At 35.1% G+C, this 72,089-nt stretch overlaps 2 protein-coding genes across 4 annotated transcripts; one reads left to right on the forward strand and one right to left on the reverse strand.

Moving 5' to 3' along the window:
* The first annotated feature begins 3,630 nt into the window (after nucleotides 1-3,630).
* LOC113508337 (paired box protein Pax-6-like) lies at nucleotides 3,631-37,577 on the forward strand. Of its 3 annotated transcripts, none has more exons than XM_026891308.1 (6): nucleotides 3,631-4,644; nucleotides 15,178-15,375; nucleotides 23,701-23,841; nucleotides 35,039-35,314; nucleotides 35,411-35,595; nucleotides 35,763-37,577. In XM_026891308.1, the coding sequence occupies exons 1-6, from the start codon at nucleotides 4,515-4,517 to the stop codon at nucleotides 36,315-36,317; spliced, it is 1,485 nt and encodes a 494-aa protein (XP_026747109.1). In that variant the 5' UTR covers nucleotides 3,631-4,514; the 3' UTR covers nucleotides 36,318-37,577. The 3 variants fall into 3 exon arrangements, with proteins under 3 accessions (XP_026747109.1, XP_026747110.1, XP_026747111.1); XM_026891309.1 differs by having other exon boundaries at nucleotides 15,178-15,354; XM_026891310.1 differs by having other exon boundaries at nucleotides 35,780-36,011.
* Nucleotides 37,578-43,846: 6,269 nt separating this feature from the next.
* Nucleotides 43,847-45,874, reverse strand: LOC113508335 (cilia- and flagella-associated protein 99-like). Its single transcript, XM_026891304.1, has one exon. The coding sequence runs from the start codon at nucleotides 45,761-45,763 to the stop codon at nucleotides 43,973-43,975; it is 1,791 nt and encodes a 596-aa protein (XP_026747105.1). The 5' UTR covers nucleotides 45,764-45,874; the 3' UTR covers nucleotides 43,847-43,972.
* Nucleotides 45,875-72,089: the final 26,215 nt, after the last annotated feature.

A 72,089-nucleotide genomic window follows, 5' to 3' on the forward strand; every position in this document is an offset into this window, starting at 1 on the left:
TAGCACAAATATTTTGTACACATTATAATGTTAATACGTCCGACTGAAGAGAAGCCGCGGCTTTGTTGCAGCAAACCACGACGAATGTCGCGCGCTGTTTAGTAACACACGTCCAGTGTTAGCAGAACTCTAAGGGACACAATTTAGAGGGAGCTTATAAATGAATGTTACGCAGGTAGAGTCCAAGTTGAAGTGGACGCGAAGGTGCGCACGCGATGTGTTGAATCCTGATTCCGTATGTGCTGTGGGTGATGATTCGTTAGCCTATTGTCACCGGCCCTATTGTGTAGTCGGGTGCTAATGCAAAAGTCTCATGGCAAGAGAGCTGCCTATTAGAAATAAGTTTTATGCTGCTCTTAATCCCAACAAGTTTGAAACATTGGGTTTGGGTAAACCTATCTGTCTTTTACTTTATCCTGATTTAGATCCTTTTAAACAACGGTAATAAAAAGGTTTTAGTTTTGTGAATTACTATTTGTATGGGTAACCTACCTATATAAACATTTATTTTAACCCGCTGCCGTTGCTAAATTTTTAAATTCATCACTTAGAATAGAAAGCTAACCTAAATAAACAAATAAGTATAAATCAAATGTATTTCTTATAAGAATATAGTTGTACCACTTAGTAATAGTGTTAAGAAGCTAATGGATAACAATTGATATAGCTTCCAGTATAAATATTACGGCCGACTTGTGGTTACGCCCGTCTCCGCACCAAGCGGCTATAAAAAATACTGGTCATAGTCCAACCTGTAGTCAACTTCGAAATATAAAGCTTCGGAGTTTTTTATTTCATTGAATTACATCAATTACGGGCCCATAAGGAAATTTAAAGAGGCGCTATCAATACTCTACATTTTCGGCTTAAAATAATCTTACATGGGATTTACTCAGCGTTTTCCTAAAAGGTTTCGAAAACTATCAAATTGAGCGAGTTTATACGACATATTTATGTGCCGTATGTTGTAATGAAGGGTGAAAACTGAATAATAAGCAAATATTGTATCTGAGGATTTTTTATAATATTAAACATGGGGAAATGTAAGCTTAAATAAATATTAAAACCGATAAGTAATTCCTCAAGCTACAAACATTTCCTTTCTTCACGACACCGTTAAAAAACTCTCCAAAATTTGAATAACACTCCAGAATTGGTATCGGAGCAACATTTATAGGCTAGTCTAATTACTACATAATCAGCCAACATGCAGGATAACTTAAGTAACTGGTTAATCGTAACTGGCGTGTAACAACGGCTCGATATACAAACACCTTCGGCCAGATAAAAGTGTCCGAGCTCCACATAAATAAATATATTCATTAGGTGACACCCACACCATATCGCCGCACTAAATCCTCCTTGTCGGCCTCTGTCTCACCGTACGTAACGTAAAAAGAAAAATTTGTCATCATTATAAACTTACATTTTATATTTGTGTGTATGTTTGGACTGACTCAACAAAAACTTTTATCAATAATTGTTTAGTAGATACCTAATTGTTTTATTGTTGGTAAAAATGTTTTGGAAATAAATTGTCAATAGGAATTCAGACTTTTATTTTTATAGAGCGCCGTTACAGCGGTTAAATGTGATGAACTGGATTTCTTATTAGATAATAAAGATATAAATAGATGGAATTGAAATATGAACTTATTTAGTGAGAATGAGTCTGACTATTCCAGTTAGATGAACACAAAATAACTCAAAAAGTGCTCTAAATATAAACTATGAGTGTCAGTGACCTCTTTCAATTTTGAAACCTTAGACTGTAGAGTAGTCTCGTACTGAATTACAACCCTAAAAAACGGTGTAGGTAAAATGAAGTTATTGACTTCGTCATCATATTTTATCTCTATCAGACTATGAAATACCTATCAATATGGCCCACATTTTGGCAGAGATTTGTAAAATTTTAGACTAAAACAGTTACTTCAGTTTTTTAAAATGGCATTTTTTCATTATACAATAGTAAAACGATTGGCTTGGCGTCTTACTCACTTTTCTAACCTTTTAATTAAATAAAGAATTTCTGAAAGTTTGTTAAGAAAAATTGGGATAAGATTTAACTTTAATATTAATTATCAAAATAAAGCGAATAGATATAACTTCTCAAAACCATAAATCGTCACGTTCCTGTAAGCATTTTTATTTTTTACCTAATACTTACTGTTAGATTCATATAGGACATTTATTACTGTATCTATTCAGTGCTCATTAATAAATAGTCATGAATAGAATCGGTAACATGAATTTGTGTTATGACAAATGTAATTAAAATTTAAGAAGTACAAACCCAGTAAGTAGAGTTTAATCGTGGTTAATTACTGTAATTACTTAGCATTGTAATCAACGTATTTTAGTAGATAATAATATGGTATATACAGTTAATTATATTTATTGATAATTCTGTAGGGTTGAACAGTTTTCGTGCTCTACCTAGTTTTAATTTAAAGTCTTTTAATCTTATTAGGATTAGGATGAATGCGACAGATTCACTGAGAAAAGCAATTCTTCTTTAAGTTTTTTTTATGTTATATTTGTGGATTATTCGTTGTATAATTATGTTTTTTTAAATAGCTGGTAAAGATGTGTAATTTATATTCGTCAAATCCTATTAATTAAACTTAAGTTACTAGAGTTTATTTTCTGCAAAATTGCCATCTTCAAAATGGAAATTTTTGTTTTTTCTTGTCGCAAGAATTAGAAATGACTAGGTCTAAACGATCTTAGATTTTAAAAATTCACTATATACATATTCCTAAATATACATATCCTATCTGTATTAAAACTGGAAAGATTTACAAAAACCTACTGAAATTTAATATACTTTGTTTTTCTAGTACAGTTTTTGTTTTTCACTTTTAAATCAAAATCTAAATTCTTAGATTAGGTATATAGCGCAATAACCTTACATTATTTTTATGAAACGACACATTATTTTTATAGAAGAGAGTTTTGAGAGCTTTTGTAGTCAGACATTAAGAACTTTTGATAATTAAATTGAGACAAGTAGCAGGTGGATGATCCTTTGCCTGTTATGTTTGTAAAAACACTTTCAATACATGTATAAACAAACAGTAAAAAAGGAACGTAATTTCAAAATTGCTTTTTATTATAGAGTTGTTTAAAAATAGGTTCTTTACAGAGGATAATTAAAATAAATCATAAAAGTTTGTTAAAGAAATCGTTTTAAAATCCGAGTACAATGCATTTTTATCTTCATACAGGAAACCACAAAGTCGGACCAGATTGATACAAGTTATTGAGTAAAGAAAACTTCCAATTAAATTGTAAAGAACGGATACGGCGGTGCGGAGCCGCGGAGGCGCGTCAGTTGCGCTGCGGCCCCTACACTGATACACTTTCCTCTGTAATTATTATACAAACATGGCTGTGATACAATCCCTACGCTTTGTACTATTTGTAAACAAGTTGCTATTACACTTAGCGCCATAATTTTGCAACGGTTATTATGACTTGGCCTTAGTATTACAGAGCATTACAAACTTCAACAAATACTACAAACTGCCAGCACAGATGACGTTTTATATTCAACGATCACTTGATAAAGGAAATTTATTTAAAAATGTTTATTTTAAAAATGATTAATTATTTTAAATTTTTTGCTCAAAACGAATATATTTCATAAAGAAAATGTTACAATTTGCAACCTATTTCTAGTTGCAGAGTAATAAGAATAAAACTCACTAGATATAGTTACTAATAAAACGAATGCTAAGTATTGTCAACTTAAACAAAATTTAATTAAAAAGCTAATCGCGACCATAATGTTGTCTCTACCAGCATGTGCACAACTACATAAGAGGAAAAGAGAAAGGTATACATTAACACCTTCTATATGAAGAAATGGTAAAAGATCACCTGTGCTCACTACCGTAATTCTACCGAGCGGTAGAGCACCTGTCCCTTTCATACGGTTCATGCTTAAGCTGAACCGAACGAGTGCGAGTAGGAGTAGTTTCATTTATGTTTCGTGAAAAAAGGTCTTATGCGCGACGCCAGCTTTGAAATAATTTAGTTACTGGCGCAATGTTCATAAGGGACATTTTATTTTTGTACAATAATGTTTTAATTTTAAAATCTAAGAACGGGACGGAAGGTTGCGTTGCAATCGAGCGCTGTTGTAATTTTGACGCGTTCGAAAATCGAATTAAAAGCGTTAGAGTGAGAGGTGCGCGGAGGTTCGCTCAGTGGAGGTAGTTTTTTGTTATTGTTTGGCGGCGGAGATTTTTTCTGAGGCGTGCAAATGGGAGTAGGCGCGCGAGTGGGCGCGCCGGCACGACAAGCGCGCTCTTCAGTGTTCTGGCTGAGCTTCAAGCGAGCGCGTGCGAGCCGGGTCGCTCGTCCTATAGGTGCTTCATACCTTATCACAAACGGAGTTCATAGAACCAATTGAACTGTTGAATAACGTGGACTTTTTGAAGTGAACTATTTGGTTGGTGCCGCATGCTAGCGTTGCAGAAAGCTCGTGATCTGAAGGTGGCTCGACCATGTTGATATCGGCGGGCAGTGGCCCCACGCCCGAGTTCTCCCCCGTCTCGTGCTGCGCCCCCTGGAAGATGGAGCCGGCGCCACCAGCCCCCGCTGCCATCACACAGCCGCTCAACATATCACCCAATGGTAAGCACCTATGCTCTCACTAACATTTTACAATTTTAGGCCTCTAAACTAGTTTTTTTTTGTTTTTATAATATGTCAACACATTATTTTTTTTATTTACGTACTGCAAGTAATTTACAAAAATTAAAAGCTTCATGTCTACAACTACATCAAATAACTACTAGTGGTTTAAAGTGTCGATAATCCAGGTGAAAACAATTTTTGCACAACGAAGACAATATACAAAGTTGACATAAAAAATCTATTAATATGAGTATGATTATTCGTTTTCATAAAATATCATTGTTAGTATGTATCCATAACACAAACAACTGGATTTTGCAAAAAATTCAGTTTTTACACAATTTAATCTAAAAGTGACTCTACATTTTCTTGTTTATTTTGTACAATGAAAATCTGTACAGTACTACATTTTTTCATAATATAAACCGTGAAATGTTGGAATTGTTGTTCAATTCAAATGAAATTTTATTACAATAAGTATGGAATAAAATAAGAAATTGTATAGAGCATACTGTAACGTTAATTACATACTGTATCAACATACACAACTAGACTAAAAAAACTAGTTTTAATTAATTTTACTAGTTCCAATGAATTACTTACAACACTTATTTACATTACAATGACAAATCTACATTTAATAGACTTTAAAAGACTTCTGTCTCAGTAAATTAATAAAAAAGTTAACATGTAAACATTTCAATGGATTCCAATTGGATACAGGTAACAATAGATTTTTTGTTTGATACAATTTTGAAAGGTAAACACTGTTACCTTGTAAACCAAACATACTTAATGCATAGTAAAAAAAAAAATCCGCATGTAGAGTTTTAAATACTGTTTTTTTTCTAATTTTCTAAAGCATAGAGACATAGTTTAAAATATTTTTATCAAAATATTGTATAACTTGACTGACTGACTAGTTTACAGGTAATTTTGCAATGAACAAATGGACGTTAAATATGAACATGAATTAACACTGTTATCCGTCTATTAATTACTACAGTAAAAACTATTCTTGATGAATCCCCGTCGGCGGCGAAAAATATTCATCATCTTATAATTTATGTTTATTTAAAGAAAGGGCGAGTTATGAAATTGAGATATTAATTAAGCTTTACATCTTATCATTCTGTTTTGATACTTATTGTTATTAATACAATGTTTAAATTTTAGCAGAGTAGCAACTTTAAGCATTTAAAAATATTCGCGATGGAGTGTAGGAAAATATATGCCTATACGGAGAAGAATATTTGAGTCCCTCATAATTGTTAAAATTTGTTTTTTACCAACTAATCTATTAAGTGCTAAAACATCAAATCAGAAAATTATTTATTTTTTTAAATGGCTATCATGTTTTTTAGTACTTTATAAACTTGGTTCTGAAAATATGACAAATATTAACATAGAAATAACTATTTTAAAAATTGCTAAACTAACTCAGTTCGAAACTCATTCCGGGGAAATGCTTATTCATTGCTCCTGTTTTTTTAAAAAGAAGTTTGAGCGTGTTATGAAATTAGAAATTACCGTATGATTGCAACAAAAAACAGTCAACAAATAAACTTCTAACCCTGTCCGCTAATATAAAGCAAATGACAAAAGAAAAACAAACTCAAACCTAATTTTTAGTCATTTCTAAACCTTGTGTGACGTATAAATTACAAAGTATAAAACACAGCTTCACCGTTTAATATTGTTAATTTTTTTTAAAGTTTCTAATAACTTTTTTTATAAATTATTAAGACATATTATAAAGCTCAGCTAATATGGCTTATTGGGAATCTAAAGTATTATTGAAGGTCAACAGATTTTTGTCAGCAATAAAATAAAAGTTATATTAAAAATGAAAGAAAACTTATATGAAAATTCAGGTCTCTACACAATGTCAATAAGTTGAGGTTAACGCCAATATTAGACAACGACTTCAAACTAATTTGTTAGTCGCGACCACAACACGTTCCTAAATACAGGGAAAATGTCGAGAAAAACCAAAACTTATCCAAAAAACCGGATCAGATTACATCAATAAAGCAATATGTGAAGGTTTAACTCTCGTCCAAACAAATCTTCAAGAAAATAAGGTCCAAAATCCAAAATATCAAAGTACAGCTGCTAAGCTATAGTCTAGCCAGTACATAAGACTTATGTATGAGTGTTGATATACCAACAAGTTGAGCCGTGACGTGATTTGTATCTGTCCAGCAAGAGCTGGCGCGGTCAGAGAGCTTTTGATCTATGGCATTTAAAACTCGACAAGTTATATTTAGTTATACAGTTAGCAATTATGTACGTCTTAATGAGTTATTACAACTGCTACTAACAGTTAATATAATGCCTTATGTTCAGCAGTTCAAGATATATGGATAAGATTCTCCTGTAAATTAGTATTTTAATTACATTTATCTGATCTAACTGAAGCTTTTGAGTCGCGCGCACATTTATCTAATAGGCGCAAACTGTCTACCTATTTATTGCAATGGCTTAAACCATAATTAATGTACTCTGTCCATTAAAGTATGGTCACATTTGATAGCACGCTACGAAATAAAAGAATCTAGTACTAATAAAATTATTGACGCGTTTAAATGTTTTTTTTCTGAGAGAAAAGGAAACATTAGACTTCACTTTAATTAAGTTTTATATTTAGCGGAAGCACTACGTTTGCTTTAGTTGACTTTTGCAGTCAAAGCGAGATGATAAGCCGATGTCAATTTATTTGTTTATCTAATTAGTACCTACCCATTAAATGAGAAGTTTATTAACAGGCGTAAAGCCGATTAACGTTTTTATAACAGTTTCGGCGAGTCCGCAGGTGTTCATACCACTGATTTGAGGTATCGAGTATTAATTTCAGATGTAGAGTGTAAATAAGTGGCAAATTTTACGATTATTTCAGCTTACCTTAAAAAAAGTACGTCTCTTTTAGGTCAATAAGATAAAGCAGTAAAAAAATTTGCTTTTGCAGTGCCGCGTGTGAAGTAATTGGGCAATACACACATTAAACGCCGTATGATATCATTATAACATAATAATGTAATTAGCTTTAGTAAGTGGTAAGGCCGAGGTATTTTTCACGTCATCCACCGCGAGTCCGAACTGTAGTTGGGCACACATCATGTCATTTGTCATCAGTTAGCCAGCTGCCGCGATGAGTGAGCGAAAAGTGCCGACGATCGCACAACATTGTCCGCATTGTACTACCGATCGAACTAATTAATCGATAGATCGGCCGCTAGATTGCCCAGTAGCGTTTCCGGTGAAGGTTGCTCAATATTCACCCGCCGATTTGTATGCGATACAGCATTCGAAACATTTTGATTGACGATAGCAAATAATTGGACAAACAGAACTGGTTACCCAGTTGAAGAAAGAAAAAATAATTAAACAAAAAAGTGGTGATATGTGCATGTAATTTAGACATACGTAATTAGATAGAATACCAACTTAAGTGCTCATCACTGTCAAGAATAGTTGCTTAAGTTTATTTGATTCGTATCTAATTAGATACTTCACCTTTAGTAATGTTGACAAAATGTAAATGGGTAAAATAACCTCAATGATGGATGATTCAATTGGCAAGTCGTTAATCCACCTATGTGTGTTGATGAAAATATAAAATATTTTCACGTCAATTATCTGACTCATAAATGTCGAATAAATTCTCATTGAGTACAATACATCGCGGAGAATGTTTTTTCGCGTCAACGTTTATATCGAGACGCGTTTGATCAGGTGCTTTAATAAATCTAATTAACATTTAAATGGTGATCACGCATAATAATCAGGTGGGTTAGTAAACTGAGACGATGCTCCTTAATTAGTAGACAATAGCGACAATGTATTAACGAGGCATTAAGTCGGTTAAAACATTTATACCCACAAGGGTTCATGAATAAGCTGTGGGGCACTTGTTCACACTGACCGGGTGCTGTGTGACGCAAGCGCTGGGGCCATGCCTCCGCGGCCAGGCCTCGCGCATGCGCAGCGCTGCCATGCACTGGGAGCCCGATGCCGCGATGGTGACACAACTGCGCGCACGCCTCGCCGCCGCTCGCCATTGAAAGTGCCGCTTCAGACATACAGAAATACTGCCTACGACTAGAGTCCACTAAGTTTTTGCATAATAAGTTTTATATTTAAATAAAACAGATATTATTTTGTTATAACCTTAGCGCTGTTGAATTCGTCAACTTGTCAGTATCTTTTGTTGTAAATTGTCCATAACGTTTTAACAAATAGAATAACCGTACAATGAAATATAATAAGCAAATAAATATTGTTATTTAGTTTACAACGGATTATCTGCTATTCTATAATACCGTAAGTTGTTTTATTCGCGACATTTTGAGAAATAATTAGATAAACTACAACAAAGATTTTTTCTGCATTTTCCATCTCTAATGAGAGATACGGTCTATTAAATAAAATTAATCAATCTAACACATGAAAAAATCATTTTAAATTTGTACATCCGCTAGATTTTTAATTATCAGAAAAAAGTTTAGTAAAAACTTTTACGATAGTCGAACTGTTAATGAATTAAAAAAGCCGTAATTTAATGTGGTCTGTCACGTAGCTAGTTCTAAGTCAGAATTTTATTTTATGTTTACAAAAAACCTTTTATCTAAATAGGCGAAGAAATGTTTAAGAAAGAACACCTAGTTAGGAACAGGCCGTGTTGTAGAGACCAAAATAAAATTGAGCGGCGTTTTTCAGTATAACAGTTGTTTGTGCTGTATTGGTATCATTTAATCAATTGAATAAACTTTATTTTCTTTTTTCGATTGAGCTTCGAAGACTTTCCCGCCCATGAGAAAATAGACCTCACTCTTTGGGACCTTTTCGTCATTTTAGAATGCTTTAACAATTCTTTTTCTGAAACTACTTTTGCCTGCATCTCGCTTCGGGATTTGTATATTTCTCTTTTTCAATCCTCGATAATTTTCAGAATTTCTCGTTATAAGAAAAATCGTGATAGACGCGCAAAAACTCATTAATATGCATATTAACCACTAAAATTACAGCAGTTCAGTATTTTTGTAGCGGCCTATCGTGATGAGATGTGTTTGGTATAAAAATTTTATAACAATAAAGTCAAGATCATATCTCGTTTTTTCATACAGGCTCGTTGCACTTTGCTCTTTAATTTAATTTGGAAACAGTCGCACCATAAGTTTACACTCTTAGTAAAATCAGGATAGTCTAAATAAACAAATTTGAGACCTTCAGACAGAAAGATAAGCTATGACACATGTAAATGCACAAACCACAATCCTAAAGTAAATGCAAAGCGTTCATTTATATTAAAGCTTACTTCCGCTGCGGATGCCGTCTGAACCGACTATTAAATCTTCGCGAATCGAGCGCATTGAATATGCAACGAAGTCGAAACACAGGATAGCCACGTTACCTCTGTCAAGCATACCATCCAACAACATTTATTTGCAAAAACAATACCTTAAAAGCTTGTGTGTAATGTAGAGCAATTTTTCGTTAACGCATTTTTTATATTTTAAACATTTTTTTTGGCTCATATTTTTAAGAGGTTGTAAGTTTTAATAATAAGAACCTACATTGCCAGGTCCATTGTGTTTAATTAGAACCCTTTTGAACAATGCTATCTGAATTTAATTCATTTTACTGAGCATCAAGTAAGGAAAAAAGATTACCTCAAGAAATTTATCATAGTGTCAGAAAAATATGTGAATGATATTATTTTAAATTATTAGTACAGAAGTTACGTAGTTTATGTAGTTATATATATAGAGTTATTTTATACTTCATTTATTTAAGCTGCTAAAAAGAGTTATATTCATGTATTATGGTTTTCTTGGCTCGGTTTCAAACAGATTGTAACTTTACTAGGTGCTTACTGAAGCTACCTCTATTTACATGAATACGTTATGAAATTATTGCTGAATAGACGCATTAAAAAACCTTATGCTAGCTTTACAGCTTTATCAAATTTGATGCATGAAAAAAATGCATTCCTCAAGGTGTAAGGTGTGCAACCACGCATTAACAAGAAAATTATATTAAAATACAACATAAATATATTTTTGGGTAAATTAATTTGAATGTAGGCCAATGTTTATTCGTTTACATACTTATAGCATTCAATAAGTAAACTGGTTAAGGAGGACCGGAAAGAAATGCGTTAAGTGTGATAATAATATAAAAAAAAACTGTGATATGATCATACTTATATGAATAACTTGCCTTCAAGGCTTCACCTCACTCTTCCTTCACTTGTCTCTCTAATGACCAGTTAACTAGTTTGGTAAGAACGAATCTCCACCATCGCGCCACCTCTGCCTGAGTATGATTTAAAAAACAAGACATGTAATATTATAAATGCTTTGATCATAAATCATTTATGACAAAGCAGGTAGAAAAGAATACTTTCTCAGGGCATCTGAAAAATACAATAGTCTCAATAGATTTTTACTATCACAATCACTAATAAGTCTTTATCTTCTATTCTAATAAGACCAAGTTGCATTTTATTTCAAAAGTTTCAATTCAAGTTGGACAGACTAAGGGTCGCTGTGTAGCCGCAGGTTACCTGCGTACTGCCGTGTCTCACTAAATGATACAATTCTTACAATATTGCCATCGGTTCCCCATACAACTGCGTAAGAAAGTTGGTTTACGTTGTTTGCGTTAAAATGTTTACTTTTATTGTACGTCCTGCAGTGTAACCTTTTACAATCCTTTGTGGTACAAAATGTCCAGTTAATATATTTAAATTGAACATCTTGAATTTCTTATCGATATTTTTAGAATTCCTTTTTTAATTAATGTCAGTTTAATAGAGTGGTTTAAGACATAGAAAAATGTTCTAGCAAACTGCCATTACGCGATTTATATAGGTTTTGTGGATCAGCATTATATTTTAAATTGTTCGACTCGACGGTAACAACCCACAAGGCCTATGAAACAATTCAATTCCAACTAAAAGCTTTATAAAAACAAAACTAAACTCGTTTCTATGAGAACTGATTCAACAGGTATCTCAATAAAACTTTAAATATAATAAACAGTACGACTTTATTGATTCGACATACCGAAATGGAAAAAACAATCAGAAAATAAACAGTAATGCATTTATTTTGATTGCTTTCATTCGAGTGCAATTATTATTATCACACTTCATATCCGTGATATTTACCGTATTTTTTATTTTCGAGATCATTTCACAGACAATTTAACTCGAATCACTGAAATCGCAATTTTAATACCGAAGCGTATAACAACGGTCTTTAACCCAACTCATATCCATAATTCATGCGAATCTTTAAACAATTCCAAAAGAATTGTTGTTGCATGTAATTCTTCGCAATCATAAAGGGGTAATATTGAGTACACTTTCGATCTTATATTGAAATTTACACGAAAGGTGGTAATTTTCCGCCGCGTGATGACATTAATAGTGAGACGCACGGGTAGAACAATATTTTTTGCACAAAGCTGTTTTACATTCGGACGAAGTCGGCTCTCTTCGCGCGTTCCCCTTCGCATCGTTTTGCATGTTTATACGACGACGCCTGCGCAGGTGTAGCGACCGAACTTACTTGTTTGTTTATACAAATTAAACTAATGTCACAAAAAGTGTCACCATTCTGTGTATTCATGAGTATCGTATTTCTCATACGAATGTATAGATAGCACCTCATTACTGTATGTTCGTTAATTAACAATTTGATCTACTATGATCCCAACAGTCAACGGTAGAATCACTTAGACTTTATAATTGTCTAGGTCTTACTTAAAGCACTCATCAGTGATGGTGATGACACCCAGCCGTCGCATTTCCATAAGTAATTGGACCTAGGTTTAACCACGCATATCTAAACGGATAAGCAGAATCACAATTTGCATTAACACTAGAGCTAATTAAATAAACAAACTTTCTGCTTGAGATCGTTAAACATTAACAAATAGATAAAATGAGCTCGTAAAAGCCTAAAAAACTGTCGGCAATAAATAATAGCGGCGACCATGCGCCGGAGTCAACGCCAGTCAATACATTCTAATCAGTGATTTATTGCCACTAATCCTCAGCTCAGCACAAATAAGCTATCTTGTCGATTTAATGTTGTATCAGTTCAGGCGTGAAACTCCCGCGCACCACTAAGTGGTCCTTCCAGTTTCCACTCGAAATATTTTAATAAGGCCTCACTGCTCACGCACCCTAATAAAAACACGATCTCCTTTAAAACCTCTACTCGTTTGACTCCAATTTATTTATAATAGTAGCGACACTAAGAATCTACATTTTTGCTCTAAACGGTGTTAATTTATTGACCGTGGGCAGATAATATCACTTTTTTTCTCCCATTATTAAAGCGATTACACGAGAAATTATACGTCGTAGTCAAGTCCCGAGCGTTCCATCGGAATGGCCCTACTATTTAAACTAATTCTTACTTGTCCCTAACAAGGGTCATTTTCCCTTGTTCTCTCTACTAAAACCCGATAATGCTTTCGTTGACGAAATCGCCTTATTGACTCGCTAATAAAAAGTGTTAAGTTATGGACAAGTTATGCCACTTGCATTAATTTCGATGCTTAACCTGATAAACAAATTATGGTATATTAAGTTAATAGCTTAATTTATAATTGAATGTGTTACGATGTGTTCATAAGAAAGCATTGTTACGATCGGCCTTTAGCATATCTGGTCGATGTTAACGACAAATTGCGTGGATAAATATATGTATGTATACGTGTTGAGAGATCGAAACTTTAATGCTTGAGAGACATTTTAATTTTGTATTTATGCCATCGACGGATCCAGTTTGTCTGCCTATAAAATTTTATTTTTACACCATACTGTCTGATTTTAAAAATTGTATTTCTTAATCTTATTAAAAAGTTATTTATTTTATTGCTAGATTTACACCATTTGATATCAGACGTGAGGAAGGGTTTATGGTCGGAGGTTTGTTATCTGGGCTCTTTGATTACGTGTCGTGAACTGCTCCATGACATTTCACACAGGCTCTATGGTTAGTACGAGGTAGCTTGTAATAAAATAGTTGGTGAGCCTTTGACAGGCAAGTGTAATGACACAGGGAAGTGGGTAATGAGTAAGCACGAAATCGTCGGTCTACGTGGAATCAGGGCCGAGTGTTTCGCCAGGGGCGCAACCATTACGAACTATCATGCGTAAAAAAATGAAAGTGTATCGAGCAAGAACCATAAAGTCCGACAAATGACGTGTTATTTGTTTTGATGACTTAATTACGCTCCTTTTTAACTTTAAGAAATACCAATATAGAGTTGGTAATAAACATAATGCTTATAATAATAATAGGACTACATTTTTTTATTTATTCTTAAGCTACAGTGCGTCGATAAAAGTGCGGTTTATAGGAATATGAATAAATTAATGCGAGTAATACCATCACCGTTTCACACTTCTACGGAGAAGCTTATCATTTAGTGTGAGTCGTAAACTGGGCTTATAATACTGTTATCGTGTAGGTGCTGGTAAATAGTGCAGGGCTAGTTAACTGTCACACCGCAATTTAACAAATATTTATGCAAAACTAGTCAAGGTGTGTTCATCAATTTTTAGTACTGATGTAGATTAATTAAACCCGATACTTAGACTTATATCCGTAAATATTATTAGGTTTTTGCGTTTAAGTGAAGTTAAGTTTCTAGACCTAGTAGTCTTAAATGAAAGTTATAGTTGGTCTAGATTTTTTAAAGTTGAGCTTGAATGAAAGGTGCAACATAATTGCCGAGTAATAGCCAGCACTGGGATCTTCTGTTACGAAAGTTTTATTTTTGACACATTTTTAAATAGCCCACGCATGTGAATATTGCTTGTGAATAAACGTTGTTATGCGTGACGAACCGCGGGTTTGATCCACGCGTAGGACAAACGTTAGGTGATCCGCGAGTGCTTGTCCTGAGTCTAGGTATCTGTGTGCATGTGAATTGGATGAATTAAAACAAACTTGAATGTTATAGAAGTAACCCGCGACACATGGGTAAAATTCCTTAGTGTTCGTCTTTTATTTTTAATGTAATGTTATATTTTATTAGATGTAGTTAGCTATTCCAATCGATTTTTTCAGTGTTCTGTACCAAAAGTCTTTAAAGTGGAACCCTGATACTGAGGCATCGCTCTGTCCATCTGTCGCCAGGCTGAATTCATTAGAGCTTTGATAGCTAGTCAATTGGAATTCTCATAGATGATGTATTTCTATTGCTGCAATAACAACAAATACTCAAGTATAAAATTTTGAGGTTAATAGCTATTACTACAGTTATAACTTTGATGGGTAACAAATAAATCCGTCACCCTTATTGTACACACAAAGGTTACCATTTGACTGACACTTGACCTACCACCTAAATAAAATCAATCTAGTTTTGCATTCATGACAGCCATGATCAGACATCCACGGCTAAGAGCGGCATTTTCCTTCCACGTACTTTGGATTCCTACCCCAGCTTTGCTTCTAGGCCGTCTACTCAGTATCTACTAACACAGGTCCGTTTTGTTTCCAGTACCTGTATCACCGTCGTCGTCGGGCGGCGGCGCGGGCGGCGGTTCCGGCACCCCGCTGTACCCGGGCGCCGCCTCGCACCCCCTGTCCTCACTCCTGTCGCAGCAGAGGCTACTGGAGCTGTCCCGCTTCGGGCTCCGCCACTACGACATCGCTCACCACGTGCTCTCACAGCAAGGTGCTGTAACCAAGTTGCTTGGTAAGCTTTTAAGGTTTATTTATAAGTTGATGATGATATTTACGTCGATGGAAATATGTATGAGCATGTCCACCATTATTGTAAACTTTTGCGGAGTTAACAGTCATTGCAAAAGGGTTATTATGCAAATACGCCCTAAAAAGGTTATGAATATAAAATTCCCCTCAACAGTATTCCTAGAAACTAGATCAGAATGAGCTGGTAAGAAAATGAGTTCTTATGAGTAAATTAATAGTTTTTTTTTGTTTTGTGTGTAATAATAATGAATAAAATATAACCTCCTCTAAATATTGTATTGAGAGGATGTGCTGTTTAGTAATGACTTCATTCAGTTTGGGCTTTAATGTTTTCATTATGAGTGTAGGCGGTTAAAGCTATATTTGGCGTTTATTGCCTTTCGACCACAGTTTATTTTGTTTTTCTAACGGATTTTTACGACAAAACATGTTCAGTTATCATAAACATCAATTTGGCGACATCCTTTAAAATAATAATTAAATATTTTGAAGGCTTGCGGTTTTATATTTGTTTAATATGAAGACTAACATAAAATAAAAAGTCTATCTCTAAGAATCTATAAGGTTCCAGCTCTGATAACAGTATGGGTTAGTATGCAATTCAGTTAAAGTACGATCATAAAAATAAAACAATATAGATTATAAGATGGCATTATTGAAAAACGAATTAAATTGGAATATCATACTAACGTCTTTTTATAAAAGCGGACATTTCAATTGCTTCTTTGAATATTTAAGCAAGTGCGTAATTGAGTTTCGGAAAGATAATCTCAACATGTTTGCGTCAATTTTACAATGTTTTTACTAGCTAGATTATCTTTTTTAAGATTACTCGTTTATTTCCAGTTCCAATAATTTATGTTTTCAGACATTTACGATCGATACAAACTGAATAATATTGAAGGAACTTATTAAGCTGGATACACCTAGTGCTTGCAAAGCAACCTGTCATTACAAGGGGTTTTAAATTAGTAAATAGAGGTAGTTAACGAGAAAATAAAGCAATTTACATCAAAGTAAACGAGACCATTACCTTCTCGATAGGTCTTTATAACGACGTGCATTATGAATATTTGATGGCTGCAACATGCGACACTTTCTGTGGTACAAGGTGGTCACAAACAGGTCAATAAGTGGGTGTCACCATCACAAGTAAAACAGAGAATTATGTCGCACTGTCTTTGTTATTACATCAAGCATTTTGTAGTTTCAATAAAAGACAACTGGTGTTGCGGAATGGTCGTGTAATTTATATGAAAATTGAAGGGAAAATGTGCTTTTTATTATTGACCGTCGTAGTTAAATATCTTTGTACGATAATGTAACTTTAGATATGAAAAGAGCAATGGCCTTATAGTATCGATATCAATTAACGTTTCCAACGTGTGCATTGGATAATATACAAAAAATACCGTACTTCAGTTAATTCTGTAGTCAAATACTGACGATATATCAGGTTTAATAGCTTAAATCGAACGACAAAACAAATGAGAGGCCTGTATTCAGCGGTGGACGAAGACGGATGATGATAAACGAATGACAGATTCCGCGATTTTGTATAAGTATAATACTTTACTCTGCGTCTTCAACACATGTCATCTCTGTAAACTCAATCCTACTAAAAAGTATCCATTCACCTTTTAAACCAATAAACTAGGAACATTATTGAAGTTATGTTCAACGATAATTGCTTTCAACCATTTATGTAGAAATGTATCGATTCCTAATTCCGTATCAAAACTTCCAAATGTAAATTACACGTTCATATCGGTTTAGTTGGCCGAACAGCCTGAACAGTCCTGACATACAGTTTGAGGGCACTCATTATTGTCTTTGTCAATCATTTTACGAAAATGAACCTTAAGGGCTTGTAATACTGCTGAATTCATGATTTTTTTATTGTGTTAGTAGAAATGCTCGAAGAAAGATAATTGATAAAGCGAACTTATGCCTACTGGGTACCTGTTCCACCATAATTAGAGTAGGTTTGTATGTATTATTTATAGAGTTGGTAGTCGGTTGGTCTTCGGCGTTGTATTGATTTATTCGTACGTTATTTATGTACAGAATTGCCCCGAGCCTTATTGCCTGCGACTAAGTTATTTGCGATAATTACTTTACTCGCCCGCATAGAATAATTATTATTACGTATGACTGTGACCCAAAATGTGTCGCGTTCGTAGTTGGTTTTTATTCTGTTTTACATGATGTGTATGAGCTACTGAAAATAATTATAAACCTTACCATATTATAATTCAGTAGGCTATGACTACGATTGATATTTGAAAAATGATATCATTAATAAATACATTTATTAAGTAAGTTTAGTTTACCATACCAAACGTATTTGTAAAGTTATTACATGTAATTAAAGCAATGGATTTATGTGATATGTTTTATGAATGATATCGCATCATCAAAAGACAAGTCAGCAATTATCGAAAGAGACGCGACCGCGGTCCGAGTTTAACTCGCATCTAATAACACGGTATAGCAAAAATCTCAATCCCAATTAATCATGTATAAATATAAGAAATCGGCCGAGTCTGTAGCGACGAAAGCTGCTATTGACGAAAGCTTAGATCCTAATCGATTCATAAAACTTGCAGCGTGTTAATTATAAGCCACCGGGGTGCGGATGAATGCGCTCGCGCTGCCGCCGCGCCTCCGCCGCCTCGCCGCGAGCATGCGCTCCCGAGATCTCGATACCCGATGTGAGAACTATCGTATCATCGACGATTTTTCATATCGACAACCCTTGATTTGACTGTTTCCTTTACAATTATCACAGCTGCCTTTTAATACAATCTCGTTCTCATAATAACCGTGGCCGATCGCGCAAAACTTATTGTGTGCGAACCACAATCATCTTCGACAATTTCGTAAGAATAAAAATACAACAGGAAACAGTATGAATGTCCGGGAGTTTGTCAACTGCTCATAGCAATTATTGCGTTCGTTGATTAAAGTAAACAATGTGTATAGAGGTAATTGTTGTGTTATAATAGCAAGGTGAGTTCAACCGAAGCGTGAGTTGACTATGACATTGCAGACACTTGGCTTACTACAACCAAGTTAATTTGCTGAATTAGTTTTGTGAGCAGTGTGTAATTAGGACACGTGAGACACTTTGTGTTTGCTCAGGACTCGTGAACGGGCGATTTCAAAAGCACTCGACCGTTTACAACGCGCACTGTATTATTTTACGCCGTTTGAACATTCATATTTCTTACCAAAAGTGCAGGTTTTTGTAATTTATTTAATTTTTATTTTCCTTCAAGCGTTTTTCTGCCGGGTTGGATAGGTGTTATTATAGTATTTTTTTACAATGATTCAGCAGTTAGATGTTACGCTAGATATTGTCGTGTTCTGCGAATCAATTGTGTGAGAATACATTTTATACGGCAATTTAATATACTTGGAGTAAAACTATTTAATTTGTTGCATATTAAAGAAATGGAGAAAACAAGAACAGTTTTTGTTCTTGTACTGAATTTAAAATTATGTATCTCGTGGCTTCATTGATTTTTAATACGAATATTATTTAGATAAATAAGTCTTTAGATTTTTCCACGTTAGTTCTACTCAGGGTACATTACTCACTTCCAGGTCGTTAAGACTATTCTCCACCTAACAATAGTCGAATGCGCAAGAATACCATAAACGTAGAAACGGTATTGAGGCAAGTGTATATTATGAGAACAGAGAAGTGTAGTGTCAATCAATTTTCGCCGCTGGTGATTTCATAACGTCACGTGTCGGGTTCCCACGGAAGCCCGGCTACAACCCGCCCAGGGCCGTCATGTCCAACCACTTAAGTATTTAACATAGGTACATAGCCTTAGCTTAAAACTTATTATCTAGCCTAAACAATTTCTAAGCTGACGGCATGGAAATGGGCACGCATAAATAACGTTTCATGGCCGAGTTTGAGTATTAAATTGTTGGTTGCGATGCGAGCGGAGTGACGAATAAATTGCCCATACACTGTCTAGTTTGCTGCCTCTTACAGATTAACTTGAGCATATGCGATGCCACAAATTGCGGGCTTGAATTATGTGTGAATCGTCTAATGCCTCATTACTGTGATAACTTGGTTCTTACGTTAATGTTTGTTGTATTAGTACGGATTTATTTGATTTTTCTATAATTGTTTAAAGTAGAGTTATTAAGCGAGCTTTGTTACAGATAATTTAGGAAGTCAAAAAACCACAAAAATCATAGAGTGAGTAATTTCATAATAATCCGGTCATTTTATGTCGTCGTAGGTAAATTTGTTTGGTAGCTCTAGCTAATGATACCTACTCAAGATGATTGTCTGCGGATCGCCGCGGCCCGTAATGAAGCCGTATTTAGGCTTTGGTCCTATAATCAAAATTGAATTATCCCACTTGACATTCTTGCTTCAGATACCAAGCTTTTTCTTTTTCCGCTCCAATTCCCTTGGACAATTTGAATTTTTAATGAATATTTCTTTGTCAATAGAATGCTATTTTCGTGGATTGTCATATGAATCTATGATTTAGCTTCGGATAATCATGGTGTAAGTGACATTATTGAGTCTTTTCATGTTTCTTGTTAACTCGTACGTATGTTATACGGTAATAAGTGTCAGCTGCGGTAAGCAAGGTTAAGTGGTTGGTTAACTTAGATATTCGAATGAAGACGTCTTCCTATTCGAAATGCTAATTTTATGTTTGTGTTGGAAATAGTTTTTCTCAACAAGAAAAGACCAAATTACTATTACTAGAATTTGAGATATTAACTGTTGCTTGAAACCACAGCTTGAAAATACCACTTAGTCATTTCAAAAGTACAAGTTCTGACTTATTTTGTTCAAAAATTATCATCTAATTGCTACCGAGGGAACAAGCGCGAACTGATTTAAGTTTTATACAAAAAAGTCGATCAATCACCGAATCAAGGCGTCGTTAACACGCGTTGCATTATGTTCAATAAATCAGGCCATCCAGACCCACTCCACCGAAGATTTTGATCTATTAACTGGATGACAGTGCACTACTGAGCCGCGGTTAACTTAAGCGCCAGCCAATATAAAGAACCACTTCTGAATACTTTTAATACAAATTTAATTAACTGAATTCAGACCTTTTCTGTGTCGTTTAAAAAGATCTTTGTAGACGTACCGTGTAATGACTTAAAGCGTCCATAAACGACTCCTGTGTGGAAATTTATTAACAGACGCTTTGAGTGTGCATTGTCCCTTTGTGGCTCTCACTTCCTTAAGCGTACCGCTGATGATTAATTGCTCATCTTTGTTTTGCAACATGAGTCCTTTTAAAAGGAAAACAACAAAAACTTGAAGGGATTATTCGACACCTTGTTCGTGCATTGTGACTGTAGTTTCTCTCGCCTTTATGGTGCAGTGTTAAACTTTCAATTGATTCGTGCCGATCATAGCTATGACGCTCATTATCATAACGAATGCCTGTTTTGGTATTTACGAAGCGGTTGAAAGATGGTTAAAGTAATTTATTGTTTTATTTAATTTGTAATAACGTCTATACTGGCTTATTAGTTAGCGCTTGTTCATTTTAAGTGTCAGGCGCCTAGGTACACATACAATTCATAAATATTAATTGTCGATGCATTTTGCAACAGTAATACTTTATTATACTGATACTAATTTATTTCTATTTATTTTAATAATGTTCTTTTTTTGAAACCGCTATTAAAAAGTACAACATTTATGTAATTATGTTATCTAGAAGGGAATGGTATTACTGCTACGAGCGCGAGTACAAGTTCCTAGGTACTTGCACCGCGCGCGGCGGGCTGTACGCGCCGGGAGCGCGCTTGAGTTTCGCGCAAATAATACACATTTAGCAAGAGTTTCAGTGCCTCACACCGCCTCACACGATCCGCCTCTGCCTAGGTAACGCCGAGTAATTGGCCCCGGTCATGCGATTACGTTTCTTGCCGATTTAATTATCGCAAAATGATCAGTGTGCCGGCCTCCCGCAATTTAGCTATCAATCAAGAGGAGAACGGTTATTGGCGTTCCGAGCCGGCCACGGCGGCAATATGGGTTTTCAATAGTTACGGCAAAACTGTAGTGAAAGGCGAACTCGGATTTCATGCACGTACTGCGTAAATGTTTGGCGTTCCGGTGTCGCCTCGCCTGCCATCGGCGAATACGCACAATTATCTAACATTTGCTTTTTATTATGAACCAGTTTTTCCTGTATTATTATTTTTCAATTAACTTCTAGATACTAAAAACTTTAATGTTGGTAATTGTCTAATACCACCGTTCAGTTTTTGCAACAATTCGGTAATTTGGTAACCAATTCCACTTATTAACCATGCCAAAAGAATTACGGAGGGATTATAATTAAACACGGATTGAAATGAGTTCCCATGTGCATCAGCAATGTAGGTATCTACTGTATAATAAATCCAATGACCTTTTAAAATATAAAATAACAAGGATCTACTAAATACAGCTTCAAGTAATAAAATGACTAAGGGTTTCCTGAAAATTCCCGTCAACCGACAAATACCAGGATTATCATCTTAAGATTATTGCTTCTGATTTTACGATTAACACCCTTAAGGATGGTTCAACTTATTTTGAAGTATTTAATTAAATATTCGCATTGGGTAGAATAAAGATTAAGTCTTCATAATAATAATTTAGTGTTTATGAGAGCACCTTTAATTTAATGTGATGTATAAACTCTTGGATCTACTTATACTTCGCATTCCTACTCGTATATTATTAGCGTTTTCATAAACTTATGAATATTATCGCAATGTTCTAAATCTATATTGAAATAATTACACTAAACGTAGCGTTCGCTTTTTACAGTTCAGTATCACGCCACACTTAGTTAATTACCTATACTTAGCTGCTTTCTATGGCCAATACTTACCATATATAAAACACACAGTTTTCTACATAAATTCATAACGTGGTCGCATATTAAAATGGGTTTCGCCTATTAAGGCGATGTGTCGCGGACCTCATGTTAACTCGAAATTGAGTTTTTGTCGAGCTGCGCCATTTTGGTCGGTAAGCTTTAGTCTTATCAAGACATAAAGAGACTTATGAATTCATCTTGAATGGCGTTGACAAAAATGTGAATATAAATAATGTGTTGAATAATTCAGCGTGTTATCGGTATGGAGGAGCGGTGTGCGCGTAAAAAGCGAGCGGTCCGCGCGTCCGCGCGCTGCCCGCCGGAATGCCGCTGCGCCGTTTTTACGTAATTGTCCTGATGCACGCACTCATCCATTATCTAACTGACTTAGGAACCAAAGAATACGTTAGTTTTTACCAGAGCCCTCTAATCATAAGCCACTCCATAAGTTGAAGGTAGAGCAGAATGTTCCAGCTTTATAAAGCTTTCAACTTATAAATGTGCTAGACTAAATTTATTTCTTGCTACACTTAATTATTATTGTTCAATTATTTATGAATCACTTCATGATTCAAATTATTCCTTATTTCAGAGTGATCCCTGGCGTCCCTACTTGTACTTTAAAGCATCATTATGTGAATCCCACGTGTTTAATCGCCACAAAAACTGAGTAGAGATAAATAATCATTAAAGATTCACGTCTCGTCACATGCAAGCTTCATTTAGCCGATGTCAATGATTCTGTAATTATTAATACTAATTTAAAGCTTTCATTGTTATTCTTACCGCCGTGCTCGATTATCAATTTTTTGTAGGGACGCACGTCCACTGTCCCTTTAAAAGCAAAGATACAAATGTTGTCGTGCAGTTTTTAGGTTTATTTTGAAGTTTATTGCGCTTCGGATAAGGCTTAAAAAGTAAAACTAAGGATTGCATTGCAAGAAGTGATTCGCGACAAGTAACCTGCGTATACTCACGTTTAGCACTCAATGAAATTGCATCAATCGGTATCGTGTCGCTATTACTGGTATTTTTATTTGAGCCTCTAATTTGATTTCGGATTTCTTTTATTTCCTTTATCAGGCAGGTGACAGTTGGTTTAAATGTTTTTATCTTCCAAAATATTTAATATTGAAAAATAACGGCAAGCCGGCTAAGTGGTACCTACCATCTAACATTTTTGAAAGCCATTACAATATGTACGTGCTGCCGGCTTTTTATTAACTTACTAAATTTTTATTTCAGAATGCCTTTTGGCAAGCACCTTCGTTTCAATTTCTTTATTAAATAAAAAAAATGAAAAATTATTTTTTTGAATTTGCTTAAAGTAGACCAACATACAACCCAAGAATCTCGAAATTCTGTTCAGTATTAAGATACTCAATTCATATTTTTTGTATTAATTAAAGTTTTCCTTGGTTTAGGTACGCTTCGGCCGCCTGGTTTGATCGGCGGTAGCAAGCCGAAGGTGGCAACACCAGCGGTGGTCTCCAAGATAGAGCAGTACAAACGAGAGAACCCCACAATCTTCGCCTGGGAGATACGTGAACGACTAATATCTGAGGGTAAGTAACGTTAGTGAAAATCTCCAAGTTTATTTGAATGTCAAAGTTAAGAAGCTTCGTTTCACAATCTTGTTTAAATATTTTGATTTGTTATCTACTAACTCAGTTTTTGGTTTGGTCTTAAAATTTTTTGGTGTATATTGGTGATAAATAATTTTACCTTGCTAAGCCTTTATACCTTGTAATGGAAATATGGAAAGATAGTGCAGTCGTTTTTTAATCTGCAAAACAAGTAAATTGAATAGTGGCATAGTAAATTGTCTCCGAAAATAGCCATTCTAAGAAGTAACGGGCACGTAGCCGTTCACATCTCAGCTATCAACAAGCATCAAAGTTAAGCATGATACACTTAAAACAGTTTTTCCTGACATTTTAACTTTTTTCTTTAGTTTTAAATGCTTCGGTATGCCTTGCAAATCGATAAATGCATCGAATTAATCGACAACCCCAGAACGATTAACATTACTGTGTATATTATTAAACCAATTAACTGTAGAAAATGGCTGCAGGGGCACGGTAGGTATAGCTGACATGTAATTGTGCTAGGAAACGAGTAAATGTCTCAACTCTGTTGCTTGCTCATGCAATTTTAAATTCAGCGCTGGACTTAACACTGGTCGTTTTTGTACTAAAACAAGTAAATAACTTAAAAGGCAATTACGTAGTAAATGAGGTTTTCTTCGATGAATATTTTTCTAATTGATCTGACATGGTTTGAGGCAGCAGATAAAGGGAACATAAAGATTCTCAGTTATATGTAGTTATAACATTGAGAATTTGAAACTTGGCTATAAAAAAATATGTCAGACAGTGTTCCAAAAAAAAATATCGCAGAAGTATATTTTCTTTTACCACGTAAACAGAAAACGTATGATGATTAAAGTTAGCTTTAGATTTTTTTATTATATTAGCCTTACACCTACCCTATTCTATTCTAAATAATCAATATTATTAAGTACAAAATATGAGTTAAAGATTGAAGTGAGCGTGTGAATAAACGCTTTTTGTTGTTTGAAAAACCATGATATCTTATTTTTCTGTAAAACGCACAAATTATTTGTGCCTTGTCTTATCCGTCGAACTCTATGATTTTCAAACAAACAAACAATTATGGGCATTATCTGTAGGTCTATAAGATGTATGGCATGATGCGTGTGCCATGAATGCTGTGGGCGATCACGATGGACCGATGTAACTGTGCTCATTCATCGTGCACCCGCGAACGTCACGTGACATTGTTAGGCGAGCCATTTTGTAATTATATTAGTCCCGTATTTTGTGCAGGGAAAATTATTTTCTTGATTGTTTCTATTTGAAACGATGGTAAGCCACTAGTCGGAGTTATGTCTACCTGAATTACGGCGTCATCACAAAATATAGAGCCGTTCTAATTTTCCATTACAAACAGTATAGGACGATGGCTGTAACGCCATCTATTGACATTACACGAAAACCTTTCACTAATATAGGATTTTGATAGAATTTGTTGATATTTAATCTTCCTTGAATATAGGATATTGATATTTACCTAAGTTTAACATAAGCGGTAATTATATTGAGTCTTCCATACACTTTTAAAATCATCCTTTATTTGGTTTTGGTGGCAGGATTGAAACCATACTATCACGCCACAAAAATAGTATCTGTTGAAACATGCGTCTGGGTCAACAAGCTCTACAAAAGATATCATGTAAACCTCTTTAGACTGAACGTCTTTATAAAAATTCAATTATTTTTACTTTTTGTCTGTCTTCATGTCGCCTTATATTTGATAGTGATTGAATAGAGCTTTAGCGGTTACAATTCAATCGTGTCTGAGAGAGGCAAGTGTGTATTGGCCATTGTCACGATGCATCATGGAGCGCGGACAAAACCAATTAGGCATAATACACCTTATTCAAACACACGCATTATCAACGATTTCGGGTCATTCCGTTTTCAATAATATTGGAATAATAGTTAGTATCCAGTGTTAAAATGTATACCTATTATTATTAGCAAAATTCCAGAAAATCTAACTCTACTTTTTTAAATTCGAATTAAAACCTGCCCTGTCAATCAATTTAAAGTTTCTTTCTAAATATAGTGTGAATATAATATCAAAATGTTAAGACCTCGAGTTCAGTTTAAATGTTGGGTCTAGTCGTCGGCAGTTATTATTAACAAACAAGCGTCGCGTAATACCGGTGAGCAGCTCATGTTACAGGCGTTGCGTGCGCGCACTCCACGCGATATAGAACCGTCTGATCATCGAACTATTATAACCAACTTACCTTATTAAAATAATTCATGGCAATTTACTGATTGTTATTAACTCGATGAGCGTTCTCGAGACGTGTTTTGATATATCTGTGTGACGTGCGAATTGTAACTGGTTTCGCTGAAGGATTTTCCTACCTGACTAAGATAAAGGTGACTTCACTACAAAGCTATTATTTTAACGTATTTTAAAGTTTAGAGCTTTATTGGTTGCGCTCTATAAGGGTACTTATGAAAATCGTTTCTGTTCGAAATTCGTTTATTTACTACTAAAGTACCTAAATACTTTAATGTAAGTAGCTAGATAGGCACTTTTACGGAAAACGAAAAAATAATGCTGATAATAAATTTCCGTTAATCTAATTTTCGTTTCACTTAAAATAGAATGTGTAAGGTGTAGTAAGGTCATCACAACAAACTGCGAACCGCTCTGTGTACACAGAAACCAAACACTTATCTAATTATAGGATTAACGTATTTGAGTAATGAACTTTAGATGAGTGTCAAACAGTTTTGGGAGGGTAAATAGGCAAAGCCTTTGAAGTGCACGCCCGAATATGGTCTGATAGTTTTGTAATGGCCGCAACTGCTGACAGCGGATATACTGTAATATGAGAACATCTATTGGATTTTGTGTCTATGTGCGAGCAAACAATGCTTCAGGTATTATTACGTTATGTATGCGGTCGGTGAGTTCAGGCTTCCACCGCCAATCCGAAGTTTTTAATTCGTTTTATAGCCGGCTAAACGAAAATATGAAAACCAATAATAAATAATTGTTTTTCTCAGTACGTATTTTTGGTGTCATAACATGCAGGGGTATAATGGTTTGGTTGGTTGGCCGACTGTTAAAATGTTTTACCGCTTTTCAAGCATTTATCCGTCTTAGGGTAGCACAACGTAGTCAATGGTGAGGGTTGTGGTGGCTGAACTGACGACCTACTACAGAATAATTATTTATGATGAGAAAATGTATTCTTCATAAACAGCAATCTGAAAAATCGATTGATGTTGCATTTGCTTGAAAGACGTTATAATTTTATTTTGCAAAATTTGTTTTGCCTTAAACCCCGGAGATTCCTGGAATGTTAATAGCCGATTAAAATTAATCCAAGTTTAGCCAGCTAATCTTGAAGTTTAATGCCCGTTGTATCGTTAACCATAGCATATATTATGTTGGAAATTATGTCAATCCGTTTCGCTTTGATCTCGAGATCAAATGAAACAACTTTGACAAAATTCTACGCAATAAAGACCAATAAATAAAAAATGTCTCGTAGTGCCGCGGGCCCGCAGCCAACTGCACAATAAATGTGTCACTATAGCCGAGGGCTTTGATTATAAAGATGTCGTTGTTACGCATATGCAACTATATTTATATTATAATGGTATTAAATTAAAATAAAAACACTAATTTCCTCTGATGAAAAATATAAATTTCCACAATTTTTAGGTTATTATTCAGTTTATACTCATTATTTTTTATTTTTCTAGAGTAACATTCGGATTTTAATATATATATTTTATGATTCCGTAATTATGTTTATAATCAACTGCAGTCTGTTACTATTTGCGAACAGTCTGCTCTCGCAGTCATACCACATAAACGTAACGATTAGAGTGGATATTCACTGAAATGTCCCGGTCTGTAATGTTACCACGACACACGAACATGCGCACACATATCTTAGAGTACGATGGGCGTCTTTAGCTCAGAGGCCAACGAGCCAATTGCGATAATTGCAACAACGACACCTCTCGTGCCCATGCGTGACGTTAAGCAGCGCCAACTAAAACAAAAGACAGTTTAAGCGCCTACATTCCGGTCGAGCTATTCTCATCCAAATGTACAAAGATTTAAAGTTCAAAATTGCTAATCTAATTAAAAGTCATTAAAGCATTCCCCGTCAAAGGACTTTGTTGGGCTTGATGTTTTCTCTAGTGCAGTTTAGTTCGGTAGGGTGCGTGCGATCGCGCTGGAACAGGTTTTGCTTACAAGACCACTTCTGGTTTACGATATCAGTGGGGACCGGATTAGGAGACGATAACATTCTTGATGGGAAACACTGTGCTAAACTGAGTTGTTAAATTGGTTCGCAGCCATTAAATCCGCAGGGGGCGCCGTAACTTCAGAGCACATGATTGGGTTAACGTCTATATAAAACACGTTTTATTTACATGATTTTAATACTTGGAAAACATTTCTTGTAGGTCAGCCTAAATATTATAAAATGATTTACTGAGAAATTTAATATCTTATTTAAAGTTGTATAGACCTACTTTACGTAACACTTTTTTAAACAGCTTAAAGTTGGAGGCGATAAAGTGCAGGAGTAGGTTCATTTTTGAGTAATATCATAGCAAGCATGTGAATGCGTTTTTACGAACATGGGGTTGAACAATTGCTCAGTGAACGCTTTTATTTTTTATGTTTTTTTGTTCTTATCTCTGCGGCCGGCTGACATTATCGTCATTTGTTGAAATGTGTTTAAAATAATTGCTCGGGCGCAGTGAGCGCTCATGCCTCTGTTGTATGCGAAAATTGCACGCGATCCCACGTCAGTCGGTTGTTTTGCGTAAATGCTCACATATTTGTCGTAAATGTTACTGTATTTAAATAAATTTACAGCTATCTTTTGCTGTTACGATTTAACACAGATTGAATGTCATTCACAATATTTGAATGCTCGATCCCATCCAGCCAGGGTTGTAGTTATGATTGATTCCATTAGATCTGTCGATGGTTTCGGTGTATCAAAGTGTGTTGACCGGCGGACCACCTGCTGCTCTTGGAGCCCCGAATAACTAACTATTACTATTACAGAAATATTCATCTACTAGAACTGCCTTTTTTGGAAAGAGCCTAGTTAGTCTCAAAATTTCATAGAAATTAAAATATACCGCATTGCTAGGTTTCTTTGAACGAGTTCCGCAATAAGTAATTTAGTCCTTGTGTCGCGGGGTTCCACAAGCATTACATTCATACGCACAAAGACACTCACACTCAATAGCTGCAATCATTGTAGATCAAACAAATACTTGTGTAATAATTTTTCAGCGCATCCTGTTTAGTACCGGCCTCAAATCAATTTACCAAAGAGCCGTTACCCAAAACAATAACTGTAAGCAGTATCATCAAATTCCAGAGCTTTTTTTCACTCGAAATAAAATCAAATTTTCAAACGCTATATAGGAATCATTTAGTCGAATCAGTTTCTACCCATTTGGATGGCTTTCTAAAATTCGCCCGTTCGTAGGTCTATAGCCGAGTACAGAAATATGTGTCATAGAATTTTAATTGAAATTACAACAAAATGATCGGAGTGAATTGAACCCTTTGTCACAAAAGCGTGCTCAGCAATGGACATCTATTCAACTTAGTGAAATTGATTAAATTTACATCAGCACTATACGCACGTACGTCGACATTGAATTAATTTATTTAACCATAATTTTTCGTTTACAAAACATAATAGCCCGTTGTTGGATAACTACCAATCATAACACTTTACTGTCAATAGAAAAAGATATTTGTTACAGTAAAAAATCCATCAAATTTCACATTACTTATAAAAATATGAAACGTTCCGAACGATCCAATTTATTTTAACTTAATATTTATACAAACGTCGACTACAAAAGGAATGTGTCAAAAACGCAACCACTCGAGAGCGGTGCTCGTCTGTCGATCGTTTTCCGAAGAGCAGTTATTAAAACAGAGCAGCTCATCGAAGCCGGCTAAATTTTAATAAGGTATCCACTACCGTCTTTGTTAGCCGTGACGAAGCAGTTTTGGACAATGGCTTGCGCAACTTATCTACTAAATCGATATCGGTTTACGAGGCGTTACGGGCGGCTCTAGCTACTGACCATATTTTGATTAATTGCATTCTTAGCCCACAAACTGTATGGGTTATGTTGAGCCTCGAATTATTGGCTGGCGCCGATTAATTAGCGAAACGGATGACGAGTAACTTTACGGTTGGGGTGTTAAAATGTTTTCGTCGGCCATAAAAACACTTTTATAATTTATTATTTCTTGTTAATGTTGTTTTTATGAGACGCGTTTAGCCGTCATCTCAAAATTCACATTTCTAATCAGTAATGTGGTTTGTTTCCATTTCCATAACGATACTACGGGACCAGTTAAAGCGAGCGTTTTTTGTTACTCTTTTGACATTTACTAACAAGGTCCCACCTCGTTCGCCGTTATTGTACGGTCGAAATAAATCAAATCGATCTCTACACAGCTTCCAATAAACCGATACATTTATTGATTTGTTACAGCATTAAATTGGTTCCCAGCAGTGTATCACATCAACAGTGTTGCTCGCCATCGCCGCGTCGGGAGGGTTACGGTCATGATTTCAGATTTCGGTTCTGGAGACCCTTTAATCGGCGCTTGTACGCCTGTAAAAAATGTATAGATCGGTTTTTGCTTATGCTTTGTCGTGTTATTGAATTACCTAATGGGCTTTGTGAGTTTTGAAAGTGACGAAAGTTGCACAAGAATAGTATCTGTACCTACATAGCTAAATGGTTTCGATTCGATAATCTCGTTTAGTAATGCTGTAGGCTACGTTCGCTTGAGAGTGTTCATTCAGGTTTAATTGTTGCGGCGCAGGTTGTTAATCAAATGATATGGGAGTTAGATGTAGGCAGTGCGATTATTCATTGCGGGTTGGCACATCTTTTGTGACTTTGGCCATTGCGAGCTAATTGAAACGAGTGGAGGCGCGTGTGCGTAGGGTAGACGTTTAGCGCAACGGTTGCGCGAGGCCCCCTGGAGGTACAGACACCTTTTTACTCAGTCGACGCGGCGGGTGCCGCTTGATTGCATCCGATCTCATCGTTTTATGTTCCCCATAAAGCCAACTATAATTCATTTAGACGACGTGACGCCACTCATTCGTTAACTGGTTCTAGACGTTCGATGAGGACGTGATTTTTATTTTGGAGCGACTGTAGTCAAGGAAGCGTCTAATCACCTTCAAATTAAAATTGAGCTTTGATGAAAGCTCTTCTATCACAAACTAACTGTTGAAGAAAAATTATTAACTACATAATTAGCGACAAATTTACGGCCTTTAGTCAACCTCTTTAGATGTAAGCAATTCACTTTTCAAAAACCTAAAGCAGAAGAAATAGTGAACGAATAGAGTACCAGTACCATACTATTTTGTATTGGTTTTGCTAGTTGCAAAGCACTTAAATTACTAAATTACAAAATTCCTTACTGGATATCTAGGCATGCGCCAAAATTATTATAATTGAATATTATTGAATTTATTTTGCGAGCTTGTATTTCGATCCAAACCCTGGTATTATATTCAATTTAGCAATATAGTCAAAACCTATACATAAACTATAAAACAAAGTTAAACCCAGATTATTCATTAAATAAATGCAGCTTAAAATTGGTTATATCTGTAATTCTAATTGGTCATCAAGGAATTTGAAGTATACTTTAAATTTATCAAAGTCTAGTTTTTAGCCTTCACGAGTCGTAAATAACGTCTGTCCAAACTGACTACATGTAGACATTTATGTTAAATACAAGTTACAGACAATTTCGCCGAATAAATGTCTAGCTAATTAATTACGTCGTCGTTTATAAGATTGTCTAAAACTAATTAGCGTGGTTCGATAGAATCCGACATCCGTCGCGTTTCCACCCGAACGTATCCGAGAACCGGTATAAGTAAAACAAACAAACAAATTCATTCCAAACCATTAGGCACGAGATCCGACTGTTAATGTCTCAATTTAGAAACGAGCGTAAATCTTCAAAGGCGTGACAATTACTGTTACTTCCCGGCATTACAAACAAAAAGGTTTTCCGTCAATTATCGATAAATTAACCCGATTAAACAGTCTATAGCCAGACGGCGCCGGAGTGCCTTATCTTTGGACATGCCACGCTTTTAAGCAGGTACCAACTAACAACACTCCGACGCAGAAACATTAAGATTTTTAAACCAATTTGCTTTTTATTAGGTTGCCATGGGAAACTAAATCACTTGCTCGATGTTAATAGTGAAGAACCCGAAGCGTATCTCAATTCGATTATTCGTTACACATATATGTACATGGTTAATATTGTAAATCGTAATTGATAATATCAACAAAAACAAGAGCGCGTAATTTGTAGAGAGCTAGTCTCTGCAAATAAGTGCTTTTGTTTTTGTTACTAAAGCGCGCACGTACAAAAGTTGTTAATTCGATAATTAATCGCTTTCCGCCGTATAATGATAGAACAAGAAAAAACAACGAAGCATTTAATTGTGCCGTTACCGACAGCCCCTGGGTACTGATGTATAAGATGCTCTTTATGTTGTAGACATCTAACCTTTTAATAGAAGCGGACCCTATTGTGACTAATCATGATTAAACGACTTTAGACAAATTGCATGGCCGTGACTAAGCATGTAGGACCCGGGCCCGATCCCAAATCATTAAAAGAACAATTATAGATATCGCATTCCCACCTGCAACCTGTTGATGGATAATGATCTTGCTCTAAACAAATACGACTCTGACCAGCAATCGCCCGACGTCCCGTGTGAGACTTTTAGTACAACGCGACTGATACCAGGAAAACTGAATGCAATTAAACGGTCAAAAGGAACTTATTTTGCACTGTACTCAGGCTATCAAAATAATATGTTATCAGATCATTGACAGCAATGCATTTCAAGAAAGTTTTTGTAACAAAATTATCGACTTATCCAAATTGAAAACACGCCCGCTTAGAACGATGTCGATCGAAACTATCGATAGGCTACGTGCTTGTTACTAGACAAAAACCAATTTAACTGTTCAGTTAAAGATCATTGAAGTTTTTTGTCATTTAAAAGAATAGAAAAGTAGATTAAGTAGCGGCGACGCGTCGCTGAGCTCCCACAAAACCTTAAGAGATTTTCTACGGTTTGTTTTCTTTTGAAAAACTGCTGCTTTCATTATAATTAGAGATCTCGGCTGGTAAGTGATGACTAGTCACCATTATACTGTTCTCAGCCATATCAAGCTTTTGACGTCCAATGCGGCACAGAAGGCGGGCGCTTCTATTGGGCCTTCGTCTTAACTCACCGATTACAAGCCAAACAAATTGTGTAGAGGGCACCTTTTTATACTTTTCGACGTGCTAACAATGAACCAAGCCGCGCAACTGATCATTACCATTATACTATATAAGGCTTTGTGTTTTGAGTAAATTATAACAGGTACGTTTTGTGTTTTATTTGATACGTCAAGCGGTGGTTGCGCTGACGCGCGCCGGACTGACTCACAATAGAGCTTCATTACCAACGGTGACTTTAAATCCATCTTTATAAATCGCGATAGTCTCATCTTGTTATTATTATAATTATGATTCACGCCTGAAACCTATCGCCATCACCGTCTGCGCAGCGAACCATTGCCCAGTCGCCGTGTTTCTATTAGTACCTGAAAGGCGGGGTACCTAAATGCGTAGAAAACGTCTTTATTCGCACACGTGAACAACGTTCATTAAGCAATTAGGTTCAATTATTGTTCCTGGATATAATTGTCACGAGTTAGTATCAACCTAAATGACAGGTTAGCAATAAATGGAATGGATCTATTCGACGTAAATGCGGAAAATTGCCTTTGAACATTAATACGACAAAGTGTCAGTAGGTAATACAACGGCTTTACAACCAGTTATACTATTACGTTTGAAAATTGTTTAAGAGTCCATCCGTTATTAGACATTCAAGTAAGTGGTTATGTTGGTTACATATACAAACCTAGTAGGACCATTATAACGAATCAAATGTAATGCGCGTGTTGTATACCTATCGATACGCGAATAGGTAAATATTTACTTTTTCATATTTGTGGCATTATCGCATCCATTTAAGCAATACCATTGAGAACTGTCATGATAAAGCAAGCAGGAGTTATTTGAAATATTTGTGAGTTCAGTAGCTCGACAACGAAACCTACGACAATTACACTCGGACAGGCTATGATTAAATTATGGCACTTACTCCGACTGTTTCCTGAAAATTACATGGGATGTCTCTCCAAGGCTGCGCCGGCACGCGATCTCTCTGCACGCATTTAACTCGGCAACATACTTAGCTTACGTTACAATAAATTATTATAAATGTGACAGAACGAGAAAAGATCAGACATCAACGGTCTATTTTTGTGTAATAAAGTCTATGATTATGCTCCTGGTTAGTAAGCAAAGCTTAAAAATAATATGCTCGACGCTCGTGCTTGGTATCCTGCATAGAACTGCAGAGACAAAAAACATATTTATATTGATATAAGTATGTACACAGCGAAAATATTACAAGGCATTTTTCAAATAACACTCATCATGCATTAAAAAAATAAAATTGAAACGCAATGACTCTGTTGGCACTGCACTTTTTTAATACTTTAATATTTATTATTATTGTGACGCGTACCTCGTGGCGTGGCATAAGCTAGTTATGTCATTACTTAATGTTATAATGGGCAGCGATTTTAAAATGCGACCAATGACGCATCGGTTTTAACGCGCTCTGGGTAATATGCACATTGTACGTGCATTAACATTGCGTTTACTAAGAGACATCGAGTTTCAAAACTGCACTACATAATTGTTATATTCGTGTTCAAAGCGAAATGTTGCTAGCAAGGTGGTATTAACATTAAATACAGCTCAGTGAAACCATTTGAGTATAACCATCGACGTTATTACTTAACTTGAAAAACAACATTCACTAGTGTGTTGTTGTAATCATGTTTTGTTTGATTCTAAATTAAATCAAAATTAATAATAATCTTATAGATCGTTTAACTAGCCAGCAAAACTATTATAGTATTATACTATAAAGTAATTTCCAGTAGGTAGATAGGCCTATTTCAAAATCGCAGTATTTGTATGCCAGCCAGTTTTTATAATCTGTTTGCTTGTCAACAGGTGTTTGTACGAATGCAACAGCCCCCAGCGTGTCGTCCATCAACAGGATACTCCGGAACAGGGCCGCAGAGCGTGCAGCGGCAGAATTTGCTAGAGCGGCGGGCTACGGCCTGTATGCTGCTCCTCCACCGTACGGGGCCTTCCCCTGGGCTGGAGGCGCTGGCGTCTGGCCTCCAGGCGGCCTGCCCCTACCACCTGGCGTACCCGGCCCTCCCACCGGGGTACCTCATCCTGATATGAACCAAGGGTTCCTCGGTTCGGGACGTGGACTAATCGGTAAGAATCGATCGAAGGTTAAAGCGTATAAATTTAAAACACCGTAAAGTTTTTTGTTTAAATTCTTACTCACTCGTGACTCTTTTTACCAAACAGACGTAGACGGCGATGATTCCGGCTCTTTAGACGGAGAACAACCAAAGTTCAGACGAAACCGCACGACTTTCAGTCAAGACCAGCTTGAAGAGTTAGAGAAGGAATTCGAAAAATCTCACTACCCCTGCGTCTCCACTAGAGAAAGGCTGGCGTCAAAAACTTCCTTATCGGAAGCACGAGTTCAGGTAATGATCACTAATCTATTTGACCTCTTGAATAAATACATAAATCAATCTATTAAACACTCCGTGTTATCAGATCTAAATTGTCATTTCTTTCCAATTTGCATTATTGAATATGTTAACTCAATGAAGACAGAATACTAATCATTTTTATTTACCGTTACTGACAGGTTTGGTTTTCCAACAGACGAGCCAAGTGGAGACGCCACCAGCGCATGAACCTCCTGAAGCGCGGTGGCGGCTCGCCCCCGCACCGCCTCCCCCACTCCCCCTCCCGCTCCCGCTCGCGCTCCTTGTCTCCCGCGCGCGCCCCCTTCCACACCCCGCAGATGGGCGGCGAAAATAGTGCCTTCAAAGCTCTTTCACATCAGGACACAAACGCCCTGAAGGCTTTCGCGCACCAACAGTTCGATGCTAACGCACTGAAAGCTCTGTCTCAGCAGACGAATTTCGATGCAAGCGCTTTTAAGCCACATCCGGCATTAGAGAACAGCGCCTTCAAGTCACTCGTCCCGCACTCAGCCGCTGCGGCGCTTCTGGCTGCTCAGTCTATTCAGCTAGCTCGTGGCTATGAGTCTCACTCGGACTCGGACGAGGAGATCAACGTGCACGACGAGAGCGACAACGAGGAGAAGACCACTCGGAAGTCTCGATCGCCGAGCCCGTGCCGACAGCGGGCCACGAACAACGATCTGCCGCTACAGCTCACTAAACATGATCGTTGATAAACAGTCATAATTTATTTATTTACCTACATAAAGTATTACAATTATCATTCCTATCGAATGTCCATGTTCCGAATAATTATGTAAATTAAGATTCTAGAGTGCTAATACTCCAGTTAGTTTGTAAATTAATGTAAATACCTATGTAGATATTCGATTTGTTAATTAGTGTAAATAAGATGAGAATGATTAATTTTAACGATGCACAAATTATCCCGTTTAAATGGTACCTAAATAAGAGAATAGTTGGTGAGTTGTTAAATGTTTTGTTCTGGGGTGCACCCGGCAGTCTGCTGGGTAACCTGTCCGAGGTCATGGTAAAGGTACTAATGGTAATTTGTAGTTGTAGCCTTTCAATGGTTGAAGTTGCTCAGTGGACCCTAGCGCAATATGTGTAAGCAATGTATGGACACGGATACTAACTGGTTTGTATTGAGTTGTGATACTTCGAAGGAGTAAACCAAAGTATTATCAATTGTAAACACTATGATATCAGGAGACAAAAAAAGTTCCTAACGCTCTTCATATCTAACGAATAAAACAAATTTAGATGTATTTACACCAATTTAGATTATTACAAACATGAAAGTATTGTTATTTAGACAAGGAGTTAGGTCACTAAAATGTATAATTTCGGCACTATTTTATAGAATTCGTTAACGGGCACTTTGCATTCTAACGTTGTGTCGGCCCTAGTTGCCCTTAAGTAGTTATTTTTGTAAATATTGTTAAAACATGAGCGTTGTATACTATTTATTGATTAGAAGAATAATTATTGTAAAATATAGGAAACAGTTTACATGCGTACCTAAAAATTACAAAAATACGAAAATAAATGATTAAATACTTCGCAAGATCTTTTATTTACCATGATCAATGGAATCAGAATCCGTGTTATTTTTTGAATTGTACCCGAGAGATCGTGGAAGGAGACTGCCACTGGAGGATACAAAAGGGTAGGCTCTTAAAAAACCCACTAGAGTTAGCTTTTTATAGGAATCAGTAAGTATACTTCTAAGAACGCCGTATATTGTATGATGAAGAAGAATAGAGAAGGAAGAGAAACATGCTTTTAAATGACGACTTCAATTATTTGATTTGATTAGCTGCCTAAAAAAGGCGATCATTTCCATATTTTTTTAATATAGTGTCTGTCTCTTGCTTGTGACACTGGTTAGTGCTAAATCTGGCTTCCTTCAGTATGTGACCTGTATAACTCTTCATTACATTTTTTTTTAACTGTACCATGTTTTATTTCTATAAGCGAGTAATCAATATACACAATATCATAGTTATTTTGGAGCTGAAAAGCTTAAGGTACACTGAGATAAAATATATAAACTATAAATAAACTATTTACCTAGTAGGTATACCTGTACCTGAGCACCTTTAAATTTTGACTCAGGTAAATCTATTAAATAACAGAAAAAAAATAGAATTTAGATTTTGAGGCGTAAGTTTACTTCAATCTTAAATAAGTACCTAAACATGAATTAATGGGAACGGACCAAGAAAAATAAATGCTCGACTTGGTGGGGGCACGGCCGTGCCCCCAGATAAAAAGCTCCTCAGACGTGTATGAGTCCCACATTCAACAGTGAATCAAAATCGGACTATTAAAGCATTTTCATTATTGTTAAGAATTACCTTCCAAACTTACCAATACAACCTACATCGTAAAAGTTAATAGGAAAGGCAATGCAAGTTTGACGTCTGAAAAACGGTCGAACAATGCTTTACTACGAGCGGACATCCCAACATTACAGAAGAAATTAAAAACATAAATGCATTTTCAATAATTATAATAACTTATCCCATATCATATCTGGTCTAAAAAATATATTTGGAATCCGGCAATTACTCGGTTATTACGTCCACGAAAGATAGAGTTATAATTCTCAGCCCTTTGCCCGTATTGCGACAATTATCCCCTTTTTTCCGTATTGTGATTAAATCTACCGATTCACTCCTTCCCGGATATCGGCAATCAAGTCGGTGAAAGCTGCGATTGGAATCGGCACAAAAAGTCGGCCGGAGTAACAATAGCCGGTCTGTCATTAGGTACACCAACAATATTTGCTACTTTCACGGATTTCGAGGTCCTGTGATTCACCTTACTGTGACACCTCCAGTTATTAGATAGCCATACTATCGCCAGCTGATACTGATTCATCTTGACTCTAGCTGTTAAGACCAAATGGTGTCTTGACCAAAACGGTCCATGTTATTTCTAGTACATAATTCCATGCTCATCAGATGACTAGAATCCTCATTAGTTTTTCTATCAAATAGTTACTCTACCAGCAAAATTACAATCTGCAAAACTGAAATTGTATTTTTTATAAATGCATAAAAATACTTGTTTTCCAAAAATGTTTCAAATTAAATGAAATAAGAGGGATATATCCTCCCAGGTGTTATGAAACTAAAATGTTTTGATTGAGCAACTGCTCAGAAAATTGTATCTTATAGTGTTTAGATAAATATTTCTTTAAGAATATAGTAGAAACACGGTCTCGATAATCCAATTTGATTGCCGCAGAACTAATTTTAAGGAATCGTAAATTAAGGTAACAATATAGATGTATAGCTTTGGACCTCATTATAAACATAGGTAAGGCATAAAAAATCGATTTGAAAGTAACAATAACCTAGAAGCGGGGGCTCTTGATATCGAATATTTATACTTTGCGGCTAAATGTTCATATTATGTAGATCTAATATCATTAACAAATTGGCGTTGTCCCGGTAATGTTAGAGCCGTGCGTAGAGACGGTGTTATTCTGTAACTTGTGCTATTCACATGATTCTTAAATATTTTTTTATTGAATTGGACGGTTTTATAAATTGACAATCCTGTTAGATGTCTTGGAGAAATCATATTCAGTTATTTTTTTATTATTGCACCTAGGTGTTTTTACTTTGTTCACTGAGAAATAGTGTAAATTACTTACCTACGTTAATGATTAGCTAATTAGCCATTATTCATGATACGCATACAACGAAAATAGTTTGAATTGAATGTGATTGACTGGTCTTATGATTTCTACATTTTTCCTAGGTACAATTTTAGAAAGATCGTTTAAAATCGTATTTGTACCATTAAGGCATAAACCTAGATAGGTATATAGTGAACGTGAAAGCACTTTAAAAAGTTTCAGATAAAACCTTTAAATGGTATGGAAGCCACGCTTATAATTCACTATGGGACAGTTGTCAGACAAATCAAAACAGCATATTTATGTGTGTCGTAAAAATCACGTGGACATGAAATAAAGTCGTTACGTTTATTCAGAATAGTGAGGTGCTCCGATAAAGTTGTTGCGCGTGATAGCCGCGGAGTGTGGATGCATGTACGCGCGCCGCCCCAATAACTATAAATTTTGTGCGTCGTTTGAAGCGCCGAGCGGACAAGGCGCGTTAATGCGAACTATGTGCTGAGACGGGGCAGGGATTCACAGATTGAAAAGGTAACATAAAATATCCATAGGTACGAAAACAAATTATTAAAATTTAGAAATCACGAGTTTAAATTTAAATCGACTGATATGAAACAATTTAATTTAGTTAATTTTTTATTAAGGCCCATTTAGCGTTACTTTTTTGAAACTGCCATTTTACTGACAAACTATTGATTTTTTTTTTTCCTGTTACCTTGAAAAGTTCTGCCCACATTTGACAAATAAAAATAAAAGAGCTTATAAATTGTAACACCAATAAATATTTTCCTGTAGACTCCATTTAATATAGAAATAAATCAACCTTTTCTATATTAAATGAATAAAAATATCTTAAAAATTACGTTTATCCTTTAAAAGAAAGGCGTTTCATAAATACGCGGCCCCGTGGCTCGGCGCTGTCACCCGTGGACTGTTCAGATTAAGAGCGTGGTGTGAACCGCTCGCACTATCTCACCAATACTTTAACACGTAAAAAGTGCTAATACAGACCGATATGAACCGGGATTATAAGCGTACATATTTATGGTATTTTACAACTATTTCATTATAATAACCTTCTGGCAGTGCTCTCTATTTTAATACTGGGAGCTGTAGGGTGTCTAAATAGTCGTTGTATTTTTTTCAAATAAACTAATGATAAAATAATAACGGACATATCAATACGATTAGATGTTGATAGAGTTGTTGACATGCCAACTCTTATGTATCCTCGCGATGGGGAAAAAATATTACTTCTTGCATTTTTTTGGTGTTTCTATGTCTTTTATTACCAAGGAAGCTATGCTCTCAATTTACAGCAGTTCTTATACTAACTAAATAATATGTTAGGTAGAAGTTCTGAATACATTACGATTCATAAATATCGATGATATAGATTTATAATAATATGAAGGGTCTGACGTTACGTCGATGACCAAACACGTGATTATACGTAATGGCGCAAGAAATACTATCATTACAACGCCTTAGTGGACTTATATCAATTAATTTGTAGTGATTTGTATGTATCTGTTTGTAAGTGATGGATTTGAATAAATTAATAACATTATTCTAATCATAAATATTAAAATAATTTGATAGCTTTACGATCATAACCAATAATATATTTTAGAGTCATTAGCCCACACTTTAAGGTTACTGACACTCTTAACACATTTATTTTAACTCTATATAGAATGCGTGAATCCGATATCTTTTAAAACGGATCGCGCAAACATTACTTTTTATCTCTCGCAATAATACTTTTCCAAAAAAATTAACACAAACCTCATTTAATATATAATCGCGTTAACTTACAAAAACAACATTTATCCATGTTAAAGTTTTCACACATTTCTTAACAAACCACCGAAGGATATGACATCATTCACACATAAAACTCCCATATTATTTTTATGCAAATTGACTGAGCAATCATAACATAAATTCTTTAATATACCCACTCGGAGCAGAGTTACAACGGAGGCAATAATGTCGCGCCCATAAGGAGTCTGAGGGTTTTGGGTTGACACACAAAATTAGTTTTGCACTCAACTGCAGGAGCATATCGGACCATCTCCACGAATAATATCTTTTAAGGTATTTTTATCGTAAAATCGGTACATGAATGAAGCCTGATTAATACGTAGGGGAGAATTAAAGTTATTAAAGCATCAAACCACTTAATGAAACCCTCCGGTTCAGCATTTTATGGTAATATAAAACGTTAAAGCTACCTGAAATCGAATCAGAAAACGAATAATAATTAATTTTTACGAGGTCTTAAAATATACACTTGAATCGACAAGCTCATTAAAACTAGTTAAGTTAAATTATATGAAGGGAATAGATTACATAAATAAGTCGAACGACAAGTTTTCTCATTTTGACTACAACAATAAAATAAATTTTAATTAGTTATACAAATATTGATGATCGATACGAAAATAACGATAATCGATTTAAAATTAAATTACCATATAAACGAGTGTCACTAACGATTAAGTTTATCGGTTCGCGTAGGACGATTGGTACTATTTGTTCGCACGTATTGTGACTTTATGATTAAAAATATGATGTTCTCAAAGAACCGGTAACAATTTTACCTTAATATTGAGTCACATAATGTAAGACGTGATAGTTTCCCATAAAATCATGAGCAGATTCGAAATGTAAGCACATTAAGTTATCGGGCAAATTATCTCGTTGTGTGATACAATATTTATTTGTTTCTCACTAAGGACGGGCTCGGCCGACTGCCAGAGTGTTCTCTCCCAATTAGGTGGTTATTGACGTTTTACTCTTATCAGGTAAATCTTGAAATGGGAAGCCGTATTTATAGTGCTAATGAATTTTGTGCGAAATAAATACTTTCACTCAATTAATACTTATTGTTTTCTTTTAATTATAATAACATATCACGTGATTTGAAAACTAATGAAAAATAGACTATTGCATGCTTAATCACTTTACTAATAAAAATGATTGAAAACCGAGTGTAGACTATCAGTAAATTATGTATACTCAAAATACAAGAATTCCATAAACCAATTAACTTGATTTATTAGAAATAAAAAATAAACTTGCACCGTAACCAAAGCAATAAAGTTGTAACTTTGGGCCAACATTGGTCATCCCACACTATAGATAAGACCGTGCTACGACGCTGCCTAAAGTCGACATTTATCCCAAAAAGGGAAGCTGTTAATAGAGTCATTCAACGTTACCGGCCGAATTATCTACAAAGAGAGAAGTGAACCCGGTGTCGGTCGGAAATATAAATTTATTTGGTGGTTGTCGCCGCGACACGGGCGCCCGCGCCTCTATCTCGCCGCGTAATCTTGAACATTGGCGTTAAAGAATTTAAATTATACGCTGATACAAATGAACGGGCGAACCCGCCTTATTTATTACCTTAATCCAAATTATATTGACTAGGTTTCTTCGATTCTGATACGTCGTCACGTGATCCATATTGTGTGTTAAACGTCCAATTATTGGATTATCATGTCGTATAATAAATGTGTATGCATTGGGAAATATTAAAGCCGTAAATAGTACTTTTGTATTATTATGACAAGAATGTAATTTGCTGTGTAGTTTTTCCCTCGAGCACGATAACAGGCGAACTAATTTGCAGCGTCAGTACCAGTGTGCAAAGGCTTTAAGCATTTATGCATAATTTTATAGTGAGCGAGGTCGCATTCGTTCTGTCGTATATCAAACGAGGCGTCAAATCTGCACTATAAATTCCAATTACTAATATTTCTGTTCGGCGAGCACTAATTAAGTGCAGCAACCAATTCACGCGTGCGCATCGATCCAGCCCCGCCCGGAGACACCATTTGTCTTCCTACTATACTTCGTCATCACTGCAGACGTAAACATGTGTAAGATCGGACTATTGTGAATGAAAACCGTTTAATGATAATTTTAAATTAAAATGCATATAAAAGCCCAATCTGTTGAAGACACATTTAAAATTTGTTAATTTGAAATTTTATAATGGCAATAAAATAAAAAACAACTTTCACGTACAACTAAAATAAAAAATTATTTACTTATACAAAATATCCTACCTAGTATCTAAATCAAATAAAACTTAATATAACAAAGGATACAGACGATCCAACAGAAGAAACCAGTTAAATGTACTGTATAACAAAGAACGTTATTCAAATAAATAGAAAAGACTCAGAAGTTAAAGATACTATAAATACCATACCTTAATATAAGTTGATTAGAATGGAATTATAATCCAAAAGATGAGCATCTCATAAAAATATTTATCTGGGTGTCTTATCCATATCTTCGTAAGTCTGTAAATTAACACAAATTTATATCATGACATCTTCATTCCAGAGCTTATATGATAATATGAATGGTGCGACCAACTAAATTAGTCTACACAGCTTTATTAAGCTATCAATTGAGTTAGTCAATCAACCTACTGGGTAAGTTATTTATGACTATTATAGTATATACTCTTGCAAATATCCGGAAAAAAGCTTTGTAATAGCTGTAAATAAAATGTTGGATACCTAGTAATAGAAAGGACACTCGTCCTAACAAATAATCTAAAAACCCACAAAAAGTTTTGAGAAAGTTTAATTTAAGTAAAGTATACAATAACGCCTTCCTCTCATTATTTTAACAACAATACAAGGCAAGGAAAATAAGCAGTTATCCAACTATTACATTAACATAACGAACCAATCAAGAACTCAATTTGATCCGTATTTTTCGTTTCTCTTCTAGAATCTTTTTCAGATCACTAATTTCTTTAGATGGTGAACGGTCTACTATAGTTAAGTTTGACTTTTTATTGTGTTTTCGTAATAGTGCACGTTCGCTCAAGAAGTTTTTAATTGAACTTTTCGTTTCTTCCAGGTCCTGTTTAGCGGCTTTATTTTCATCCTTTATTACCATTCTTTTCTTTTCGAGTTCTTCCTTTAAGCCCATCTTCATGGCACTTATTCTTTCCTGTAGTTCAGCCAAGGACATTTCACAAAGCAAGCCCAATCCAGATGTTTCTGTTAAATCTATGATTTTAGGCACTTTAGCTTGTTTAGCAATCAATGCTAAAATTTTTATTTCTCTTATCATGTTGATCCTACGTTCTAACTCTTCCTGCTTCACTTTCATGGCCTTTGCTAAAACCATTTCAGACTCCTTCTTTAATTTATCGGCTGTTTCTTTTTTCTTTGCTGTTACTTCATTTTTAGCTTGAATTAGACTGAGCTCTATTAGAGACAGTTTTTCTACTTGCTTTCGGTTTTTTTCCAGTTCTAGTTTTCGCCAACGTTCAATTTCTTCATTCCATGATTCTTTTTCTTTTAAAAATTCTTCGTATTTCTTTTTGTTCTCCTCTTGTAATTTCTTTTTTGCGATTACAGCTTCCTCATATGTAATTTGACCCATTAAATGTTTTTTTTCTATATCCAATAATCGTTCTCGTTCTTTTTCTTGCCTGTCCTGCTCTGCTATTTCATCAATTTTGGTAGTATTTCTACAACATTTCATAACATTTTGTAACCACTGCACTTCCTCTTCCTCTACTAATTGCATTCTTTTATTAAGTCTTTTCACCGTCGCAGCGGTTTCTTTAACTACAGGTGCACTACTTTTTACAAAAGCCTTCACGTTTGTTTTAGGCAACGGCTTAGAACATTCGAATTCGATTTCGTCTCTGAGACTGGAGATTCTTTTGTGATATTTTTCAGATTTTGCTTGTGCGTAATGAAAGTCTTTAGTTTTGACATCATTTAAAAGATGAGCAGCCCTTTGTTTATTTTTTTCATGGATTTGTTTAAGTTTTTGGTCTATAGCAGTTTTTGTGAGCATTCTTTTCTTCTTATTGCGCAATGAATTTGGGGGGGTTACTGGCATACTTGGCTGAACAGGTGGTATAGGTATGTCCTTACCTTTTCGGTTTAAAACATTAGGTTGAACTGGTACCGTCGGTGGTTTCAATTTTCTACTTTCCATCTTCTTCACATATTCAGCATAATTATGTGCCATATCACTGATGTAAGGCTGCCATTCAAAAAGTGGCCCAATAATCTTGTCTGTTATAAAACTAGTATCGTAACTAGATTGAGCGACTTGTGAAATGAATGTCAACACCTCATTGTTACTCAAAAACTTTGTAAATGTACTCAGCAGCGGCCTGCTTAAATTAAAGAGGCACTTATAAAGAAATTGCATATCTTTGGGTTCCAATTGAAAGGTGACAGCATGAAATATGATCGTAAAGTAATCTCGATCTTCATCGGATGTGAGTTCCTCGGACAGGTGATTTGCTATTTCTTTTAAGAATGGACCATGTCTGTGGTAACTCAGAAACGTCTCCGCTATCCATGACAGTTTCGTGTCTTCAATGGTTTCTGGACACTTTTCAATGTACGTCTTCATATACTCATATGGAGATAACTCACTTGCAGCCCCATAGTCAAGAACAATATTTCTGAGCACTTTTACGTTTCCCGATGTGTGAAAGTAAACCATTTTTACAATGGTTTACCGTTGTATGCAATTTCAGAAACGAAATGAAAACATGACACAAAATACGAACACGACAAATAATTTTGTAGACAGATTATAAAGGAGGTAACATTGTTTAACTGACCTTAGCGGCCAGCTTGTAGTTTGAGTGTAATATAAAACTCCTTTTGCTTAAACTATACTTCGTGAGCAGATAGCTCTCATCACATTTGCATTTTTATAAATAAGAATAAATAAGAAATCTACTAATCTTCACAATGTTTATCATCATCATCATAAGTATAGTATTTTGGTGCAAGGAAGCAATTTTTTAGACGATTCGTGCTCTTGCAATGCCTTAACAAGAACGGTTATTGCTTTAAAAATAATCGCTCTCCAGATCGAAACTCATAAGGTTGTGAGTTACAAAAAGGTGTGTAGGTAAATCAATCGTCAGTCAAACGTTCAGTTCATCATACATTCCTGTCATCCATCCTTGCCGACGGGAGTATTTAATTAGGTAGCCGGTCTGTTTTCGCCGGCTGCGTCATTAATCAATCAGTTTGGACGCGAAGCTATTATTCGACAGGTCGACACCTCGCGCCGCTCCGATACGCGAAGTGCAAGTCATATGGGCCCTCTTAAAATATAATAATCGTGTTAAACACGACCATAAAAGCCATATTCGATTAGAGTTATTTTAAATAGGTTCCTGTCTTGTTATCTTGAAGCATTGTCGGTGTAACAAGGTATCGACTTGGATAGTTTTTGTTCTCTATTATAATTACTCTCGCCTCATAATGCTGGTAACTAGGAGTTAGTACGTTAATAGAAATTTGGATTTTTTGTTGTAGGGATGTAAGATTTGTAAAGTAGTGACTACTAATAAAATGGAAATAAAAGAGACTTTGTGCATTGTTACACTAATCATAATTACATTTAAATATCTCTTTTAACAATATGGCTCTAGGTTAATACATTGTTCGTCAGTTTAATTAAATATCATCGTCAGTGCAAAGCTGTGATGAAAGTGTAAGGTCGATAGATTTTTTTTTTGTAATTCAAAGGCACTGGACTATTTCTGACTTTTTTTGATAACTAACAGTTTGTTGATTCATGTCTGTTAATAAGGAATTGGTTTAATTGGCTGAACTGTACCATCCATATGATGAAATTAAATTTATTTAATGTTAAGTAACAAACCCTGTCCTGACCAGTTCACTAAGTTCTTATTTCTTCTAATCCTAGCTTAGCTAACTCCAGTGCATAATCACCAACTTAAACTAAACGATATAAATCTCAAGCACTTTACCCATTACTCCATTCTATTAACAATATAAGAAGACCGTAAGTACGATGATTCTTGAACAAGAAAGCGGTGGCTTATTGACTCTGTCAAAATTAATTCAACTTTGAACACAAATCAATTTCAACATAATATTAGCTGTCAGGGCATGTCAAATTACTGGCTTTAATTAACGATACAACGCGCCTTTCTCACGTCATATAAATGTCTAATGATTCTCGATTGTAAGTACTCGTATTGTTATTTTTAAACCTTTGTGCTTTAGTTCAGTTTTAAGTACGTTTCGATCGGAGTTGTAGTTAAGATTGTCTTTGATATTGATTATTTAACGTATATACTTATGATTCTTGCTGGTTTTACTGTTGCCTATTTTTATGTCATTGTTAATTCATTTAAATGACTCACAATGACTGATCAATCAAAGTATTAATTTTATTAAAGAAAACTTGATGTTTTTTATTTGCAATTTCATATAATTTCATGAAAATCGTGAGTGCTACCTATAAACATAGTACCTATACACAATAACACATTTCACAAAGACCACTCACACAATTCATATAACTTTTGCTAAGGAAGTAGGTAATAAGTAAAATATATTAAACGTGGCCACGCCCCTTTAAAATGAAAGGAAACAATTAGCAAGGTGAGATGTATAATGGCCGCGATTTTCCTCCCGCGTCGCTGAAGGCAGCTTGTTGCCGCAGCTGCTACCACAATACCTACCGCACCTCACTTGTCTGTCACAATAAGAATCTTATTTGAATATGAAATTACTAATGGCGGACTATGTTAGAATGTATGTACCTACCTAGTTGTATTGATCGGTGTTGGATTGTCGGTCACTTGAATGTGTTAATGTGCAGAAAAATGTTGATGCTCATAAATCTATGATGTAGGAAGGTATCATCACCAAAAATGGTGAATGTAAAAAGAATCTCTTACAACCCAGGGTTTCGAATTTACACTAGTAATTAAGAGGGTTCTGTATTTCAAAATTAAGTTTTTTATATTACTACAATTGCAACTAAATGTAGTACCTATAAGGTGTAAAAAATGTAAACACAAATTATTTATTTTCTCTACTTTTTATATCGTTTAACAAAAAAATAAATAATAGACACCCTGTTACGACGGTTGCGTACATATTACGGAGCGCCATAGCGGTCTAGAGCCAATCCTTCCAATACATAACCGGCTAGCTTTGTCTCGACCCGTCTCGCTCCCAAAGGACCAACAATTCTTTCACCTTGTCTTAGCCACAAAAAGTAGTAGGCAAAGGAGCAAAAATAGTGTTTAAATCACAGCTGAGATAAATGCTAAGTGGTGAGGGCGCGCGGTCGTCACGAAAGGTTACGGTTCAGTGGAGTTATTTATCGGCGCCCGTGTCACGACTCGGGAACAACCAAAACTCGGCCCATTATGTGCATTACCCCTTATAATAATATCTTTATAAATTATGTTTTAGGTAGCTCAGTCCTTCGATCTTCAAACGAAAGAGGACCGTCCAGATTACTTATTTAAACTTTCATGTAATCATATCAATAATAACCATAATAAGGCTCTATATTTATTTTATTAACCTACTTATGTCAAAGAAGTGCGAAACAAAACTTCAAAATCAGTAATTGAAGGGTTTTAACACAAACATCAATATTATCTGATCGCATTTTCATTGCGTACTAATTAAAATATATAATTTAAAAAAAACAACGAGTTTTAATAAGAATACGTTAAATTATCTTTAAAATTCCTAATTATCTGGATAGGTATGTAAGCCATAGTTTACCATTAAACTAAAAACTCTTTTTAGTTGTCATTGAAATTTGCAAGCAGAACCCGCATTGCCCTGCCTTTTTCGCTTCCCAATACTCTTGCTAAGAAGTAGAAAATAGTACAATAAACTCTCCAGCAGCAAGCTGTGTCTCAGTTTATGAAATTAATAAGTTAGATGAAAATAAAAAAGTAGCAGTAGAAGTATGATTAACAGTAGCCCAAAACAATACGAACACAAGAACTCTCCTTTTCTAAAACCCGAATGTGAACAGTCAGTTATCCAATTATAACGATACCATGAGTATAATAGCCAATAATTGAAACGAACAGAAGTCATCGATTATTATTTTCAAGTCGAAACAAAATTATTGGAAGCTTATTATGGAGGCCACCTAAGGAGAGACTCCATCAATCTCCTTAGCCAGTTACAAAGGATCTTAACAAAGAATTATGGCTCTTTATACATGGTCGCTACTATGTAGGGGAATTATTACTTCAATTTAATGATCCCGGGGTGATTAGACATTGCCTATAGGTACCTACTTGAAGCTCTGCCTGCCTCTGTAACTTTATTACATAAATCTTGATGCGAGTAAAGCCGGTAATAAGGTGAATGTCTTAAGCTCTAATGCCAGTAACGTTCATTAAAAGAGCAGTTAAAATGTTAACTAACCTCTCGTCTGCGTACTGATGTCTGAGATAAAGTAATTCATTTTATCACGGAAGATGTTATTTAAAATTAATCTTAACTCTATATCAAGAATTATTGTATTTTTCTAAATAATCTATCTGCGTTTAAGTAGCTATTTAAGTAATGAAATTAAGTGTCATTAATACGTAGGCGTCAGAAGTTAGTAATTAGACATGTTATTTAAAAGAATAAAATTGAGCTAGAACCATAACCCAATAATGAGTCAACTGTAGTTCCACTGTAATTATAATTTGACCTTTATCTTAGGTTGTCCTCTGACAAGTTAATTACTTATGTAATAGTTTTTAATAATATGCTTTCAAACAAAGAAATATAGTTGACATTTTGCCTTTTTTGTATTGATTAAAAAAGGCATGGCAGAGTCTTCGTAAGCAGATTTATATTGAGAAAGCATTCACTGCAGGTTTAAACAAAAAGTAATATGGCTAGATGCAGTATTATCTTTTTGAGCACAGTCCTTTGAAGTCTGCTAGAGATAGCAAGAAACCCCTATTAAATTAAATTAAAACATAAATATCATCAATATATCAACAGTAAAAACAAATTTAGTTGTAAAACGTGCTCCTATCCGGAATAGTACGACAAACAATGTTAAAAATGTTGATGCAATCACCGTCAGAGTAAAGTTTGATGGCCAACGATGTTATTTATTTGTTTAGTAATTTATATGAGGTTAGTTACTGTTTTATTGGGCGTATTAAATCAAGCCCCAATAAGGCAGCCATTCATGTTTATTTTTACGAAGTTTCTGCTCGGTATGCCCAATAAATTATTAGCTTGGTCACTTTTATCACGGGCCCATGGTAACGTTTATCGGACGTTAATAGTGTGTGGATAGACCCACTGGTATTGTAGTTTTTTTTTTCATTTCGTCGTGTGATTCGTATAAGTCCTGATAGTGAGGGTGTTAAATTCTTTTTGATTATGTCGTCAGCTTAAAATGTTTTTAGGAGCCGTTTCTACTGTAGGCTTTTTAATAATACTTATCTTAGTAATAAATTTTGTAAGGTGTTTCTATTTTACCTAGACGGGCTACAAGATTTTTACCTGATGAATGATGAGTTGGTAATTGGTACTTATAATAAAATTGTAACTTGTTATTTTGTAAAATTATGGCCTGACTAAAACACAGAGCATGAAAAAATGTATGAAAACTCAAAACTCGTAATCACAAGTGTTCTTTTTGACGAATGTTCGAAGTCAAATCTGAAGCGAATCACATTAAATGTATGTAAAAAACACTTCCAAATATCATTATTAAAATTAAAAAGATTACAAGAATATACAGAGCACAGTTCCAAGTATGTCCACAGTAAGCTCACGTGTACCGTAAAGTGGCTCAACTCGTTTGAGTTTATTGATTGACAAGCGCACAGTTCGATTAAATTCTCGCAACACCACACACACATTAGCTTTACACCGTCCCTTCAGATATATCTGCATCGAATTATTCTTTTCACGATTACCAATCGAATCGCGACAATAAATGCATCAATGTCGTTAGAAACATTTGCTACACTGTCTTGAGTAGTCAAGTAGTCACATCTAGATATCGAAGTGTGGGAATTACTGCAATGGTACAAAATGTAGACAATTTTCATTCCTGTCTTTATATATTCGATTAAAGTTGAAAGGTTTATTCTAAAACAGTACTTTTGCATTATATGACAAATGATATTGAACCCTATCGACCTGAACGTAATTAACAAGTGGCAGCACTAATAAGGTGAATTTGAACGTGTACGACCATTGCATAGTGGGGCATAAATCACGGAGTAAGTTTTTATTGAACCCAAAAAATCTCTGATCATGACGAACCATTCATGTGTAATTGGGATCAGCGGCTGCACATAAAATATGAGATCTTGTCTCGAGAAGGTTTTATAGAGAACATAAACACTTTATTGTGTTTTTATCCGTTTCGGTACATACTTACACTGTTTGCCTGTCCCCTGCTAACAACAGACGATCGGAATATAATTAGGCACCCACATTAAGTTTGCTTTATAACATAATTATTTAAGTCCCGAAAAAACTTTTCTGAAACAAGTTTAAAAAAATAATTAGATGAAAATAATTCATCTGGCAAAAAAACTCTTGTAATAAACACATAAAAACGTACAGATTTTTTACACAGGAAGTCACAACTATTAGAAAGGACACAACAGTATTTATTTATATCTTTATGGAATCATAAAATGCGGCACTTTATAAAAATATCCCGACACGATTTTAAGTTTGCGGAAATTAAATTTTACATGAGCGAAGTTGTAGGCCGACGGCTAAAATATCAGTCATTAAATAAATGTAGAGCAATTTATATTAACGGACTACTTGCTTTGAAGTTGGGTTAATATTTTAAGTAAATGGCTCACATCTTAGGTAAATGTCACATAAAAATAGGTAAATAGCGCAAACACTCTGAAATTATACATTCTAGACCGGGAAAATAAGAAATATTTTTACAAATACATACTCTAGTATATTGCATCGGACAAATATTTTTTCATACATTTTTTCATTCGTTACTAACAATTAAGGATACAATATAAAATAAAACACAAAAGGTATTTAAAGGAAATTCGAATGTTTAAGATTTACAAGTTTTTACAAAACATTAAAAAGAAGAGAAATGACACTGGAAAGTTGTTACGCTCCTGTTGTCATATAAAGCATAACTGCAATTCAAACGAAAGACAAAGGTGTGCTTCACAGAGGCTCACCAAAATTGCCATTCAAAATTTTCCGAACGAGTTCCACTTCAGGTGAAGTTCATTTAAGCATAAAATTACATTGTCTCCCCGACATTGTCTGGTGGCAATGAACTGCACTTTGACATAAAATCGTAGTGGAAGCCATAAATCCATTTCATTGCCTTAATAAAGGATGACTAAGGAATTCGATAGGAGCCATCAGTCTCGGGACATCTTTCATAGGTCACAGTCATTAAGTACCTTTTGTTCTTTTAAAGTAATTGCAGCGACTTTGAAGACATCAGCTATAAATATAAAATGTGCTGTAGACACATATTTAATTAAATTATGGGATGTTATTGACTTGAAAAGAGAAGTTTTAAGATGCTCTTTAGACCTATGTCTAGACAATGGGGAATATTTTACACGTTGAACCTTCTCACAATGGATTTAAGTGGTTGAAACAGCATCACTACACAAAAAGGCGTAAACTCTTGCGCATCGGTAGCAATTTCATAAATTATGTTTTCACACAAATTGTGCGCGTTAGCTGATTGGAAATAAATTAGTTGTTAACAATTGCTAATAAGGTGAAAATGTTCCGTGGGCCATCCACAAAAACTGTTTTACATAATCCTTTATTATGTTCTGCCGTTGGTTGTCAATCAGAAGCGGTTAAATCCACATTTTGTGGTTGAAATAATAACCCTCGTTAGCTTCAAAGAAGAGTTGGGAGATATGTAAATTTGTGAAAGGTTTCGACCACAAAAAATCCTTGCTCATGCGTGTAACAGGTGTGCTCCTGATTTCTAATAGCAGCATTCGTATTATAATTATTGCTGAATAAAATCTGACCTTAAATGTCCTTTTTTACCTCACTTTTACTAGCGGACGACCGCAAAACTTTCGGTTTTTAAGGACAACTTATTATTACGTTATTAATCGATTTTTTTCTTCTTCATAATAAATGTTGTCATAAGTATGGATCGGCAGATGTTGTTCGATCATTTTGTAAGTTGTTTATTTTTGATGTGGTTTGTTTGAGTTACATTGTAGCTACTTCAAGTATGTATAATGCTATGGTGGCCTAGTAGTTCAGTGACCAGATTCCTGTGTACAAGGTTATAGAATCTAGGCTAGTATTATTAAGCATTTTTAAATGCATTAATCCATAGGTGATAATAGGAACATTGACTTGTTTATTCATTTTGGAATTAGTGGCGAACTTTGTACACAAAATATATTTTAATTGTAGGTATAATATATGTTATCACTCTGAGATATAATATTTACTTAGTGATTTCACAAGGTACTATGCCGCAAGGTACGTGTGACAATAATATCAAAACAGTTCCACACTTGCGCCACACTTAATCAAAACAAAACTTATGCGAAGCAGCTATCGGTTTATAGAAGGCGCATAAACTGGTTCTCATAGGAAATGCTTTATAATAAAGAAATGTGATATCAATAGTTTGACGGTGGCTTCTGAAATGCGCGCGAGTGGGTGCTATCTACTGCGCGGGATTTACGAGCCGTCCCGCCACTTTGCGCCTGCGCACCCAGCGAAATAAATATACCTTATGTACTTATCGGTTATATTATTGTATTCTGAATAACTTTCTTTGAAATGGATGTTTTGCAAGTGTTAGGAAAGCGTATCTTATTAAATAACTTATAACATACTTCATTGACATGACATAATTTTTTTGGGTATTGAGTTGAGAGTTATGAAATTTTAATATCTGATAAGCGATAATCTAGTAATTGAAATGAAATATATCAAATTATATAACAATCACAGTTTTTTTCGGCCTCCAAAATAAACTCAATCATTTAAGTGAAACACAGTGAGCATGTTATTTCTTGATTCATTTATAAACGTAACAGCAGAATAGAGATTATTAGTCCTGCAGAAAGATTAGAGTGAATCTATGGAAAAGGCGTAGACACTAGCCGAAATAATAAAGGTATTTCATTAAGTTTATTGTAGAACGGTATCATTGAGTACAACTTACTCTTGTGCGAGGACCGATAACGGAATTCATTTTTGCTCTTGAGCCCAATTAGGAGTCGTCTTTCCTTATTTCTGAACAAGCGAAGACGATTATTTTGTTCGTATAAATCATATATTGATTGCAGAGTATTGTTTGTTACGCGGCTAGAGTGGGCTTTCCACGCAATGAGCGGGTTACACCGACGGACGTCCCCCGCCGATATTTTATATCTATTTGAGTGAAATGATTTATAGGAACCGGTGCAATTGCGATACCCGCGTATGAATTGTCGCCTCACTTCCTTTTGACTCGCAAACTTGTTATGTTAGTATTTCTGTATTTCTTGTGAAACAGCTTCATTCTGTGGAGAAGGAAGAACGAGTATGAATTGTTAATAAGTGTTTTATGGCGAAGTAAAGCTGTTTAATAAGATGTTTTAATTAAGAATACATTTAAAGATTATAATGAAGTCAAGAATGTGACAAAGTAGTATATTATTAGAATTAAAAAAGTGTAACATGTTAACTTTGCAATCAGTATTACAATAGGCCCCATGCTTGAAGGATTTGGTGATTTTATGAATAAACTAAAATAAGGTTTGCTATCTGTGTACTCATATATTCTTAGACCAGCGTTCCCTAATATCAATGTTCAAAGTAAAATGCACATTCCGAAAACCAAAACACCAACTGCAAAAAATGTAAATATCAGAATTAGGCGCATCAAGTCTTGTGACCTCGCGAAGGTTCCCGCGGCACGACTCGCGGTGTGCGGTGTGCGGTCGCGACTCACTGACGACCGATTGATCGATGATTATATCTTTATCCCGGAGTCCGGGACCCCCAGATCTATGTCCCGGACTCGACTCGGAAAGCGCACTCAGTATGCCAAAATCTGAACAAGTTTTGATACTTGAGAGCGATGAATGGCGCCAGTCGAATAAGTCTTTTCGCTGCTAATTTGGTTGACTGATTTGAACAATTTTTGTGTACATTTTAATATCCATCAATCAAAATTACGTCTCGTTATTATTAGGTACCCATCAAACTTTTAAAAATGTTTGATGTCCCATCTTTAGACGACTCCCAGCCTTCTTAAAGTACCCACACAAAGAGAATAGTCACTAGTACCTATCAATTGCATATCTTGGTACAAATAAGCGATCATGCCATACAAACGATCAAAACTGTTAGATTATAAGGCGATCTCTACCTGTGTCATTCACCGTGTCGTTACAGGTTGCTCCGTCACAAAAAAACCTTCCTTTCAAATGTAAATCAGCACTAACCGACAAAGCAAATTGTCACAAATAAACACTGTTACGTTTAAAGTTTTTTGTGAAAGTTTATAAAAACCCGGTCGCATCGGTAAAGGGTCAGGCAGGGCCAATCAATCTAAGATAAAAATTTCTTTTATTGATTTTTTGCTGCTGTCTTTGTGATTTTTGAGTCTGATTGTTATCCGTGCGACCTGATCAAATACAAATGTTCCATGTCAAATGCTCAGATGTCGTGGATTCGTTTTAATTGTAACACTGAATGTTTTCAGAGGAACTGATCTATGTATTTACACCTGTATTCCGGTAGAGCTATTAATTTAATGCCTACTAACGTGATTTTGTTTTGGGTCATTTCTTGTTCTTAGACCAATTAATAAATTTATAGCTACGTGTGAAAAACTACATTAAATTGATTAGTTTGAAAAATTTACATTTAATTAATTATAATGTTTTCCCAGCTCTTTAATTTGGGACTTCCTAAAGTAATAATTTCGATTTTTGTCGCTATTTTGTTGATTGTGATGATTAAGCTTTTCTTGATACGACGTCGAACGTCTCTACAAACATCATCTCTAAAAACTCGAAAATTAACGGTTAGGACTTTGTTTCCGGGTGCAAGGAAAGTTTTTAAAGAGTAACTGTAAGTTTACAATACTGTTTTCCATCTACTTTATATACTATCTATTTTAGCTCTACGATTATACATGTCCTGATTGTTGGTTTAATGAAAAATGTCCTAAGTTAGGGAGTGTTAGTATTTTATTAACCAGTATCTCCAAATGCAACTAATTGTCACCCCTGCAAGTAACACCTGACTTTCAAGTCTATAGTCCGATTTTTAATTAGAGGCAGTAAAATGACAATTGCAACTGTCATTTATACAAAAAAGGGTGACCCGCTACAATAGTGATGTTTGGAAATCTTACTATGACAATGACATTTAGTCATGCTTTATTTTATTTGTATCAAAAATTTACTATTTCTATTAATTGAGCTTTTATAATTGTAAGTTGATATTAAATTTGTTTTTCATCCAACCACTGCATAATGTCAGAATTCATCCAGTTTGGAGTTGGATGCGCTCGACTTTTCTTGCATGGTAAGGTGCTTCATCTTATACCAGCACCGCATTTGGCTTTAATTTTATAAATTTAAATTAATATTATTATTTTTTTTACATTTAAAAATAGTCACCGTTCATGTCTTTTGATAAATTGTCGTAAATATTTTTTTTTTTTATACAGAGCTAATTTGATATCTGAATAAAAAAATGTAAGCTCGACTAACTTTTGATTGTAATAAGTCGATTCTAACACATCACTATTTATTTGGAATTAAAAACCTGCCACACTGGAAATGTCATTTTACTGCCTCGAATTAAAAATCGGACTATAACGTCATATTTTTTATCAAACACGGCCCCGACGTCTAATCTAATTCATAACAAAAAGACAAAAGTTTTCTGAATACGTTAGTCCAAATATTGATTTAACCCTATCGGCGACGGAAGCAGGTGCGATGCGCACGCGCTTCTCTACGGAATCAATAAGCGTTTCCCAACTATGAAATTAAATGATAATCACGACTTTTTTTCATATTTATTTAAGCAGTTAATCAGTACATTTTGACTGTGAGAAATGGGATAGTCAACATTTTGTCGTTTTAAAGGAATTGATCTTAACTTTGACAAATCCATTTTTAGTGAGGAAAATTATGCATTTTGATACATGTAGTCTATACCCACATAGTCATAAAGTTGCTGAGAAGACCGACATAGGCTTCAACATAAAACTCTATACGAAACTAAATGATAGTAAAATGACAATATTGCGCGCAATTTATGGAGTATTTTATGAATAACATAGTCCTCGTTTACCTTAACACAATATTTATTGCAGCAATAAAATGTTATAATCATAAAATGAGTAAGTTTTAAGACAAAAGGGGTTAGAAGGATATAATAAAATGCAGTGATTTACTCACAATGTTAATTTGTAACGAACTTAGTCTACCAGTAATTTATTATTGTCATATAGGTAGGTATTTCTCCGCTCAAAGGTTAACTTTTGAAGTGATTTTTGAATAAGTTAATTTTCAAAAGTTACTTAGCTAGAGGCTTGTATTGAGCATTATCTATACTAATATATAAAGCTGAAGAGTTTGTTTGTTTGTTTGTATGAACGCGCTTGTCTCAGGTCCAAATTGAAAAATTATTTTTGTATTGAATAGACCATTCATCGAGGAAGGCTTTAGGCTATAAACCATCACGCCGCGACTAATAGGAGCGAAGATACAATGGAAAATGTGAAAAAAACAGGGCAGGTATTAATCATAACTTATATCTTCTACCCACGGGGACGAAGTCGCGGGCAACAGCTAGTTTTATATAATTAGCAAAGTACGCTATTAGTTTAAGTACTTATACATATAAGAACTATATAATAGGTATAAGAACTATTTTAAAACTCTATACGATTTGCTTTGTTCACACGTTTTATACGCACCGTTTAAACGTGAAAAGGTTTTTGACTCCTGCTCTTACCGCCATTATTCATTTTAACGGTTTGCCATCACCTACGAGAGGGTTGGCGTGACGCGTCATGCTCCGATGTTACGGACTGATATCAAGCCTTTACAGGCAGATGCATAAACCTTATAATTGGAGCGTATCAAAACATTAGTGGACCATCGTTAGAAGTTGGAAGGCTCAGGGTGGATCTAACGTAGCTGTAGGTAATTACACGTTGATGCCTCATGATTTTAATCTTATACTTTCTTGCATATTTTACCTAATGTACCTACTTATTGCACAAAAACGGTTCTTTTTTTAAAGTTTTGAACTGGTAGGTAATTAGGCAGGCACTTGCATTTGTTCGTTATGTTATATTATTTTTTCGCATTACTTTATTGCAGGTATTAGGAAAAACTATTAAGATTCTTCTAATTCGTCTTTAGGTATTCCACTTACAAGACTTTCGTATAAGTTTTGTGGCACTAAGTATGATGATATAATTATCCACCTACTTAACTACAATTTGGGAAGTTTCTTTTTTATAAAGTGACAAACAATCGAAACTTTCCCCGCTTCAAAAAAGAAGTATAATGATAGATCCGACGCTACGTTCCCAAGCTCTACGTTAAAAGCAAAAATCCCTATCATTCTCGTCAAATCTTAAATAATTGAGCCATTTATCAGAGCATAGCAGTTTGCATATGAAATCGCGTGTGAGGGCGTATGATGACTTTTAAACATACCAAGTTTAGAGACGAAGTAGAAGTACTTTTATAATACATATTTATTTTCATAGATATCACACTGAGGTAATCGAAATTAGGTACATAGGTAAAGTGCAGTTTGAATCACGCATTATTATATAAGTAGATAGACTTAGGATAGATATTGCATGAATTAATAATGAAATAAATTTTCTTCATTTCTTTACGACTTCGCGATACACTTCATACAAGCGATAATATAAAACCCCTACACGTTGTTAACGGTGCCTAACCCAAATGAAACCATTAATGAAACTCTTAATAATTAACCTATTTTAAACCTATTTTAAAGCTAAAATGTTGACCATGTGCATGTTCTGCTTAAATTTGTAATTACCTGCGATTTTTTTCGTACGAATTCATACCTCAGAATTATGGACAAGTAAAAGAGTAAAATAAAAAGTCACCCAAGTATTATATTATTTTGTAAAAATTCATATAGGTAGAGACATCTGTTCCTATTGAGATACCTTTTAAACTACTACAGCAATATGCACTGTGGAACTTCTTCTTAGTTACTGCAATAATTCATAGATGTCGCTGCAGAGGTTTTGTAACGCCATCTAGGTTGACTGTACAGAACTATCAACTTGACTCTTCTTCGTTGACTGAATAATGTCACGGGTCGGTTTGTTGTGGTTCAGACATTATTTCATAGATGGCGTTATCGCGTGTAGTTATCAATTAGTGGTCTTCGTAAATTAAGATTATCATTCGCTGTTCGCAAAATTATTTCGATAATAATATGTGTACTCGATTGACGAATGTTCTAGCATGAAATCGGATTTCACTGGGAATCAAATTAAGTAGAGGTCCTGTCACATAATTTATAGCCAACTAGCTGTTCTTCGACGAGCGACTTCGTCCGCGTGGTTAGAAGATACAAGTTATAATTTATACCTGCCCTGTTTTTTTCACATTTTCCATTATATCTTCGCTCCTATTAGTCGCAGCGTGATGGTATAAACCTAAAACCTTCCTCGATGAATGGTCTATTCGATACAAAAATATTTTTTCATTTTTAACTACTGTTTCCTGAGATTAGCGCGTTCAAATAAACAAACAAACAAATTTTTCAGCTTTATATACCTATTAGTATAGATTTTAAAACCTGAAAAAGATAACAACTACTTTAACATGCTTTAAGCAAAATACACCGTGATTTTTTAGTCGTCTCACAAAAGCAGCCCAGTTCATGTATCCAATGACTAGAACACGTTCATGATAAAAAAATAGGTATTTATGAGATTTGAAAAAAAAAATAATATTAAATATTATGATGCAATTCGTAGTTTTTTAGAAACACAGCTCTGTTGCGGGGGCGGTCCGAGCCTTGTAACAATGGTGAGGGGCGCGGGCGGCGGCGGTATATTTCAGATTTCTCTTGTTTAATTTTCTTCGTACTTATTATCTTAGTTGATGATAAAAAAATAATAATCGCGCCTAGGGGTATTTTACCTCGGATACATGAACTGGGCTGCTTTTGTAAGACGACTAAAAAATCACCGTGTATTTGTGTATATGCATTTAACACTCAGAACAAACATGTCATCATCCAAATTTTGGTCCTGGATTGGAATCGAAGCCACATGCAGTAAGAGTCACTAACCACTATGCGGACAACTACATTCAAGTAGATAATAGACAGAAAAAACTATAGATTTATAAATTACACCCCGCCAAATATTCAACCCTTCTCTATACGCGAAGAGACCTGAGCCCAATAGAGGGACGTAGATATATGTATATAGAGGTTTAGGAATGTATTTTTATATTTAAGATACTAAGTAACTCCTATTACTCCTATATTCCTAAACTAAACTTCTACTACCTCTCCTACCATACTGAAACTCTCCCATATAGTACATACTATAGCTATGGCATAGAACTACTTTGAACAAAAATAAATATTTATATAAAAAGGATACGTTTAGACCACGACATGATATTAATAAGGTGGAAAAATCCGCTTTTAAATATTTTATCTTTCTCGTAACAACAATAAAATTGATTGATAATAAAGGTACCAACGGTTCTGTATACTTACTTAAATGTTAGGAGCTTAACATAAAAACAATTGAGTAGCGATCATTGGCAATGTAAATTCCTACATTATATTTGAATACTTGATCTGCAATCGCATCCCGAGGGATTGCTTCCAATATCTGCAGAACGATTTGCGTTGAGTTGAAATTCTCTTTAAAATGTCGATCCGGCTCTGACTAGTGCAGGTCGATTAAACGATGTCTTGAATACCTAATAGGAGAGGAGAGGTGGAATGCTCGTTCTCAATTCACTCGCCGGCGCATAAATTAGCGGTGCGGGCACACAACCACAGCAATTCCGCAAAAACTCCAATCGTAGGGGAAAGTTTGGCGATTAAGCCGTGAGGCGTGGCATGGCCAGGTCTGTTCGTGACAGTTAGTGCCGCCACTTGTTATAATCCGTTAAACTTTCGACCCTCGTCAAGGTACGCTGAGAATTAATGGAAATGCTTTCTTTTTCAGATTTATGATATTCTTTTTTGAATCCCCGATCCACCTTTGACCCACCCTCGCGATAAAAGTGATAAACGTCCGCGTAGAGTCCGTGTGATGCCTCTACGTGGCGCATCCAACGCTCATCTTAATAGAATTCATTTGCATTCTGTTTAATGCGAAACCCTCTTAACTAGTTTGAGCAAAATCTCGTTGTTTATGTAATTTTTAATCAGGTCAATTAGGGTGGTGCACTTAGTCATTTCCGCATACTATTTTAAAAGTGATATTTTCGTGAACAAAGTAAAATGGAAATATCTTGCTTCTGGTTTTAGAGTGTAAACCAAAGCTGTAAAAGAAAACGCTCATAAAAAGATATTTATTCGTTGAGGATAAGGTGCAGTTGTTGTTCCATGTTATGAATAGACCGAAACATCCGCTTTTTATATTATGTATGGTTCTAGTTCTGTGACTAGGTGTTGTAATTTGTCTAGCCAGAATATCAGTGACATGAGATTGAGGGGTTAATAACTTCAATAGAATATTATGAAAGCCTATGTCGACAGAATTAAAGGACGGCTAATATTATCTAAATCTTTACCTGTCGATACCAAGACGTCTTCACAGAAATTCTTGAGATTGTTCCCAAAATTCCTAACATAAGCCTCTGTCTATTTATGATGCTCGGTATTCTCGGAATTTAGTCGACGAGTTATAATATTGCTATTTTTCAAATTATTAGGTAAAATGTTTGTCATGTTTAATAAAATATAAATAAGTCTAAAAAAAACACTTTTAGCAAAACGGGGTCCAGCGTTTGGGCGGAATCTATTAGAATTCCTGGCATTTAAAAAATTTAAGGAACACCCTTCCTTAAGTGCTGACATTTTTGTTGAAAAATTATTTATCTTACTTTATAAATAAACAATTTGCAGCCAGCAGTAGCTAAAATAAAAAGGCGATACCAAGTCTTAAGGAATCAAGAATATTTTGTTAATTTCCTTACCTATAGCTTATTTTGTGAAATACCAAGTTAGTAACTGTATTTTCACATTTAGTTAATTAACCTTAGCGTACAATTCTAACTTCTTAGCATTAGTTCCAAATAAGAAATTATCTGTTGATCATGTTCTAATGAGGCGTGTAGCGCGAACAAGTTCATTTAATTGGTTCAACTTACTTTAAAAACTAGTTCAGAAGCATGTTCAGTTAAGATAACATCGTTTGTTCACCCAATTAAATTTGGTCAAATTCCTAAAACCTCATACAGCTATTTTAAACTGGAAAAGCACCAACGATGCGATCGCAATCAAAATGCAGGGAAATGGAAAAAAACTTAGTTATTGATCTTTCATAAAAAGCGTGAAATTGTGTTTCTTATTCATTTTCTTTCTCAAATGTTCTTACTCATGAACACGTATTCTTTTTTAATCGTAGAAAAACAACCATTGCATTTATATTTATTAAATTCTTGCGTCACAGCTTGCATCACGGGGTATTTCACTAACATTGAAGTCACATGCCCAAAGATACCCAGACTGAAGACGCATTCGTGGATCGTTCATTCTTCTTACGCGGAGATCAAACCCGTGACACGTTACACACCGCGGGTTTATGACCTCAACCATTCGGCTTCACGTCACATATACAGATTCAATTCACAATATATAGAAAGCTGCAGTAAACAAAAACATAATCAATGTGAATACACAATCGAATTCAATATAACCATTATGATAATCACAGGTACGAACGAGCGAAATCACAATAGGATCGGATATAAGAAAAGCGAATTCCCAAAGACGATAACATGGCGGGAAAAACGCTACCGTAAACCGTGCGCAATAAAGACTGGCAACAATTTATTTATATGACGCATCAGGGAGAACTTATCCGCGGATCCGGGGCAGGAACGAGGTGGAATCAAGTTGATGCGTGCCGAAACGCGAATGGGAAAATGGATGCTCCTGTACCGTATAGTAATCACAGCTAATCTCCTTACGCGCCCGATTGACTCGCTCCGAAAGAAAATGGTGATGCTCGTTTCACAAATAAATATACACAGCAATCAATCTGGATACTCATTGAAGTTTATCGCTTCATATAATCAGGTTTCGTCTGTGTTAATCTCATGGCTTAAGAGAATTTATTTTTAGTCTTAATCATTATGAGACAACTATTAGTGAATTAAAGTTTGTAATCCTTTTACTAAAGCCGTTGCTTAAATTTCAAAAGAAGTGAGATGAATCCATTAATTTTGCATTTAATATTTCAAAGTGGATAATCCGAAAGAACACTAACAATGAAGATAATTTTAAACTATATTATAATGTATAAAGTGCTAGTTGCCGGTGCGAAATTAACAGCCTTTTGGATTCTTGTTTCAAAATGAAAAGTTTGAAAATCTCGAGGATTATTGATGTAAGCTGAACTCTCAATTGAAGCGCAAAATGCCTTTGTTGCTAAGTTTCAAAACTTTATTCATTTTTATCGCGATATCATTAGCGTGCACTGTGATCGCTTAAACGCCTTTAACGGACTTGGTTCAAAGTTGAAGTGATGCTCGTTTTACAAACTTAGGTATGGATAGTAGAGTAACACCTATTGTATCAATCTTATCTTTAAAACTATTGGTTTAGATTGAGGCGTTGATTGACTTATTAATTCAGTTCGAATACTACAGATAAATAAAACCCGTTGAAAAACACCTCTAAAAAGCGTTAGCATCACAGATAAATGTATCAACTAAACCAATAATATCATTAGTCCAATATAAAAATCATACATGCGCAATAAATCCATTGAACATGCAACTGCTATGAATGGTCTAATAAAAGTCGCGTGCACACAACTTGATGATGCGTGGCGTTGCAGTTGCGGATTAAACAGTCAAACTGGAAATACCACGGCTTTGGCTCCATGGCTAGACATCAACGGCCGGCGTAGTGTCGGCATGGCGTTAACATTCGGATTTGCGTAGATCGGGGATATTAAACAAGCCGTCCCGCTTCGTTCAATGCGCGTCAAATACATAGCGCTGCGTGAATAGACATTCTAAAGCGTGATCAAAACTGACAGTAGTATTTTGTTCGTTATGTCCTTTGACCTGTTCATGTTTCTGCTACCTTTACTATGATCGATTTTGCTTGTTTGAACATATATGCATAACTGAAACTTCTTATTTGTTTCGTAATATTAAAAGTCTGTACCGTAAGAAGCGATCACATCACGTTCAGGATTACTTTTTGCAGAGTCATAATTTGAGAGATTTCAACATTAACTAAGATGATTATAGGTAAAGTTAAACAACACCAAACAAGTTTACCTACACATACCAGTGGCAGTGAATAAACGGTCCATGAAATTAAAAATGTTCGATAGTAGTAGGTTGGAACCGCATCCGGTGCGACAGACAGCAGGCAAATAGGAACTATTTGTTCCGAAACGTATCAGGTAGGGCACACGCACGACCGCGAAATACCTACGTTGCTAGATCGAGAACATACGGAAATCCAATTTCGTGTTTTAGACTCGGAATAGTTAAGCTTGGTTTGTACCTCGTTAAAGAAATGATTAGAGGATCGGATTGATGGCAGATTGAGCTTCTAGTTGCGGCTAGGGCTGAAGAATTATTGTTCGCTGAATTTTTCTTCAAGATTGTGATGCTTTTCATTGTTTTATAATTCTATATTATTTTTTAAAGACTTATTGCGTTTACTTCAATTGATATAAATTTAAAATTAATTAATTTAAAACAATTATTGTCAAATATTTAAATCTGGCCTATCAGTTAATTTAAATTAATTTTGAAGTTTAAAACATAATAAGACTTTTTATATTAGCATTAAGCTAATCTCTATTGAAAATTGTTATTTGAACGGTAATTTGACTGCCTCATTAGTCTATTAATTAGCCGCTGCGTTCCGTGTACTAAAAGACGGGAACTTGCAACTACGCGCAACTACTTGCGTAGTTGCAAGGTTTAATATATTGCTATTTCAGTATGAATAATTTAATTTGAATAATGAACTTTTGGTACTAAAATTCATTTGATTCGATCTTCTTAAAAAGCCCCTTTATTAATTAAAACTCATACATGAACTTTCATCTTTTTTTAAAAAATCATGTCAGAAGTTTTCTTTTAAAGATATCTAATATTATCTATTATAATATATCAGTATAAGACGAGTAGGTTTTTCTTTACTATTACAAAACTTGACCTTGCAAAATCTCTTGGCTCTGCTTAGTTTCACTACGTTCCATTGATTTGATATTCTCTTAGAGGCTAGACATAAGAGATCTTAACTCTCTCCTGTTTACTGAATGTGTTGACATGTTGATGTGTTACTGAATGAATGTGATGCATAACCAATGAAGAGAAAACGAAAATAGAAAAGTCTTATGCAGGAAAATCTCACTTCTTTCGTAAAACAAAAGTAATAATGGTTCTATTAATGTTATGAAAAACAAGCAATAAGTAATCTCATTTCTAGGTTATGATTGTGTTCCCTCGGCGGGATTGTGAGACGATATCCTTTTACCGTTAACGCGGAAAACTCATTAGCTCATTGACTTGCTCCGGTCAATTCTGCTTGCGATAGCCAATCTGATATAACACTTTATTTGCCGTGTACTTGTGTTATTCTTTCTTAATTGTATCACGAGTAGAACTTTCGATTTCGGAAAACGTATTTATATCTTAAAGGTTCTTACAAAAGTTTATCTTAAACTTAAAACACGTGTTAGTTTGCAAAAAAAAAAATCAGAATCAAAATCTAATATATTCACGTATTTTACAAAAAAAAAGTCCTTTTTAGAAAGCAAAAAACGATATCACGAACGAGTAAAATAATCTAACATTGCTAAGAATGTTTGTTGAATATGTAAAGGCCAACCCTAATCCCATTCCCGTTTATCTCACTCACGTACACCAAAAACAGCGAAACGAAATCAAAAAGAAGGTTAAAAATTGTCAGAGTCAATTGTGTGTTAGGTGTCAAGTAGTACGGCACGCGAGGTCGCTCCTAGAATATCCCGGTGGAGTTGCGAGAGCCCGGGCCCTGGCCCCCAGCCCCGCGGTCACGTATAAATTACTCTGAGGGGAATGGCTCCTCTTTGTTGTCCCGACAAACTTACTTTCTTCTAAGGTTTAAATCCTGACTTGAATTACGGGGGTCGCAGTTTAAAGAACTCTTTAGTGCGCATCCGTTAACGCCATTAGGGTAAATCTGTGGAGAAAGTCAATATAACTTTTGGGAATTAACTTTAGTTTGTATAATTTGTATTAAATGTTTAAGTGATAAAAGGTTAATTGATTTCATGAAAGCCATCTGTATAAAAAACAGTTTCTGTAGATTAAGACACAAATTACTAAATTTACAGAAAAAAGTACCAAAAACTCGCCAAAACCAATCCTCAAGTTCCCCAACGAACGAACATCTCTATCGTTCCCAAATCGATAGAAGTATTTAGCAAAGATATTTCCGAACAAACACATATCACATACTGTCAGGGGAGCTTGAAAAAACATTAGCGTTGTAATTTGACACTAATTAACCGTGGACGTTATGAAAACGATACATCAACACTGTTGCCTCACCGCGCCTACCCACCTATTACTCACCAATATAACTTGAGCCCTGGCGTCCCTCCTGCAATACATGAACCAGTTGTAATGAGGGAAAAGTGTAGGTTGGTGTGGGGTCTCTCGATACTGGTTGTTTGTCGCAGCGCATTCATCAGAGCAGTTAATTTGTGAGCAGATGAGTCACGACATCATCGCTCATCTTGTATACCTATGATACACGTCGGGAACATTTGGCGCGATTTTAGGCGGCTATAACTTAGTAGCGGGTGCTCAGCTGGACCTGAATATTATTGAGCTCTGGTATAATTTAGGCATGACGGTGTTTAATTGCGAAAAGAACTTGTTGAATATAACTTTTTGCACGATTTAGTTAAACAATCATTAAAACCTAAAGGTTATGGGTTTTCATTTAGATTTTTATCTGCGAAGTATTTGAAAATTAAAGATTAAACTTATTACTTTAAATGATAAAATAGCAAAATAGCTCCGAAGAATACAATCGATAGTCTATTCTTTCTGCTAACCGTTTGAAAAAAAAAACAAGTGACAAGTAAATTTTCAGTAGCAGCATGCCATATGGTTTTGCCAAATGAAGTCCAGCAGGGCTCTGTTTACAGTGGCCGTTTGTAGCAACGTTTGCACTGGCCTATGAGGCTCGCATCGCATGCTACATTACTCACAAAACTCGTTCTCTGACACTACTTGCCCAAATTGACGATAGAACAACGTGCATTTTGCGGTCAATGGAAATTGTTTCGAAACAACAAACTGGCTATATTATGTGGTAGCTGATATTCTATGAACTAGGTTATCCTCGCAGTAAATAGTTTATTTTATGAAATTAAAGACAACTTTGATCAAAATTGGTTACTTGTAACTTGAGTTTTATATAAAAAAAGAGCAAACTAAGAGTTTCAATTTGAAATATAACAAAATTTGTCTTCTAAATAATTGTTATCGTGAGTCATCCTTAAAATATAAGATTTTCCACTCCTTTGATCATAGTAAGAGTAAACATTTCAAGAAATAAAAGTCTACATTGGTAAAAGAATTTTATAAAATCGGTTAAGTAGTTTCAGAGCTTATGCTTTACGAACAAAAAAACGAACTATTCTCAGGTAATTTTCTTGATGTAGGTATAAGGTACCTGCACCAGGAAAAATAACCTTCTAATAATTATATTTTATTATTCATCCACATCTGTGTCGCAAATCGCATTTTCGGTGATGTTGTTCCTAGCGTGTGCCGGAGTTTGTTTAATTATTAAGAATGACATGTTTATTTTCTTATGTAAAGTATAAGACCAAAGTGCCAGTAGTCCGTACAATGACTATGCAACTTGTAGAAAATATAAAAGTATGAATATGACATTTTAAAGTCACTTGATATCTTGTGTGAAAGAATTCACTCCTTCAACCGGGTGTACACGACAAATGGTGTCGTGCAGTATACAAACGGCGGTGTTGCGGTCATGGGTCAAGCGTATAACATAACATAATGTTATTTGCATTATCCATATGAAAAATTCAAAAGAATTAAGCAGCTGCGTCGGCCAGCGTCGTAAACATTTCATAGTGTTTTTACGACGGTGCCCAGCGGGGCCGGACTTGTGAGCGGACATGCTTGCTTCGTGTACAAAACTACGTTTGTCTACATTTGTTGGTTTATTTGTAACATGTATTTTTGTAACAATAGTGTCGTGACAGCTGGATCGTGTTGCTGCTGTAATTTGAAGGTTGATAACTACGATTACGTTGTTGAATGAGTGTTATAAATAAATGTCTATTGTTAATAATAATATTATGTGTAACAGAGAGTAAAAATAAAATTTAAATTTCGTTTAAAAAATGGGAAAATGACGTTGTTTAGGTTGTGTGGGCAAGTTACGTTGTAGCAAATTGGATTGCTGGTCAAGTTTGTGTGGTTCATATATGATGGCAAAATGTAGAGAAATGATCTTTCTAAAGATAAAAATATTTGTAATGTTGTATTTTACTTTGTTAAAAACTTAAACAGTGACATTATCATTCATCCAACTGTGGTGAGAAGAAATACAATGGGGGTGAGTAAAAACTCACGGTCCGATTATGTCCGCGCGAGTGAAGCCACAGACAAAACCTAGCTATATACTAGTCAGGATGCCCCAGCCATTGTTTTATGTTTGTGCAAGAATTAAAAATACAGTTCCATTTCTTTTAATGTTGTAAAACTCTATGGAATGAAGAAGGATGTTGGTACGTTTTGAGGATCTCTGAAAGTAAGAATTTTTCAGTTTTGAAAGCGAGACGGCACTCATGTAGATGGCCGTGTGCATATATTGGCGTCCCTATCCCACACCTGGAATTGTCCCTTTTTAAAGGTTGACTTGCCAATGACCGCAATGAAAAATCTATAAAATCAGAACAGGTGAACTTAAAAGTTTCGAAGATCGATTCGAGATAATTCAAGAAGATTGAGGACCCACGTCCTCAATCTTCTTGAATTATCTCCACGAAAGTTACAATTAAAAACTTACCGCTTTGCTACGAAGTTTCCAAAATATCTGTATATGAATAGGTATAAATAAAATCAAGACTATTCCCATTTTTCATATTTAAATATTATCTAATTTTGCTACATCATAAAAACGATTATGCTGTACAGTGACCCTATTTAACGGCACACACCTAATTATCTTAATTATTATTACGTAGGCATGTCCATTAATTTGCAAATTATTTTGGTTGTGTACAGAATTGAAATTAGGTATATTTTTGTGGTTTCAGAGGTTTGCGGCAGAATTTATATGCACAAAGTTGTGGGTTCAATATACAGCAGGTACCAATTTGGTACTTACTTATAATCGTAATTTGCAAACTGTTATCATGTTTTGCTCATCTTACAGTGTTAGTATGTGAGCACAAATAGATGTATTGTGTAAGGAGTGTGTGGAGTAGTACAAAAGTATATGATATTTGCATTTATAAAAATAACAATTTCCATGCTGTAATCGTTCGTTGTAAAACTAAAAATACTTTCCTTCTGAATCCTCTAAAGAGTGTCTTTTTTAGCACATCAGCAAAGAAAAGTTGGCACTTTTTCCAATAATAGTGAGGTTTAGGTTTTGTTAGGGTGATCAAACTGATTCTATTAGACGTTTGAAATGTAGAAAAAAAAATGTTTTTATCTATCTATGTCTATACTAATATATAAAGCTGAAGACTTTGTTTGTTTGTTTGAACGCGCTAATCTCAGGAACTACTGGTCCAAATTTAAAAATTATTTTTGTGTTGTATAGACCATTCACCGAGGAAGGCTTTAGGCTATAAACCATCACGCTGCGACTAATAGGAGCGAAGATACAATGGAAAATGTGAAAAAAAACAGGGCAGGTATAAATCATAAGTTATATCTTCTACCCACGGGGACGAAGTCGCGGGCAACAGCTAGTTTTCATATAAAATCAAGAGTTCAGATATCACAATGTTTATATACTTATCGGTAACGCGCCTACAGACGACGGCTACCGTTTCCCACCCAAGTATTTTCTTAAAGTTTACTTAGTTTAGAATCTTATACAGTATTTCTGACCATAGCTTTATTAATGTAAAATGTCGAGTTGTAGTTAGCCGTAACGTACCCATAAATATTTTGCTTAATGTATATGAAATGGAGTCGTGTGATTGTTGTACTCAGTTCATAGTTTGAATACTGTTGCTTTGGGCATTACGCTGCTGGATTGAATTGAATATAAGTACAGACTAAGGGGATTATTTGTTATGCTACGAAGTGGCTAAGCTACGAAGAATAAATTATAAGCAATGAACTTAAAATTACTTAGTAACTACTACGAGACACTCGTAGCTATCACGTACAAAGACGCTACTAGCAGAACAGGTAACGATTCTTACTCAGGTTAAAAATGTGTAAGAGGGCCTTAACATGAGTTTTTGGACCTGGAACTGAAATCAAAAGGTACGTAAGTGTAAAAGTGTCAAAATGTAAAGACAATACCTAGGCAGTAAATTTTTAAGAAATTCTGAGACAAATTGCTAAATGTTAAACAAAACCTTAAAACGTTTCTAAAGGCCAGAACATGGTTGTAACTAACAAAGCTAAGTCATTAAAAATAATACAAGTCCTTAAAAAATTCTGAAAACAAGACATGAATTGTCATTCAATAACAAGGAACCATCGATCTTCCTTTATTTGACGTCGGTTGAAAAAGAAGTACCAACCAAAGGTTTGTTTGAATTATTCATGTAAGTATTAACGCGAGGTATTTGAGTAATCTCTCTCTGCTGGCGGAAAACTATATGGAACGGGTTAAAGAAAATAAAATCTAAGGAGACGTCTGGAATTTCTAACGTGGTTTGTATACTGTAATACCTTAGGATAACGTTGCTTTGAGAACACAGTTATCATTTTATAAAACCTTTTTTTTAACGACTCCCATCATTAAGGAATTTAATCCTTGTGTCGCCGGGGGTTTCACAAATAAACAAATCACAGGCACAATGACTCCCGGTCTTAGAACAAGCATTCGCGGATCACACAAATGCTTGTCCTACGCGGGGATCGAACCCGCGACACGACGCGCACAGTGGGTTTGGCGGGGTGACGTCAACCACTCGGATATCCATGCAGTCGAAATCTTGTGATATATAAATGTTTATTAATACCACTTTATATCTACTTCCACTTACGTATAGTAAAGCACAATCCCACCAAAAACATTAAATGTAAAAAAATGCCAAGTCTCTCGATGCAGTCTTTCCATCGTAAAAAGTTTTGAGATCTCATAGAAGCCAAGTCCTATTCAAAATATTTTGTAGTTATAAATCAACATTTAGTAATTGTATCAATAGTTTTCTTTATATTATAATTATAGTGACTTGGCAATGAGCACAAGAAGAAACAAATAAAACGGCATATTTGTAGGAGTTGAAAGTTACACACACCGCATGCGTAAACATTAATATCACAAAATTAATTTTCTTTTGGTTTATCCGTGTCGTCCCAACCGAATTTCGGCAACGGCAGTCAGTCTTAGTGTACTCTCGATTCATTTACTTTCATAAAGCGATGGCCCGTAAGGTATTCTTAATTATTGTATTGGAGCATGTAGTCGGTAGTGACCATCATGATTCACACATAACAAATAATCTGATCACTGGTCTCGTCAGTAACATTTGCACATAATTCCAGGCATCAAGCAGCTTTTAATTTGTGCTCATTGCCAAGTCACTATAATTATAATATAAAGAA

The sequence above is a fragment of the Trichoplusia ni genome, chromosome 2 (assembly GCF_003590095.1).
Source record: "Trichoplusia ni isolate ovarian cell line Hi5 chromosome 2, tn1, whole genome shotgun sequence".
Classification (NCBI taxonomy): Eukaryota; Metazoa; Arthropoda; class Insecta; order Lepidoptera; family Noctuidae; genus Trichoplusia; species Trichoplusia ni.

Bases quoted from the DNA above. Each gene is read 5' to 3' on its own strand.
- LOC113508337 (XM_026891308.1), top strand. From the start codon at position 4,515: ATGTTGATATCGGCGGGCAGTGGCCCCACGCCCGAGTTCTCCCCCGTC. The intron at 35,315-35,410 runs GTAAGAATCGAT...TTTACCAAACAG, and splicing joins TTCGGGACGTGGACTAATCG to ACGTAGACGGCGATGATTCC. The intron at 35,596-35,762 runs GTAATGATCACT...CGTTACTGACAG, and splicing joins TATCGGAAGCACGAGTTCAG to GTTTGGTTTTCCAACAGACG.
- LOC113508335 (XM_026891304.1), bottom strand. From the start codon at position 45,763: ATGGTTTACTTTCACACATCGGGAAACGTAAAAGTGCTCAGAAATATT.